Source organism: Emys orbicularis, chromosome 4 (assembly GCF_028017835.1).
Source record: "Emys orbicularis isolate rEmyOrb1 chromosome 4, rEmyOrb1.hap1, whole genome shotgun sequence".
Lineage (NCBI taxonomy): Eukaryota > Metazoa > Chordata > Testudines > Emydidae > Emys > Emys orbicularis.
This window is the reverse complement of record NC_088686.1, coordinates 44,054,747-44,125,393: the sequence shown is the minus strand read 5'-3', so window position 1 is coordinate 44,125,393 and position 70,647 is coordinate 44,054,747. Positions and strand designations below refer to the sequence as shown.

Sequence of the window (70,647 nt, the reverse complement as noted above, 5' to 3'; positions counted from 1 at the left end):
CGGGCTTCCCGCAGGGCCCCACTGCGGCTGCATTGCGGGGCTCGGGGGAGAGGGAGTGAGCGGGGGGTGGGAGTGGGGAGACAGGCAGGCCGGAACCGCGCCTTATTTGGTGCCTAACGTCCCAGGACCCGTGCCCAAGAAGGAGCCACTGAGCAGCCACCCGGCGCTGCCAGCAGGCAGAGGGAGCTGCCCCTGCTCCCCGCCGTGCCCTGGAGACGGGATCACGCCTCCGCCACCCCCCCGGGCAGGCGTCCCGGCTCCGCCCACGACCTGTCCCCATCCTCAACTTCACGAATAAGCAGTAGGGCGGGGAGACGGGTCCGGCCGGACTCACCAGCCAGGGACCCGCAGCCAGAGCGAGAACTCGCGCTGCCCAACGGCCGGGGCGCGCTCCGGGTTTTAGCGCCGTCCGCTCATAGAGCCGGGAACAGAGCAGCCCCAGACCATAGAGCCGAGCCGAGTGCCAGAGCGGCCCTGGAGATTGCGTTGGCGTGCTGGTTTCCAGGCAACTGTAGTAAACAGACAGTGCGCGGCGCCCAGCGCGGCCGGAGGCCCAGGTGAGGATGGCGGTGACGAGGCGTTTGTTTCCCCGGGGGTGCGTGAGGGCAGCACCTTCGCCCGGGGGGGGGAACCTTTCCCGGGGCGGGAGTCAGGGCAGGGGGTTGGCTGCCGGGGTGTCGGAGCGTGTCTGGGCAGCCTCGCTCGCCAGAGGGCGTTTTCTGTGGTGCCGAGCACCTCCCGATCCCCCTTCGCTGACATGGGGATAACGGGTCCCGAGCGGGGCCGGGCCTTCCCCACGCGGAAAGGAGGAAGGGTGCTTTACTTAAGGGCCTGGTTCAAGTCCCAGCTCAGCAGCCACCTCTCGCGGAGCAAGCCGTGCCTTGTCTCCGTCTGACAACGCTGCCTGTCTCAGCGTCTGGGACACGGAAATATCCCACCAAGGAACGTGACCTCACTGATTTTCACTGTCTGGGCTGAGAGAAGGGCAATGAAGGAAACAATCATCAGCATCAACTGCACTTTGCAGGTCCTGTCAAAATTCATTCAGCTTTAGCAACCTCAGGGGCTGTTGGTTAATATAAGGGAAAGTGTGTGTGTGTTATAACAATAAATGCTGTTTAGTTTGACAGAGTCCCTGCAAACCTGCCCCATTCTCAGCCTTGTTTGCAATGTGCCACTTAGAGAGGGTTTGGTGAGGTCTAATATCAGCAGAAGGCTATAGCCTGTTTCCTGGTCTCAGTGGAATAGACTTCCCTGCTGGCTGAGCACATTCCTGCTGCTTTCATAGCAAGACATTGCACACGCAGGGAAAGAAGCATTTTATTTCCAACTGCATTAGAGAATTCAACAGCTCCATTAATGTCCTTTGGGCTGGTCAGCTCACTGCCTCTAGAGCAGGGGTGGGCAAACTATGGCCCGCAGGCTGAATCCAGCCCGCCAGTCGTTTTAAACCATCCCTCGAGCTCCTGCTGGGGAGCGGGGTCTTGGTCTTGCCCCACTCCAGCCGGGGAGCAGTCGGGGGCCACTCCATGCGGCTCCCAGAAACAGCTGTGTGGCCCTGCTCCGGCGCTCCAGCCGGGGCACAGGGTCGGGGACTGCTCCATGCGGCTCCTGAAAGCTGTGGCTCCTGTGCATGCCAATGGCCCCCTCCGGTGCCTCAATGGGAGCTGCAGGGGTGGTGCCTGCAGATGGAGCAGCATGGCTCTTGCACCCCATAGCCTCTCCCCATGCCCCAACCCCCTGCCCCAGCCCCGATCCCCCTCCCACCCTCTGAACCCCTCAATCCCAGCCTGGAGCACCCTCCTGCACCCCAAGCCCCTCATCCCCAGCCCCACCCCAGAGCCTGCACCCCCAGCTGGAGCCTGCACCCCTTCCCACACCCCAACCCCCTGCCCCAGCCATGATCCCCCTCCTGAACCCCTTGGTCCCAGCCCAGAGCACCCTCCTATACCCCAAATTCCTCATTCCCCTGCCCCAGCCCGGAGCCCCCTCCTGCACCCCAAACTCCTCATTTCTGGCCACACCCTGGAGCCCTCACTCCCACCCCAACCCCAATTTTGTGAGCATTCATGGCCCGCCATACAGTTTCTATTCCCAGATGTGGCCCTCAGGCCAAAAAGTTTGCCCACCCCTGCTCTAGAGTATAGATTTTTGGGGAGGAAGCCCCAGCTTGGGAACAAACATGTCTGTAATGTCTTTATTTTTGCCCCAATGTTCTGCTGCAGGCACTGAATGGCTCAGCTGCAACTGGCTGTGTGTCCACCTGTGGATTCTATGGTGGCAGCTCCCAGTCTTCCATTAACAGGGCAGAAGAGATACCATCCCAAGGCCCTTGGGCACCAGTCCCGGCTAGAACACTTGAAGAACAACTTCCAGCAGCAGCTCTTGTGTGACAAGGAGGAGAAACTGAAGGATCTTTGCATCTGCAAAAGCCGGAGTTATTCCTGCTCGCTCTCTTCTGGGAGCAGCCAGCAGGACTCTGGACAGGGAGGCTTCTACTCTGCTGGACCCCATAGCAGGTATCTCACCAGCCAGACCAGTACTTTGCCCTCCAAGTGGGCAGCCAGGCGGAGAGAAGGGGTGGACCGGTCCTACCCTCTGAAACCAGTCTTTCACCGCAAAGCTGAGAGCGTTCCAGTGGTCAGCACAAGTCAGCTCAGGAGCTCGCCACCCATGGCTGAATCTCCCAGCAATAGCTCTAGCTCAAAGAAGAGAGGGAAGTTGCCAGCAGCCAGGGCCCAGCCAGCTGTATTGCCATCTTCTTTGGCAGCAGAGCAACATAAGCAGTCAGCCACCCATCCAAGCAGGGCAGAGTTGGGTTACATCCAAAGGCTGGAGGCAGCGGGGCAGAGCCTGGAGGAGGAGATCCGGAGGAAAGAGGCCCTCCTCAGAGAGAAGCTGAGGAGAACAGAGGAGGAACTCAGGAGGATCCAGAGAGAGAAGCAGCAGGTGGAGGTGGAAGAGAGAAAGGAGAGAGAGGGTCTGAGGATGCAAGAGAAGAAAGCAGCAGGGCTTTCTGGGGGGAACATTTTCAGGGCTACATCCAGGCCCAGTGAGGGGGACTGTGGTTGGGAGCAGTCTCCAGAGGGTGCCATGCCCATGCCAAACAATACCCACCTTCCCCATGTGCAGGGCATAGAGAGACTCAAGAAGGGGCGGCTGGTGGCCAGCAACAGCAAAATTCAAGAGCACATGGCTTTGGAGAGCATGGCTTCCTGTTCAAAGTTGGTCATGAAACACAGCCAGGGTCCACCTGCAGCAGCCCCCTCAAAGCAAGACCCTGCAGCAGAACTGTTGCATTCACAGGATCCCATTGGCAGGGAGCAAGGGGAGCTAGGAGAGTGTGGCTTCTGTGGGCGTAGGTTTCTCCATCTCCGGCTGGAGAAGCACATGAATGTTTGCAGCAAGAGCCAAGGCTCCAAGAGGAAAGTATTTGACTCAAGCATGGCGAGAGCCAGGGGAACCGAGCTGGAGCAATATCAGCACTGGAAGGGCAAAAACCCCACCCAGGTAACATGCACTTCCAGGCAACTGGCTGGCCTGGTGGTGGGTCAGTCCTTCCCCCTTGAAACCCTCTTTAAGAAGCATGGAATTATACCTGTTTTAATACCTACTATGCCCCTGACACTCCATTCAGGCCCACTAAAATATCGCCACCTTTAGGGGATAGGCCAGCAATGAGCCGGTACACAGGACCCAGCATTAGAAGGTTTTAGGAGCTTGGTTTAGGACACCGATGCTTCCTGGAGATAGTCACCTGATCTCCAAAATAATGAGCGGGTATGAAAGAACTTGCTTATAAGTAGGGCCCTACTAATTTCACAGCTGTGAAAAACGTGTCATGGGCTGTGAAATAAGCCCTTCCCAGTGAAATCAGATCTCAGCGTGGTGTTGGGAGTGCCCCAGCTGGGGGCTGCTAGTCCAGGCTGGGCTGGGGAGGGATGGGATTTGTCCTTCCCCTGCACAGCTGCTCTTGGTGGTAGGGCCGGCTCCAGCTTTTTTGCCGCCCCAAGCAGCAAAGAAAAAAAAAGATAAAGCCGCGATCGTGGCACTTTGGCGGCAGCTCTACCACGCCGCTTCATTCTTCTGCGGCAATTCGGCGGCCGGTCCTTCCCTCCGAGACTGAGGGACTTGCCGCCGAAGACCCAGACGTGCTGCCCCTTTCCATTGGCCGCCCCAAGCACCTGCTTCCTGCACTGGTGCCTGGAGCCGGCCCTGCTTGGTGCGGAGATCAGACCCACCTCCAGAGGCAGCACAGAAATAAGGGTGGTACACCCTCACTTCTGTACTGCAGCAGCCCCAGAGCTGGGCTTGGGGCTCCTGCTAGGGCAACCATGGCTTCTGCTTGGGGTACCCCCAAATTGGCCTGGGCTCCTGGGCAGTTAATCTACCATGGGCCAAGACTAGCAACTAGGAGATCCTGACTGGGGCACTCCCAGCAGCAAGGGGGAGATCAGACCCACCTCCACTTCCCATAGGTGCTGGAACGGGGTGCTGCACCTGCTGGTTTGAAGTGGTTTCCATCGTTTACAGGGTTTACAGTTTTGCTTAATGGCTCTCAGCACCCCCACTATAAAAATTGTTCCAGCACCTATGCCACTTCCGGGCCTTTTACACTGTGCAAGGGATAGAATCTCCTCCCACTGAAAGGGGCTCAACCCACTCCCACCAGGCCAGGATGCTCCCATCAGGGGGCAACCTCTTAGTGTTGGGAGGTGGGGGGTGTCTGCTGTGCTTAGGTTGAGGGAGCTGCAGTATAATTAGAGCTGCTATTGGGGGCAGGCTGGGACTTGATCTAAAAGCCTATTGTTAAAACAAACCAATGGCAATGGGAACATCAACTTCCCTCAGCCAAGCTCCAGGAGCCCCTGCCTGGTGTATCTTGGCCCCACTGCTGCAGGGTCCCTTTAGGTGGCTACTTTCCCCTTCTCCTCCTGGTGACTGATGCCTTCCCTTGGCAACCACCATCTGTCTCGGCTGCCTTAAAGGGGTGGTACCAATCTGGGGGTTTGCTGCACTGGAGGTGGGTTCAGGGCTGATTATGGAGTTGGGCCCTCTATGAGAAGATGGTGAGTAAAGGCAGGACCTGGAGCCAGCCCAGTTATAGCTCCTGCCATCTATACTAACCACTTTTCCCCCTCGGTGCAGAATGAGCCACCCAAGAACAACTGGAGACAAAAGCATGAGTCTTTCATCCGGACCCTGCGCCAGGCCCGTGAGATGCAGCATGTGATCTCCAAAGGGGGGAAGCTCTCAGACCTGCCCCCACTGCCCCCTGTAGAGAACCCAGACTATATCTCCTGCCCCCACTGCAACCGCCGCTTTGCACCCAAGGTGGCAGAGAGACATATTCCCAAGTGCAAGACCATCAAGAACCGACCCCCCCCACCACCACAAAGGAGACGTTAAGGATGATACACTGCAATGAATCCCAGCTCTCTCTCTCAAACTGGCTTCCGTCTAGAGGAAGCTTTGTGTTCTCACCATCCCCCAAGCAGGCTGCTAACTTTTAAGATATCCCCATGTAAAGTGAGTAAGGAGCTCAGGCCCCATGAACAGAACACTAAAGTGCTTGTACTTTGAGCTGCAGCCCGTGGTTCCTGAGTGTGTGCAGATAGGTCCATGAGAGTTTAGGCCACTACCCTACTGCTGCTGGTTCCCATCCCTTCCCCTTCTACAGCTCTTCACAAGGAGTTCAAGTTCTCTTGATTGAAGAGATTGCTGAGTCTTGGTGTGAGTGGGAGATTATTACCATGATGTCCCTTGTGTACGGAATGGGGTTGTCGGTGGGACAGTAGCAAGGGAAGAACCACCATGGCTGGCTGGTCCTCAGAATCATGATTAGCTGCTATGGGCAGGTGGCGGGGATGGAAGGTTGAGGGCTCTTTCCTCTGACTTGTAGTAGTACAGTGTGGGGCAGAGGTCATCCAGAGCTCACAGATGGAAAGAAGCCCTTTAGTTAGGCACCAACAATGTGCTCAGCCTTGAAACAGCCACACAAAAATACCCCTCTGCTGCTGAGATCAAGCTGATATTTGTATGTTAGGCACTTCCTTCAGCCCAGTCAGGGTGCTGTCTGCAGAATACCTGGGAAGTGGGCTAGAATTCTACTGCTGTTTAGCTGCAGATACTGGCACACGAAAGCCCCCAAAGATCAACTCTCCAGCTTCATCTGCCAAGCCTGTGTGTGGCTATCTCTGGGAAGAGGGGGTGGGAGGGAGTTCTCAGCTCCTGCAGTGAGAGGCCTTGTGTGTGATGATACAGTAGTTTGGATATGTCAGGAAAGGTGGTTTCCTTGCAGAGAGAGGGAAGATAAGACATTAGCACGTTAGAACATAATGTACAAACTACAGCTTTCCTTCCCTTGGTTTCTAACAACCCCTGGAGGCAGAATCCAGAACTGCTTCCCTCTCTCAGCTGCTTTTTGTGCTCAGTCCTGTTTATTTTCTGCATTGTTTTTGAGCTGAACAATGAAAACAGAGCAGGCAGGCTCATTCCATGCTTCTCCTGCAATAGCCCATGGGAGGACTTATTTAACTTGTTTCCACTGCAATTCATGAAAATCCTGGGACTGTTTCTATTGGACTTTGGGTCAGTAACATTTTGCTTTTCAACATCCAAAAACCTTAATTTTGGGCCATGTTTGACATAGCATCTCTTTCATCAGAAGAGCAGATTGGGGAGGGGGACCCATAAAATGCTGCTTCAGCACAAGAATTCCTTGGGGCAGAAAGCTTACAGAGGGGCCTCATAGTAGCAGAGAAGCTATGCACGACCAGCCACTTACTGAGTATTTGGAGAGGTACCTTTCAGCCCAAGTTCCAGCATCAACTGTGGAATGGTAAAGACTCCTAGAGCTGGGTTAGGGCCTTTAGGCAACAGGGTGACTGTTACAAAGGGATTACTTACCAGGTGCATGAACTTGGACTCAGATGCAAGGTTCTTTCCAGCCTCAGTTTTCCATGGAGAGCATCCAGGCTGGCAGATGTCTTTAGGCCCCATGTAAGTAGCAGGTTGTTCAATACTAACGAAGCCCTAGCAGGTGGGTCACAAACAGTGTAGGGATACCAATGGAAGAACAAGTAATTCACAAGAGGAGAAAATGAAAAAAAAAGCCTAGTAGCTTTTTCTTCAAGGCCCACGGTGATCCTGCCCCAACTCAGCACAGCCTGGGGAAGATACACAGGGGCCAGATTTAACTAGGCTTAGTCAGAGGCTGGATATGTGGAAATAGTCTCCCAAGGAAGTAGGAGACCTCCTGTCCCCAAGATAAGTGAGCAAAGCCCCCTCCCTTGGGACACTATGGTAGTTCTCAAAGACCCCAATTAGGGTTAAAGCTGCATGGTGCTGGGCACTGTACAAGTATTGAAGAGCTTACAGCCTAGGAAGAAATATTAAAATCCAGACACAGGGTCTGAAATGGGTTCAACATACATGCAGAGTGATCATGGGAGGCTGGGCACATGGCTTAGAAACTCCATTTCTGGTTTTATTATTATGGGATAGCAGTGAGGTCACAGGAAGGCAGGAGAGGAGTAAATAGCAAGAAAATGGGAAAGGGGGGAGAGTGGAAATTCATCTGAACTGATGGATAAATGAATGTTTAAAATGAACTAAACAAGAAACGAGTTTAAGAAAATCAGTACAGTAACCCCTGTGATGTGTTTATATTAAATCCAATTTTACACCATCCTCACCCTGTTCTCAATGTGCCAAAGGCTGTTGGAGTCAGCAATGCTGATCTGCATCACAGAAGTCAGCAGGGGAAGTTGGTGAGGACAATGGAGCTTTTAGCTCTTGGGAAGTTGTGGGAGGCAGTTTGGGATTGTGGGATAAACACATTCACTGCAAATTTCTGCTAAAATAATGAGCAGATTAAATAGCTAATGTTGACATTGAAGTTGTAAGCCAAATTGTCTGCTGGGGTTACACCACTGAAGTCAATGAAATTATGCCAGGAGATAATTGGCTTGCCATCTTTATGTTTCAGAGTCAACAATGGGCAGTTCACTGCTCTTGTTGAGCTATTGTTTCAGTTCGTCTGCAGACTCAGGCGGGCACACAGACACCACAGAATACAGGAGGCCCTGATTAAAACCTCCAGAGAAGCAAGGGAGAATCAGAGTTTTTATGTTCTCTGTTTGTACAGCACCCAGCACAATGGGACCCTGATCCATGACTGATGCTCTTAGGTGCTCTGGTAATGCAAATAAATCATCAGAACAGGCAGCAGTGCCGCTTACTAAAACTGCTGAATAGGTGACTGTGGGAGACTTAACACTCCAGTAAAAGCTGTTCTAAGAGAACCAGGATTTTGTTCCGTTGGAGCCCATCTCTTCCTGCTGCTCATACCCCACGTGGTACCATTGGAGCTGTGGTAAAAACGGTATCCTCATCAGGAAAAGAAGCAGCATCAAGAGATCAGGTCTCTCATGGAACACACAGCCTCTTTTCATGTAGATGTCCCTCGTAATGCAAAACTTGCCACTTTTTCACAGCAATAAACCTTCCCCTAAGCTGAGTGCGTGCACACTTTCCCCACACCTCTTGGTGAAATGAGAACACAGGAGACCCTGCTCCAACAGGAACCTGCCCTGAGTCGAGATTCTGCCTGGAGGAGAGGTGGGAATATGCACAGAGTCAGGACGCACTGGAGAATTAGTTTAAACATTTATTTAAACAAACTACAAACCACTCCACTCTTTATTCTTTCAAAGAAAGACAATGACAAACTAGTTATTCTGCCAGTATCAGAGCAGGCATAAGTCGTGTTCCACTATAACAACTCAATAGCAAAACTAGCAAAAGACTGACATATGGAGCTAGCAATGCAAAAGGGAGAAGTAGAAGGGGTTTTGAAACTGTTCAAAGGCACTTCTGCCCACTTGCCCTTCACTTTCCATCCCAAAACATGGTGCTGGGTTTAAACTGCTTTTTTGGTTGCATAGCTAGCTGGTGTGAAAATCAGTGGTCTTTAATAGGCACAACTTGGATAGTGTGAATCCTCTAAGGCACATATGAGGTTGTGGAGCACAGGACACCCTCTGCCAGGGATCTGAATCCTCTACTAGATCCCAAGGGGAATCCAGTCTTCCCAACTGCAAAGCATTGAGAAATGAGGATAGCAGTGCACTGCAGGAGAGCGACTCCCATCAGCTTGGTGCTCGCTTATTGGACATGGCTTAGGCTTAGCACTTCACTCCTTCTCAAAGCCACTGCTGCAACATGACAGACTCCATCTCCACTGCAGCAACAGAATTCTTATGCTGGAACTCCTAACCTGAGAACTAGCTCCAATACATATGGGAGAAGAGAGGGCACGGTCACCAGCAGTAACCAAGCAACCCTTGAAGTCCTGGCATTCAAGACCCTACATTGGGGCTGTCTCCCTCCTTCCCTCCCTACAACGATAAGGACAGCCAGATTGAGGTCTAACTCTGCCCAGGTTGCTGCCCAGAACAGACTGCATTTGATTCAGCTCTAGGATACTACAGTGATAGGCACTAGAGAAGATCCTAAAAGACAGGACGCTTTGGCATCTGTCCCCAGACAGAGGATTTCATCAAGAAAAATGTTAGCACCCTTAAACAGTCCTCACAAGGGAAGAAAAGTCTAAGGCAGGTGAAACAGCTCTCATTGAAAGTTTCAAGGCAACACTAGAGACACCCTGGTGATGGGGACAGTTTTAGGGATAATGAAATCACAGTCCCACCCCACTGCACGGGAGAGGACTCTGCTCCCTAGAAGCCCCACCTTGGGGAAGGGGTGAGGGACTAGCTTCCCCCTAGAGGCCCTTCCCAACCCAAAAATCCACCCCAAGTCAATTAGCTAAACAATTTAGAAAAATCTATCTCATTCCCTACTAGAGATATGGGAAAGTCCCAAGTGTCAGGCCACTTCAAGTTCCTTGGGAGAGAGAACCTGGTGCAGCTAGAGAAGGGGTGAGCTTTAGACTGAGGCCTAACCATATACTGCCCTTGGGAAAGATACATTCTGTGTGCACTGCAGTAGAGACCCATGCTGAGAGGGCAGCTGTGCTCCCAACTTTGTCAAAACAATGGAGGGGGAAAAAATACTGACGAGGCTGACACCAGCATGGAGACTGTGTGCCAGCCTATTGTGAGGGATAAATAGAAACAAAGCCAGGAGCAGCAATGGACTCGCTCTGAGAAACCAGACATGACAAGAGGAGCTCTGGCACCCAAAACTAGCTGAACAGATGGAGTAATGAATGTGCAACAGCCTGAGATCCAGACACACCTTTTCTGGTTAGGAAGCAGCTGGTCTGAACTCAAGAACCCTATCTCAAGTAGTTCCCTCTGCTACAACTGGAAACTACATCCAATTCTCCTGTTTGTGCAGTGCTTGGAGGGTGAAAAACACTAGCTGAGTGCTAGGCCCTCAGAATAAAGCATTTAAACTTCATCTGTAGGACTAGGGCACACAGCTGTATGGCCAAAGGCTGCACCTCAAGTCAGGGGCATGCTTTCTATCACCGTCTCCCCACTGCCTCCAGAGTAAAACACATTCAAAGCTCTGTTTGCCAGTAAGCAGCATTGAGCTGTCCCACGGGCTAGGGCCCTGTCCATTGCCATAATGGCTGGGAGCAGCTCAGAGTTCACCGCTCTAAAGTGAAGGTGGGGAGTTAGGGTTCAGCCAACTTCCGTTCTCAATGGTTCTCTCTCTCTCTCTCTCATCTAGAGGTGCAGTGACTAATGCTGGGGTCCCAAGGGCAGCTCTCAGGAAGCAGTGAAACAAAAGGGCCACAAGCTGCTACTGGAGCCATCAACATGATGGGTCCAGGGTTGTCTTGCCTCAAGGGCAGGATTGATGGATGAGGTACAGAGAAGAGCTGCTGCTGCCATAATCACTGAGCTGACCATGGCCCGGAGCTCAGGGCCCTGCCCCTCTGAAAACTCACTCCTAGATCATATCTAAAAGGAGGTGTCTCCCACCAAACGTACATGGGTGCTGCTCTGGAGCCTCCGCCCTTGCTCCTTATCTGCGAGTGACCTGAAGCCAGGAAAGCCGCTCTCTGCATTCAGTTAGTGTGTTGTGAAGTTGGATGGACCCCAGCAGGCTCAAGAGTCTAGAGGCTGGAGCGGCATGAGTCCGTTCCCAAGAGACACCAGGAATCTGAATCCAAGTCAGTTTTTGGATCCGTTTCCATCTCTTCTTTGACTGTCTGGGTTCCTTTGGAATGAGCCTGCAGCTGTCCAGACAAAATAGTCAGTCACTCCCAGAACTCAGCTGCTGGCCATACACAATTTGCTGGCTACTCCAGATGCAAGTTTCTTCCATCACAGAGAGAGCTACTATGGCAATCCCAGCCAGGGCACACTACATCTAACTGCTCCCCTCTTCTTGGACAGGGGAAATACAAGTTGCCCAAAGCCCTTTAGGTACTGAAGTGCCTGCCTCATGGCTGTATTACTATTAAATTATTGCCATAGAGTAAACCAGTGTGTCTTTGTAGTTGACAAAGAGCAACAGGCACAAGAAATTTTTACCCTACACCCCTCTGCTCTGTCCCATCTCCTCCTGGCTTAAGAGATTTGAGTTTGATTAAAAGCTCTTCCTCTTCTCCTCCCCTCCCCCAAATCCAGCCAGAGCCAGGATCAAAGTTCTCTACCCCCACACACAACTTCCAAAGGGTGTGGGGATTCTCAGCCTGAATGCCCCACCCAAGGAATGTCCTCACCTGCTGCATTCCCTCCGTCCCCCTGCAGAACCTCTGGAGCTGGGCACTGAGACGACTGGTTTCCTGCTGCAGCTTCTGTTGATCAGCCAGACACTGTAACACCAAGCCCTGCAACCGCTCCACCTCAGTTTGCAAAGTGTTGCACACACAGGCTGAAACTGGAGATGCTGCCTTTCCCTCCATATAAGGCAGGGCTGGAGCTGAACACATTTGCTGCAAAGAGAGATGGGGGAGTGAGTCTGTATGTGTGTGGAACGTGTGAAACCTCCCAGGCCAGTGGCTGCCTGTGCCATGGTGAGAGAATGAGGATGGAAGATGGCACCACAGCTGCTGAAGTTGCAGATTTTCAAGCACTAAGTGCTGGATCCTTGGGCAGCCAGGTCAGCACGATATTAACCCTTATGTTATTCACTGCCAATTCCCCTGACTCCAAATTTGGACACACCTTCCTCCCTCTTTGCAGCTGTTGTCCCTACCTGCTTGTCATTCTGAGATCCTTGTTGATGCCTCCCCACCCCAGCCTGATTTCCCAGGTGAGTCGGGAATTAGCACCTCATCTAGGGATGGCAGCACTATAAACTCCTGTATAATTTCCTGCCCTGTCCATGCTTCCCAGGTTCCTCCCTCCCACTGGAGTCTCCCAGCATGGGGTTAATATTTCTCCAGATGCGTTAGCTGCATTTTTCCTAAACCAAAACTCATTTTATTTCCTGCCCATATGTCTACTGTCTCTTGGATTTCTCTCTCCTCACTGATATTCACAACTCCTCCCAAGTTAGCATCAACTGTGAACATCATTAACATGCCCTTTTCCACTCTCATCCAGACCATCAATTAGCCTGATCCAATGGCCCCCACTAGACCTCCCCACAACTCAAACGTTGCCATTTATGCTCCCATCAGCTCTTAGTCAACCATCATTCATTGTGGGAGATGTGATCTTAAGATATATGTTACCTGGGGCTCTGTCTTGGGCTTGTTGAATTCAGCAGGAGCATCAGAGGCCACTTTGAGTCCTTGCAGTTCCTGATAGGGAAGAGTCTCCTTTTCAGGCTCTGAAGAGTCTGTGCTCATAGGAAATGGGCTGTCAGGCATGGGGATGAATTCAGCATTCTCCAGTTCCTGGACACACAAAGAAGCAACATTGTGTCAGAGATTCCTCATGCTCCCAAACACCCTGCATCTTTTCAGCAAGGACACCAGCATCCTCTTGTGGTGGAAAACAAGACTATGGCTTAAGGGCTCCTCACACAGCAGACCCCTTGCTTGAAGTCAGACTAGCAGCAACACTCTCCTCTGGATAGTAGCCTGGCACTGCACTAGGCTCTCAGATCATCATTGGGGTAAACTCCACACCATTTCCTGGTGTGGGGTGGTTGGCCGACAGGTCCCATTTGTGTGACCATTTAGGCGTGCCACAATTCTCCAAAAAGGGCCATACTAATGTACTCACCCTACACCCCCCCCCATATATAACTTGAAAGCTTATTTTACGTATGTTTATAAGAGGCATAAAATGGAGTAGTCAAGTGGTGCCGTAAGCCTGTAGACAAGGTGAAACACTGGTACCTAAAAACAAAAAAGTGTCATTTTCTGCACAGTTCCAGAAACACTGCAACAGGACCATGAGTACAGTTTTTACTGTTTAAGTTAATTTCAGCACCTTAGTGTGGTACTTCTTGGTCAAAGCTACCAAACAACAATGTATTAAAAGATTTTTTAGTTTTGCATGGGCAAGTATTTTTTTCAGAAATGAAGCTGTTTAGAATGTGGCAAAAAATGGTGAATATCAATATGCGTCTGACGAAGTGGGTATTCACCCACGAAAGCTTATGCTCCAATACGTCTGTTAGTCTATAAGGTGCCACAGGACTCTTTGTTGGTTTTTACAGATCCAGACTAACATGGCTACCCCTCTGATACTATCAATATCAAAGTATCTTACACGTGATAATAGTTTTCTATACCTTCAATTGAAATTTGCTGACCAGATCAGTCTCATACTGAAGGTTTTGCACCAGTAGAAGCAGATCGTGTGCCTACAGTTTGTGCTGCATAGTGGGTACATATAAACGTATGTGAATTCCTAATATAGTGCTTCTCCATCTGTAAGCTATTGTACATATAACGTAGCATCTAGTCTGCCTGGTAAAAGATTTTAATTTGTAATTGCCTATGCATGCAGTACTTGCATTTGAAATATTCTAGAAACTAGCTTTTTAATTCAGTGACACTTATGCAGAGCTCAGCGTTAGAGATAATACATAGCACCATAATATAAATATGCAAAAGCTATGGGAGAAAGAAGTGGCCTAATGAGAAGTAATGAAGACTTCTGCACTGAAGGATGAAGAGCATATTACAACTCTTATCAACAATGTCATCAACAATATGACAAACCCATTTGACCTGAATCACATCCAGAGGAGTTTAACAACATATTTGCTAGACTGCATGTAAAATCAGGTGTACAAGAGTCTACTGAAAACAGCAGATGTTGGTGAAGAACAAATAGAGAGACTTATGAGAGGGGCACTTGATTCTGACAGGACATATCTTCTTCACCTCAGTCAAGAAATCTGGCATCAAAACATTTGCTGACATGGCCAAGACCACCAAATTTAAGTCAGGCAAAGGAAGGAAACTTGCAGCAGCTATTAGTCCTGAAATTGTTTTCTGCAGAGCCCAGTCCTTAGCAAGATGCAGAGATGATGTTTCAATGGCAACTCTTCTTAGTTACCCAATAGGACCTGTGCCTGTGCCCCTCTTCCATGCTGATGGAACAATGAGAAGAACAGATAAAACTGAATTAAGGCATCAGCTGGAAGCTCAAGCTGAAAGACTCCATGAGCAAAGAGCATACAACAAAGAAGCCAGAGATGCCATGGCTGTCATGCAACTGATGGCTGGAGACTAATTCTACGCATTCGATGAATTAATCTGCTGAGTACTTAAGGCAGGTCCTAAAAGGATTTGACAAAGCCAATTCTGTAATCAAAGTCTTTGACAGATATGGCAGGAACTTTGTGAAAACTGCTGACAGACTGTGCTGGACAGGATATAAGGTTGGATGCAAGAAATACCAGATGATTGGTGGATGCCCTGTGCCTCCATGGAAAAAGTTTCTAAATGTGATATCCAACAGGCAGTCACTTCTAAAATTCCTCTATGAATATAGGGTTAAAAATGAACCTGAGCGTGTAGAAGCACACCCAACACAAAATTCCTTTTTGCTGGAGGCTTTTCGGATGGTGAAATAAGCAAAGTCCATCACCAGTAGAGGGTTTTGAAGTAGTCCAAGACTTATACAGTACTCAAGAGGAAGAAGACATAAGGATACTTTTGCATGCTGTATGTACCAATATGGATTTTGGCTCTCTGTGTCTCAAAGGAACCATAATAAGGTCACCTGATACACAGGTTTTGATCCTTGCTGTTCATTGCTTTCCAAAACTGGAACACATAGGTAACATGTAGGCACCATTACCATTACCAGCACAATGGACAAGCACTGCTTCATATCTGTGCATGCAATCTGTGATGCATTCACCCTGACTTCTGCAACACACTTCCTGCTGTACATGTATTAACAGGATGTGACTCTGTATCAGCCCTATTTAATATTTAGAAAAAATTGTGTTTAATGTTGTCAAAACAAAGGTACCGTACCACTTCCGACATCTTGCCAAATTGGGAAAGAGTGACGGACAAGCAGCAATTTCTGCACCAAAGAAGTTGGTAGCGGTGCTGTCTGACCAGCATGAGAAAGAAAAAGAGACCCATAGAGACCCAAATTGCTTACGCCTCAATCTAGACCTGAGGACAGTTCTGAAAAGCACATCAAAAGAGCATCTTGGCAAACAAATATTTGAATGTCTCCACAAATCGGTAAACCAGCTATTGGCTCACTATTGCAATGTGGAGGATGAACCACTGCCTGTACTCTTCAAGGGCCCAATAGCAGCTGAGCTTCTACAAGACCTTATTTGTGCCTGTACCAGTAGAGGTTGTTGCACAATCTACTGTGTCTGTAGTCAGAACAATCTTCCCTGCACAGAACTGTGTATAAGCCAAGGCAATGAAGACTATGTTATCCCATGCACTCCTGACAGAGATCATAATGATGAACAAGATGTTGACTAGGGATGTTACCAGCGCTATTACATTTCAATGATACCTGTAAAAATGTGTTACTAGATTTTGTTTCACCCTTTAGATTGTTGTTGTGATGCTTTGGTCACAAAGAAATTGAATTTTATGTCTTGCAATAATACCTATAGTCATTAAACTAACAAATGTATGCAAATATTTCAAAGTGGTCTGTAGCGGGGTGGTCACCCGCTCCCTGGTCTGGAAAGGGTTACAGCTAGCCCTGGGAGAGGGCTGGGGCTGCGAGCTAAAAGCTAGGCTGATTAGGGAAGCAGCCACAGCTGGGCCATGCCCCAATCAGACCTCAGCTGGCCCTGATAAAAGGGTTATGAGTCAGGAGCTAGGCACTCTCCCTCCAGCTTCATGGGGAGAAGGACCTAGCTGCCTGGGAGCTGAGGGCGCAGGCAACAGAGCAGGACTGGGGAAAGGCGAGAGGAGCTCCCGCCTGGCGACTCCCCAGGCTGCAGGCCCTGTGCAAGGCCAAACCAGGTACTGGGGTTGCAGAGGCTACAGCCCAGGGGTTAGGCAAAGGCAGCAGGTCCAAACCCCCCCTTTGCCAATGATGAATGGCTTGTACACTGCAGTCTGCCCCAGTGAGCGGGGGCTAGATGGAGACTAGCAGTAGCCATAGACCGAGGTGGGGATAGAGGGTTAGGGGTTCCCTGGGGAGGGGAGACCCAGATCTGTGGGGGTACTGCCAGGGGGCAGCACCCAAGGTAAAGGGGACCGGGGTCCGGGAGGGACACGGGGGCCAGCAACAGGTGGGACACCGGCCGGCAGAGGGTGCTCCAAGGCTGGAAAAGCTAATTCCCTGGACGACCAGCAGGAGGCGCCGCGCCGGTGAGTCATTGCACTGCTACAAGTTGGTGGAGAATGCAGGCATAGGCGCTCCACCCCCGATACAAGGGGCAGGAGAAGGGCTGTGGGACTATTGCCCAGAGACTGGATAGCTACAAGAAGGGATGATGGATCCCAGGTACACCGGGGTGTTCATTGCGGAGACTCCGGGTGCCATCCCTGGGTGGGCCCCCGTGTCAGCACACCAGCAGAAGGGGGCTGATCATCTGCAGGGGATCCGGGAGACCCAGAAGGAACTATGGGAGGTGCATTGGGCCCTCCATGAACAGGTGGGCTGGAGGGTGGAGGAGCAGCGGGCCCTGGTAAAACTCCTTTGGAGGGAGTTCTGAAGGAACTGCTGGGGGAGAAGCCCGGCACCAGGGCCAGGAGGCTTGGGGTGGAGCCAAGGACGTGTTATGCCTGTGCAAGGCATGGACATGTAAAAAGGGATTGTCCCTATTGGGATGGGGGCAGGGTGCCTCACCCAGAGGAGAGATAGGGGCAAGTTGCGAGGACAGTCTGCCGGGTGAGGGAACCCAGGCGGCTGCCAACTTGTTGGGCCTGTGGGCAACAGGGCCACATGTGGTGGACATGCCCAGGCCCGACGCGCAGGGTTCAGGTCAGGCCCGGCAGGAGGACGGGACCCCAGCTAGACCACCAGAGGCCCGAGGCAGCGAGGAGGCGGGGAGCCGGCTGGAGCTGCCGGAAACCAAATGGACCCAGACTCTGAGAGTGGAAGGCCCAGGAGATATGGTCCTGACAGTGCGGCTGGAGGCCGCGGAGTTGGCCCACCGGAGGGCAGAGGCCAATGCTCAGGAGATGGCCAGAAACTGGGAGGCTTCCGAGAGGAAGCATGCCGCCCTGGAGGGGTGGCCCTGGAAGGCCAGCTTCGGCGAGCCCAGGCCAAGAGGCCCCCCCTACCCCCAGGGGTGGGGATTTTGAAGGGGGGGGGGTGTAGCGGGGTGGTCACCCGCTCCCTGGTCTGGAAAGGGTTACAGCCAGCCCTGGGAGAGGGCTGGGGCTGCGAGCTAAAAGCTAGGCTGATTAGGGAAGCAGCCACTGCTGGGCCACGCCCCAATCAGGCCTCAGCTGGCCCTGATAAAAGGGCTATAAGCCAGGAACTAGGGACTCTCCCTCCAGCTTCAGGGGGAGACGGACCTAGCTGCCTGGGAGCTGAGGGCGCAGGCAACAGAGCAGGACTGGGGAAAGGCGAGAGGAGCTGGGGAGCTCCCGCCTGGCGACTCCCCAGGCTGCAGGCCCTGTGCAAGGCCAAACCAGGTACTGGGGTTGCAGAGGCTACAGCCCAGGGGTTAGGCAAAGGCAGCAGGTCCAAACCCCCCCTTTGCCAATGATGAATGGCTTGTACACTGCAGTCTGCCCCAGTGAGCGGGGGCTAGATGGAGACTGGCAGTAGCCATAGACTGAGGCGAGGTGGGGATAGAGGGTTGGGGGTTCCCTGCGGAGGGGAGACCCAGATCTGTGTGGGTACTGCCAGGGGGCAGCACCCAAGGTAAAGGGGCACCGGGGTCTGGGAAGGACACGGGGACCAGCGGCAGGCGGGACACCGGACAGCAGAGGGCACTCCAAGGCTGGAAAAGCTAATTCCCTGGACGACTATCAGGAGCTGCCGCGCCAGTGAGTCGTCGCATTGCTACATGGTCATTTTGGTGTCATTGTTTATCCCATTTCTATGGTAATGGCACCACTTGACAGCTCCACATTGTACCTTATCTTAAAGCAGATGTGATAAGCTTTCTAATGATGTATGAGGTGTGTGGGTGTAGATAGGGTACATTAAGTTGACCAAACCAGTGGTGTTGGCTGTGTGTCTAATTCCAGGTACTACCACAGAACAAGCAGAGAAATGCCAATCTGGTGAAGAGGAGGTCTCCTGTGCCCTCTGGTGGGGAAGAAGAAAGGCTGCAGACAGTTTAGAGAGAAGCCTCTTGGAGCTCCTCTTCCTGGGCTCTTTCAGGAAGAAGGGGCAGCTTGTTCTCCCTTAACTGTGATCCCTGGGATTTTAGATAAATTCATGAGGCAGTTTGTTACCTTACGCAGCCAGCCAGGGCAGGAGCTGCTGTCAGCATTGCTGTCCCCCATGGCCTCTGTTGCACTGATCCAGCCCCCCATTCCACGATCGGCTTCCATGGTTCCCCGAAAGCCTCCACTTGGATCAGGGGTTTCAAATTCCCGTTCATTTTCCTCCTCCTCTCCTCCACCAGTCGTGGAGCTCTGAGCCACTGGCAGACAAGAAAGAGAAGCAGCAACCTTACACATTTCACTGGCTCTGCCTGTTCAGGGAATGCAGCAGGTGCTGGATCCCAGATGAGACAGAGAAAAGAGAAGGGGAGGTTATCCCCCTGGAAGCTACTTTAACTGCAGAACTCTGAGGGTGAGTGTATTTGCCTGGACTGTGTCTCCTTCCAGTTATGCAATTCATAAAACACCATGCAACCCTCCCCAAAAGTGACCCTCTGCCACACAATCTTGCTTCCTGGCCCCATCTCTCCCAACCCAAAAGTCCCTAGAGTGACTCCAAGATAGGTAACCACCTCCTCATCCACCAAGCTGCCTCCTGTTACATAAAGGGACACTGATGACAAATGCCTGGACTGATCAGACAGAAGAGTTGACTGCTTCTCCCCCCCACACACACACTATCTCCTTGTCTTCATATCTGTAGATACTCATCCAGTCCAATCCTATCAGCCTGCCCTGCCTTCCTAGCCCTCGTAACACAGTCTGTTTGAAAGTTAATGAGGTCATTGCCACTTTGGTGAGAGTTATTGAACCACTGGCACCCCAAGCTAAGCTAACTAGACACAGACCCCACAATGTCCAGCTCTCCCGCCAACAAGCCTCTGACCTTGCCCTGCTTCAGTCCATCCAAAATGTTTCTGCCAAAGGTGCCCCCTCCAGCAGCTGTCACCATATCACCTCCCCACTCACCTCCCTCTATTGATCTCCTCTTGCCTTCCACATCAAGTTCAAGCGTCTCATGTTAAAGGCCCCACACAGCTCAGTTCCTGCCTCCATCTCTTCCTACTCCTCTCCCATGCTGTTCGGATCCTTCCCCTTAGGCTTGGCCCTTCCTCATCTTGTGCACTAGTTGGCCTCCCTCTCTTTATTCAAAGCCCCTCACATTCTTCTTTGAGGCCTTTCAAAGACAGAACTGAAACCCTGTGACAGGACCAACTGCATCCATTCTCACAGTGCATTGGTGCAAGGGCCATGTCTGAAAAAATATAGAGGCCTGAGCCAGTTGGACACAGATACCATAATTCACACCTAGATACCACGGTGACTGGATAAAATAATAGAACCACCCTGCACAGACCATGAGCCTCCTTGTCTGCACTCAATCTAACTCAATCTGCAAGCCCCCTGCTGGGCGGGGACTTCAACATGGAGTATACAGATGATGTTTACATTTCTGGTGCTTGGCTCTCACATTTGTTATCTCCAGGGCCTCCTGCAAGGACCTGAGGTCTTTGCACCTCAGAAATTTCAGGTGTTCTAGTTTTCTCAGATCTCACACTTCCAGGGGGTTTGAGTGGGCTGAAACCTGGTTTGGTTAATAAGGACTGGTTTTGCTTGCACCTAAGCAGACAACGGGTGTCACACTGTGCTAATTGAGGCAAGTAACCTCCTATCATGCTCCTCACAGATACTACAATACTGGAGAGGGAGGCAGTCAGCTGGCCCCAGTAAGGAAGGAGACCAGGAAGCCCAGTGCAGGCAGGAAGCAGTGACAGTGGGATGGGTAATGACTGGCTCTGAAAGCCCTTTGAAATGACTCTGCACATGTCTGAACCTTTCCAGTGTGCATCAAAGCTGCTGCTGCCCAGGAACCCCAGCTGTGGAGTGACCCACATGGCTTTTACCCAGGGCTGATTACTCACCAGTACCGATGGACAAGCCACTACTGTTGGATCGGATGGTTTTGGAATTCAGCACCTTTTCTATGGAAAGAAAGAATATCCCTTCGGTAAAGGGGCTCTCACAAAGGTGGTACAAATCAAAACAGGACAAAACCAGTGTTCCAGTACCGGGACTGATATGGACTCGCCAGTGAGTTCCCTCAGAATGATCTTGACCCTCTCTCCCAGTAAGCCCATGTTAGTGAGTACTGAGTTATCACCACAAATGTCCTTGGAACAGCCTCTGTCCCTGAATCACACTCACCAACAATGAGAATGGTGTGCCAGCCGCGGCAGGACAGATCTGGAACGTGATGCAGGGACCCAAAAATGGGCCGAGGCCATGAAGTACAAATATCAGAGCCATGAGCTCTCTCTGTCGGTGTCATTGCCAGACGTCCATTCCCACCATTGCCCCAGGCAAAGATATGGTTATCTAGGAAAAAACCGATCCATCAGCCTGAACTTAGAAACACCTCATTACCCTTCCAGGGGCCCCACCACACCTCACTTCTTTCCCATAGCTACTCCGGTTCAAGACAGACAGTGCGTCTAGTCCACCTGCTACCAACTAGCCATTGGAAGGCTAAAATTGTGTGTAGTGAAGTCTAGCAGCCAGTCTCCAGCCCACCACTTGGTACCCTATGGACAGCATTAGCTAAAGCTTTGTGCTGCCCTGCCCCACTGATATGGCACCAATCTGGGAAAATTTCCCTGTTCCAGTCACAGCCTTTTAAAGCCTGACTGTGCCAGGGCTAACTGCAAAGACGGCAGCCTTTCTGTGCTGCCCTGAATGGCAGAAGATACAGGAAATGCTTCCATTGCTAGATGGGAGCCAAATGTCAAACTATTCTGCAGACCCAGCCCACAGGAGGAGTCCACTGCAGCCCCACAAATGCCCACTCACCATCAGTAGCAGCTATGGTGAATTCATCTCCACATGAAACCCTGATCACCTGCTTACCCCCAAGGGGGCCTCCCAGCAGGTTAATTCCCAGATGCCTCTTATAGTCACCAACACCCAGCTGTCCACACTTGTTGGAGCCGAAGGTCAGCAAGCGTCCCCGCTCTGAGAGGAGGAATGAGGAGAATCACGGTAGGTACCCAAGACAGGAAGCGGCCATGCACGCAGAGAGAATTACTAGCAATAATCCATGACCAAAAAGGAATCTGCTAGGAACTTGGTCATGCTGGAAGGGGGCTATTAGCCAGTGAGAATTGCTTCAACCCAAGAAAATCCCCCAGCCATTCAAATATCATTTGCTTCCCACCTTTGACTCTGGATCCCGTGACTCCTCCCAGTCCCTTAACTGAGGTGCTCTGGCAGGGGGAACCTGATCAGGTTCTAAAGCTGAACGTCAGCCTTTCCCAAGGTATTGTCCTTTCCATGCACGAGCCTCTCCTCCCTTTAGGAGGGCTGAACCGAGCTCTGATACTGCTGCTGCTGAACAATGTGAAATTCATGCCTGCTCCAGGAACTGACAGCCAGTGGCAAAGGGAGCTGAGACCCTATCTAAAACCTTCAGTGCCCAAGGGTCAGCACTCGGCTCACAATCACTGGATGGGGCTTCATGAGCTTCTACTTTGCTCAGTGGAGCTGAAATGAAATGGAATAGAGCTGATTTAAAGGACCAGCACAAATGGTATCCTACTAACTCCGAACACAGCATACAAGCCAGTGACATGTACAGTGAAAGCCTATCCCTGGGGACTACAACTAGCTCCTCTAACTGGGAGTGGGGAAGTGGAGCCATTCCCCAACACCACTTGAACTGTGAGTAGGTCTCACCATCTATGGAAGCTGTGTGCGTCTTTCCTGGGGCAATGGTGCGGATCTTGTAGAAGGAGAGCTGCTTGGCCAGAGTAAGGGAAGTGGTGTAGGGAACTTCATAGTAGGTCTGAAGGAAGAGACCAGACATAATCAGGTAAAGCCCAGAGCCAGTACCCCAGGGGCACACACATCATGCACATTCACCAGCCAAGATCTATCTAGGCAAGACTTGGGTAGAGGACAGTGCTGGGTCTGCCAGCCCTGCAAGAAGGCAGGCAATTCCTGCCAGGCTCAGATTCCACTTACGTTGTAGGAGTGCCCCAGATGCAGCTAACATGCTGTTTTAGCACCACAGAAGTGAACTGAACCCACTGGCAGATGTGAGGCTGGGGAATGATTTGCCTCTCATCATACTAGCAGGTGCGTTAGGATTTCCCTTCCCCCTGCAGTTCTGAGCTGGGATCCAGCGGATGGACGTATCCCATGTGATGGATTCCTTGCCATTGTTGGGGGACCTCTGCTTCCCCATCTTCTAGGAAACCCTGGGAGCAGGCACAGGAGCACCAGATGCACTCACATCATGGTTGATGATCCCAGACGTGCATTGGTTCAGGCCCAGTTTGTTGAACTCGTTGAGTCCACATGCCAGCACTTTGCCCGTCTGGGTCAGCAGGAAAGTTCCATCACAGCCACACTGGACTGAGACAATGTTCAAGGTCTTTGGAACATCCACCTAGATTGAAAACACAAATGCCAGGAATCAAGTCCTGACAGATATGGAGCAGAAGCCAAGGACCAAACCTAGAACACAGGAAATACCTGACTGGATCAAAGAAGTGGTTCATCTAGTCTAGGTCCTATTCCTGACAATGTAGTGAGTGGGGGGAAATGATCACAGTAAACATTTTAGCCATGCAAACTTGCTGGTTCCATGTGAGGTTCCAGAGTGCCTCACAGTCTTCTCTACTATTGACTAACCTACATAATTTTGTGTAATCTGCAAAATTTAACCCCCCTCTGTTCATCCACCTGTTCTGATAATTAATAAATACATCAAGTAACACTTGGAGCCTCCAAGTAAACTTCTTGCCATGAAGAAAATTGATAAATTATCCTATCCTTTGTTTTCCGTCTCTTAGCTGGTTTCTAACCCATGATAGAACTTTACCTCCCACTCCTTTTGGGAGGGATTTTATATGGATTTCCAATAATCTTTGACAAGTTATATCAACTCATTTTCCTTTTGCCATTATTTTGTGAAACACTCAAAAGAATTCCAGAAGGTTAGAGAAGTGCAATTTTCCTCTGTAGATCTGGGGCATGGAATCTGGTACTGACTAATAGTTCAGGAAGCTCCTCTCCTACGGGACTTTCTTGTCAAGTTCAACATTTGCCATTGTCTCTGCAAGGAGGTCTCAGAGCAGTGAAGTTGGAAGTCACAAGGCACGGGGAGCACCCTAGCTTGGCCATTTTGAGAGCTATATTTCCCGTCTCAGACAGACTGATAGCTGCCATTAGATCTAGTGCCAGTGATTGGTGAAGGGAATAAGTGAATATGGAATCATCAAAGCTCTGCAGTGCCATGGGAAAAACAAACTCAGGCAGCAAATTTTCGAAAACAGTGACTCATTTAGGCCCAGATTAATGCCCGAGAGGTGTTTCAGAAGGAGGCAGCTGGAGTTTTACCTTCTGAGGGGTGTAGTGATCCTCTTCCGAATCCAAACCCAGACGCCCTGTGTCAGCAGAGAGATATGGTGAGAAACAGGCATGCACAATCTTCCCATGGCTGAGAGGCCTGTCCCTGGGACATGCCCTTGTCCTTCTCCACTCCTAGCAGAATCCCCCAAAGCCAGGAGCCCTGCTTCTGGGAAAACAGTGCTGCTTTCCATTCATCAGAGTAACCCCTCCAAGGACAAAGTACACTGCTCCAGTTCACAGGGAACTCTCCGTCCCAAAGGCAGAGTACCTATTCCTGGGGAAACCACCCTACCTCCCAACTTCCTAGTAAAATCCCAAAGGTTCATTCCTCATCTCTCAATCTAAGTTGGAAAGAAAACCCCATGAACGACTAGGTGATTTTTGCCCTCCAAGATGCCCTAGGCAGCCCTCATCCATTCTCTGCTTTATATAACTGCATCGTAGCCACCATCCTGACAGTTGCGAGTAAGAGTGGATGTGTTTCCATTCCCTCTCAGGGTCATACTGTGTCTGACCTCCCTAGGCCTCCAAAGCTTGGAACAGGTCCCAGAAAGAGGACGTGGCATGACTGCACATACCATATTCCCCACAGCCCCACGAGTAGACCTCTCTGTTTCTGGTCAGAACAGCCACGTGATTATCTCCACAGGAGACCTGCTCCACAGGGTTGCTGAGGAAGAAGTCCAGCTGCAGGGGGTCCAGGACCTCAGAGCCAAATGCCTTGTCAACACCCATGCAGCCATAATAGTCCGAGCCAAAGGCATACATCTGGCCTTCATCTGCATGGAAGAAGGAGCAAACTCAGTCGCACACGGAACTTGCATCAGGCTGCCTATTAGCCTCCCATGGAGTGGCCAAAAGAGCCTGATCCCTCATCTTTAATACAAAGGAGTGGCCCCAGGAGACTATAAAGTCTTTGCCTGAAATGTAACCTAGTTGTTCATATTAAGATGGATCATCGCATGCTGGGACCTGCAGGCCTCTTGTTTGAGAAGCTCAGAGAAAGCCAAAGTGTAGCCTTTCCCCTGGTAAAGTTGCTCTGCTGATCTGGTCTTGGAGGCGGACTGGTCCACTGTGCAGCAGACCCAGGTCTCTCCTCATGCCACCCAGTCTCTCACCTGTGATGCAAACGGTAAAGTCATCCCCACAGGACACCTGGTGGATAGCCTTCCCCTGCAACTTCTCCACACGCTTTGGCTGCCGGTATGAAGCTCTGTCTCCATGCCCCAGCTCGCCATGCAGCTTTGTGCCCCCCTGCATATTCTGTAATACATAGAAGTCTGGTAAGGATGCATGTCCAGAGCTCAGGGGGATACTGTCAGTATCCTTGAAGCCTGAGAATGAGGAGGTAAGGAGAAAACAGCAAGGGAAAGCGTTTTAGCTACCCTATCCTAGGGAAGGGGCTGGTCTCTCAGTGGGGTATGATACCAAACACCACTTAAATGTCACGTTGGGCTTTCAGGTAGCTTTAATTATGCCCTTAGGAGGAGCAATCATAGGTTTCAAGCCACCAGCTGATGGCCAGAGGAGTTAGGAAGGAATGCCTCGCCTTTCCCATGCCTACCCAAATGGACAGATGCATTATATGGCTAAGGCCCTGTGTAATCTGTGATGCTGCAGAACTGTGTGCAAGGATCTCAGCTTTCATTATTAGATACACTGCTAATGCTTATAGGTGCAAAGAAATCCTTAAGCGTGTGAAACAAGTGTCACAGATGCAGCAATGTCTGCCTGAGTCTGCAGACAGACTGAAACAATAGCTCTGAGAATTTTGAACTTCCCCTTTCATCTTGATGGATTGTTGATGCTGAAACCTAAATATGACAATTAGTGTCAACAATGTTAATGATCTCACTGATGGTTTTAGTAGTGAATGTGTTTGTCCCACAATCACCAACTGCCTCCCTCCTCAAGAGATCTATCCCCTACTCAATGATCAACATTTCCTGTTCCTCCCCTTCCCCTCTGAACAGGTTCTATGCTGCAGTTGTGTGTGGTCAATACAAAAATCTGCAGAACGCTGAAAATGTAGGTGTAGGATACATTTGTTTAGTTTAATACCAAAGCAACAGAGGAAACAAAAGTGAATTATTTTAAAATTCACTATAAAACTCAATTTTTCCATTCACCTTAAGCTGCTGCAGTCTCCAGCTTGGTCACTGAAAGAAGGGGCCCTTGCTGCAGAATTTGGAAACAGCCTGCTGCAGAGTACTCAGAGTCCTACCTATATCCAGCCAGGCCATAGTTCCTGCACTCAGCACATGACTCCTGCATTCTCATTCCATGTGGTCTCTGTAAACCTTTCTCTAAAAATAGATACAGGCCAATGGAATAGTACAAGACTGACACTGCACTTCCAGATAGGGGAGGGAAAGAAAGGGTACTTGGCTCAGGGCATCATGCCACAGTCCCTAACTTACCACCCTTTGGTGTGCTGCAATTCTGGGTAACATCAGCAACACTTCAACACCTGACTCCACAGCAGAACACTTTCGCCCCCCCCCCCCCCCCCTCCCCAACATAAAAAAAATATTATACTTGAGAGGTTTAGGTTAGCACCCAAAGGGGCTGCCTCCAACCATTTCCGCTACTTCATCCAATCCCCAAACTTGCCTACATTTCATCTCTCTCCTTCCTGAGCTTCCATTCTCCTGTTTCTAACAGACTGATAAACTGACCTATGGCTGGATACTCTAACTTTTAAATCTTCTATCCCTGGCCTCCTTGCCTTCCCAAGTTCTTTCTGCTTGGCTCACTTACCACCCAGGTGTAGAGCTCCTTCTCCACTGTCACCACAGCAAAGTGAGTGTTTCCGGCACACACCTGGCGCGCACTGCAGCCACTTTTGATGACATCCAGCTTCTGGGGGGTGGACTTCCCACCCCCCCAAACATACACCTCACTAGTGCGCGAAGTCACCACTGCAATTGGTGTCTCACTGACAGTGCTCGACCTGTATAAGACCCCCCAGAACACAAATGCTCTTAGTATGAAGCTATGAGCACTGTCAACACTGTTCAACCCAAATCCTTTCTTCTGGTCCCCACACAGGAGAAGCTAAAAGAGAATTGGACTGCTTGCGTCTGAGCTGCAGCTCTTCACAAACATTAGTGGGTTTTTCTTTACAAAAATTCTTCTCTCCTCAGAGACTGTGATGTCTGGAGTGTTCTAAATATGCTCAGAAGCACAGCTGGGTGAGCACTGCAGAAAAAGGAGCCTCCAACAATCATTCAAATAAAAACCAGAATCCAATCTGATGACATTTAGAACACTGACATGACAGTTGGTATTTGTCAAATGTGAAGGTCTCATGAGTACTCATGAAAAAATGCTCAAAAAGTGAAAGATTCACAAATAATCACGCAAACATACACAAAGGAACACATGGCCATCTCAATCTCCAGTTTCCCTTTAACAGAATTTCAGACATCCAATCAGGGAACAAAAACACGCTACATAACTTAGGTGACCAGTCACTCCACAAACAACACATCACAAAATGGAAGCCGCAGTCAAAGCAAGTAGTTTGTGAACAACACGTGGACAGGATCAAACACAGAGCTGAGCCAATGCTTTCAAATAATCAATTTGTGAAAATCAAACGGTTTGATAATTCGCCAGCAGAAAAACAGCTACATTTATTGCAGAAACTATTTGCTACAAATTAGCTCATTAGCTGAGATTAAAGGAGAATTTATACACATACTGTTTTATGAAAAACAGTCACAAAATTCAAATGAATAGCCCAATTCCTCACTGGCAGTCTGGTGCCTGTGGGCAGTGATTATGATGTCGTGGAGTGCCCGATGACTGTTATGAATACCACCACACCTCACCTCTTTTTAAAAAAAAAAAAAAATCTAGTCCTCCTCATTTTCAAAAGCCTCAAAGTGGAAACTAGTCTCTAGGAATGTGAGTCTGTCATGGGATTTAACTTAAAAACTTTGGGTTATTTGTTGTAATTTTCACTGTTCCACCACTCCTCAATTAATTGTGCTCATCTCCGCACCACAACCATAGCTAACTTGAGTTACCGCTCCAGTACTGTTTTTGAGTTATCTGAGCATAAGACACTCTCCTTCACCCAAACTTCACACACACACACACACACACACACACACACACACACACACACACACACACACAAAGAATTCTGCAACAAACACTTCATTAGGGCTGAGTTAGGGTTCAGAATTTATCACCCTCAAAAGGCTGCTAACAGAACTTTTATAGAAAATTGCACACTTTAAAGATCAGAAAATACCAACGTTAGCTTTGCCCCCTTATCAACACTCACCCTATTCCATCTACATTTCTAAAATGGGCCACAGACCCACTATCTCCCTTACACCACGAACTGATGAATCACAACCCACCCACCACATATGGGCCAGTGACCTGACCATTCTGCAGTTCACCCAACACCCAGAGTGCCACAGAGCTCAACATCTCACATCTGACCCTCAACACAGTGCAGGCCCAGCATCTCCCCCATTTCACTATGGCCTGAAGAGCCCAATCTATACTGACTACCCTCCCTATTTGGCCTAGAAACCCACTGTAACTACCTCATTTGCCCTCCCAATACCAGTCAGAGATCACACCCTCCAGATACAGACCAGAGCCAACTCTCACACTGTCCATGGACCCCACAAACAGCCAAGCATGTGGGGACATCACCACACCCTCTCTCCATGGAGAAGGATGGGTAGCTGACAGATATAGGCTGTGCTTGGCAGCCTCCTCAGAGTCCAAGCAGTGCCTCCCCCACACCCCATCCCTTTCCCCTAGGCCACTCACCAAGCCAAGTGACATAACAATGTACACTGAGGAAACTGAGATGCACACAGGGCACCTCCTGCTCTTCTGAACTGGGTCTCACATGCTGCTTCAGTGTCAGTTAGCTGCATGTTATCTGCCAATAATTATGGGGCCCCTTCAAGCAAATGACTTAGGTGGATCATTCTGTCTCTGAGATAACACTCTCCCCACATGTAGTAGAAACTCCCACCTTTGCACGTGAGACGAGCCTGAAAAGAGGGGGTCAGATTATAGCCTCATACACTGATGAGCATACAATTGCACCCTTCCTGAGTTTCTAGCATTTAAAATTTTTCTAACTATAACACTCCATTAAGGATGTCACAGCCTCATCTCTAACATTCTCAGCAAAATTTCTAGGTAGGGAGCTATTCTCTACAAATTTCTCTTTAAACACATGCTCAAATCATTACCTTGGTCGTTTGGTTGGCCCATTAAGCAGAGTGACTTTCTCCTCCATCTCCCTGCCACAGGGGGGAAAAAAAGAAAAAGAAAAAAAAGAAAAACATTATAGAAAATAGTAACTACATATTACTATAGCCGAAACACTTTACAGACTCCACAAACTGACAAGCCATACACAGGGATTACTTTCCCTTCAAATGAAATGCTGCTCCTTCTGGGGTGGACCACGGCAGCTATTTACACATCCTACAGCAATACATATGATTAGGGCAGAAGTAACACACCACAGAGCTAACAAACTCTCGTGGGAATTAAGGGAGGCAAAAAGTATATACCAGAGCCAGAATTTGGCCATGATGCTGAAGCTTACACCCCAACTTTTGTGAAAAGTACCACTGGATCTTTAATGACCACAAGTGAACAGGATCTGGATTTTAAATCTCATCCTAAAGATGGAATGTTCAGCAAGACAACAGCCTGGAGCATCATTCTGGGGGTTGCATACCAACGAAAAGCACCTTCAAGCAAGGAAATAAGTCTACCACCAGGGTGGCCAAAGGGTAACTCAAACAGTCCAACAGCATGGCCCACAGCCACCCTCATCTTACATGAAGGAGTAGGTAGGTTACGTCTCTGCCAGGCCACTTAGAACACCATGAAGCAGCACATCTTGGGACTTGACTTGCAGTCTCTGTGGGCTGCCCCGCTGTACTGAAGATGAGGGTGGGCAAATAGTCAAGCACAGTCCTCAGGCTCCTGGTAAGTTGCCAACATGGTCTTTAGTGCAGCTAAGTGTGGGCACCCACTGAAATAGGGCATTTTCATCACAACTCTGCAGGGAAGGCTAAGGGGAAAAGTGCTGGACTGGGCTTATTACATGAGATATAGGAGATAAAAGGGCTTTTATAATGATCTTACAAGTGCCTGAGTGCTGCTACGTGTTCCCAAAGGTCTAACTTGAATGTCAGTAGCTAGGGTCCCTCTAAGGAGTCTCAGAGAAACACACAAGAGTTCTCAGCATATCAGCTGTTAGGCCGAGGAGGCAGATGGGCACTCCCCAGCCCCCATGCTCCCACCGGTACGCAGGTTAATTAAAAGGCACCAGCAAGGCTTTCTCTTGCCTGAATAGCAGCAATCCACTCCCCTCTCTTGAAAAGGGTAGAGTCTATTTCAAGGTGTGCCTCCTACCAGCCAGAAATCAATCTAAGGGCTGAATTCGGGAAGCATCAGAATTATTAGTTTGCACAAAGCTCCAAGGTCCCTCCTGACCCCTACAGCCCATCTATGTCCAAGGTGAGAACATTTGGCTACCTCCTGCGTTTGCTGAGAAGAACATGTTCAAGCAGCTCATCGGCAGTTGGCCTCTTCTCAGGATCCTGAAAGAGGTGAGCAACAGGTCACTCCTAAGGAAAGTCTACAGTGAAATCTTGGGATAGACTAGCTCATTCCAGCCCCCACTGGTCTCCTTCTCTCATGCCCTACTTGCCTTCAGAAAGGCAAGCGGTCAAACAGAAATGAACCAAAGGGCCATCACGTCTCTGGACAGCACAGGGTTAAATGCCCGATATTCAAACTGGGGACTCCCACACTCCAAAGATGTGGGCAATTTAACTGCCTCCAAGAAGCACGTGCTCTGAGGGCAACAAGAACATTAAGCCAAGAGGCACAGCCCAGAGAGCTGGAGCCAGAGGTGGAGCCAGGACAGATCATGCTGGGAAGATGCTTCCATATCTATCATGCTGATAGGCCTGCTGATGAATGTGAAAACCTCAGCCTCTAACTATCCCCCAACATACAGCATCCGAAAAAATCCAGCAGCCCCCCAAATCCCATGGAGCTGGAAAGGCATCCAGACAGGAAGTTTTCAGAGAACAAGAGGAAGCAGAAGTCACTCTCACTGACACACCAGGCTGCACAGGTAGCTGCATGTGGGAATCTGTCTGCACCTACATACCCCACTCTGAAATACACATCTCAGCAGTCACCCACTGCTCTGGAGCTGCAGGACTTAGGCAATGGGCAGAAGATCTGAAGAGAAAATTAATCTTCCCAACCTGATGGAGGCAGGAGTGCACCATCTGGATCAGCTCCAGGGAATAGACACTGGAATCAACCTCCATAGCCCGATTTCCCTGTACAATCTTCACACACAGGTTTAGGGGATTCTAGGGAGAAAACAATGACCAATTGTAAAGGAGCTGAGCTGAGTTGGACAGTGGGCCCAATGGGGAGGGATGCTGCAGGCCTCTGATGTTTATCATCTCTTTCTCTGACTGGGTACTCAACATGTCCCCACTCCTCTCAGCTGCTACTAGGTGCTGCAGCAACCTAGTCACCTCCCCTGCAGAAATGCTACCTCTTCCAGACAGCCTTTCCAAGCTAGGGCTTGATGGCAACACCAAGCTTCTCTCCAAATGAGGCAATGAGGGAGAGGAGGGTGGGCTCCTCCCTGTATGTCAGGCTCCATCAGTGTACAGAAACTCCCCAGCTCTGAAGATACCACGCAGGCACTCATGTACTGGAGTCTAGGCACCACTGACAATGAAAAGTCAGAAAAGGACAGTGATTTGACATGGCCCCATAGCTGGTACAGAACATATCACAGCCATACCATGCCAGTTGGCTGTCTGGCTGCATTCCCCACATGGCCACACTACACTAGCTGGCAGCTTTATTCACCCACCCACAAGTGCCAGCCAGCTATGTGGGGAGCATGGCTGGCTGAGTGGTAACTCCCAGCTGTGCCAGTCAGCCACACTCCTCACATAATCAAGCTGTGGAACAAGACAACGTAATTAAATCCTAGGAGATTCAGAGATTATAAACTCTCACAACAGGATGCTGTATTGTGAAACTCCCAACTACCAGCATAAGATTTATGAAAGGGGGGGGGGGGGAGAGAGAGAGAGAGAGAGATGGGACTTGGTTGCACAGCCAATTAATGAAGTCCTGCTTTGGTCAAAAGAGAATGTTTCCCTTCAAACATTGCTACATATCAGGACCGTCTGCACTCCCTGTGTGTGCGAGGTCTCAGGCTGCGGGCAGGATCAAAGAGTATCAGCAAAGCTGGGCAGGAAAAGTTTGCCCATATTACTTCCAGCTCTCGGTTGTGCTCTCAGACCCTCATGTTCATAAATACTCAAATTATTAATAGCCATGAAGGAATAAAAATAAAAGTTAGAAAAGCTACAGGACAAGCAGAGACACTGTGACAATAACAAACAGCCTATTCAATTTATCCCACAGTCTATGGACTTACTGTAGCATCAAAGGTTCTCTTCAGGGTGAGAAGCTCAAAGACAACACAGCCCACAGCCCAGATATCAGATTTGAAGTTGTATTTCACCCCCTGGCAGAGCTCTGGGGACATGTAGTATGGAGTTCCCACCAGCTGGACAACAAAAGCAGAAAATCTTCACACACATTCCACCCAGACCCACCATAATTACTACGGGCCCATCAGTGTTTCCATTGCAAACCCTAATTTTCTAATGTTTACAGAAAACCCAAGGTACCCAAGCTGCTCAGACTCTGATGTAGCACATAGTGGAAATTAGGACTTCAGGAGAGGGACCTATAGCCCTACCTCACCATTCACCACCTTGCAGGTGAGAGCAAACAGGACTACAAAGCAGGTGATGACAACATATCAGGCTCAGCCATCCATTTCTCCTCACCCTCCGAGTAGTCTTGGGAAGGTGAGGGGCAAGGAATCTGACAAAGCATGTGAAAGCAGCTGCCAGCTCACAGCTGGTGAGCAGTTCTGTCTGACTGTGGGATGTTAGCAGACAAAAGTTGCTCTGTTTCAGAATGAAGAGGGAAGTTTTCAGGATCAGGAAGCCAAAAAGGTGGCCTGAGTCCCATCTGGAAGACTTCCGCTGCAGGACAGGACTTTCCTCAACAATGGAACCTATATTTTGGTTAAATGCAGAAGCCATCATGAATACCACATGAAAGATGAACAGCTCAAAATCACAATGAGAAACTGAGAACGAACATGACAAGTGGTGTAAGTGGGAAGAAGCTTCCAGCTGAATAGGCTCTTCCCCTTAGCCATGAGTCAAACTAACCACTGTGGAATGAAATTGAAAGAAATGAGAATAGATCATGTCTTTAGGAAGAGGGGGATATTTATAATCCTCTTTATGCAAACTGTCTCAGCAACAGACCCTGGGACTGGTAGGCTAGGCTGGGAGAATGGGCAGTTATATCACAAATGAGGTGGGCTTTCATTAGTCTTTGCTAGAATCTTACCAGAGGCCTGTGAGAACATTCACAGGGCTATTTCAATCCCTTCTTACTCTATCATCCACTATCCATTTTCCCTTAAGCTGGGTGGTAGTTATACAACTCCACGAACTCTAGTCACACAGTCAAATACCAACTTCAGCATGGTCAGCATGTATTTATTGTCACCCTCAGAGAACTCAAAAGTGTCAGAATGAATTTTGCTCAAACTATCCACCAGCCAAAAAGGAGGGGGCAAGAAAAAGAGACACACACTCCTTTGAGCAAAAAATCAAGCATGGAAATTCTCAGTACAAAAGGTGAATTTCTAAATGTTATGTAAGGAAAATGGGTTATAACTGAAATGGTTTTGCTATCGCAGGAGCTACTAGGGCATACTACAGTAACCCTAAGTTCCCATTTGTTATGGAGCTGTGTAATAGTGCTGATGTTCTGGAAGGAAGTTTTCAAAGGAATGAAGCATCCTAGCAAAACACCAACAGCTGCATTAAATTTAACAATCAAGCCTTAGGGGGAAAAAGTGTGTGTTGGTAAGCTATAAAAATCCTTAACAGGTTGGTATTCAGAGCAGTCTCCAATTCCAAGCCTACTAATCACCACAGGAACAATGGAGCTGGGAGATCGTATACTGGAGGGAGAAGAGGAGAGCTCCTTCAACAGAACTGTATTGGATGTTCCAGGACAATGTGCTCCAAACACCTGTGCTACATCAAAGTCTGAGCAGCTTGGTGCTTTGAGTTTTGTGAGAGAAGACTGATGTATGTCTCTCCTCCCGACCACCCCCACTATTCCCTGCAACACATAGCTCCCGTTCACCCTCCCCCTCCTGTCCCATTAAACCATTAGTATTGCAGAAGCCCGTTGTGCCCCAAAAATGCTGGAAGAATCTGTGAACTTTAAAGAAAAGCTTTTTTCCTGGGGGGGAGGGTCATATCCAGGGAACCCCTTGGTCAAATGACCCCAAATGTGGATCACAAACCCTACCCTGCATCCCCATAAGACACGGCAAATTTCAAGACAATATGGACAGGCATGCAGATTTTGGAACACGTAGGAAAATCATCCTTTAAACAGAAAAATCTTCTCAATCCTAACTGTAGCAGAGCTGCTGCTCCACTATAATATTTATGAAATTAATAATCAGCAACTCCTTTTCTATATGCAGAGCCCCAACACAGGATAATCCTAAAAGCACAGGAGGCGCAGAGAGGTGTGATGATCTCAGATGAATGAGAACACCCTATGGAGATTAACACAGCCTGAAACAATAACTCAGAGATGTGTTAATTGCTCCATTCATCAGTGGGTGTTTCCATCTCCCTGCCCTAGCACTGGAGAGAGCCTGTCATACGCATCAAGCATGACTGTTCTCAACTCCTCACCTGTGTCAGCAGAGTCTTCTTAGTTCTGTTCCCAGCTCCCCCCAGAAGCGTAGGGCTTCTCCAGATCCTGGCTCACATAGGGTATGTCTACACAGCAAAGAAAAAGCTGTGGCTGGCCTGTGCCAGCTGACTCAGGCTCATGCTGTTTCATTGCTGTGCAGAATTCCAGGCTCAAGTTGGAGCCCGGGCTCTAGGACCCTCCAGAGCCTGGAAATCTACACAGCAATGAAACAGCCTTGCAGCCCAAGTTGGCTGGCATGGGCCAGCTGAAGATTTGTCTTTGCTATGTAGATATACCCACTGGCATCAGAGAGATGGACTCAGATTCACTCCCCCACTAGAGGAGCGGGCACCTCCAGCTCACATGAAAAGGTAGGGAGAGGGGCTCAGGGACTGCCAGAAAGGCAAGCCCCCTCCAGAACCTGACTCAAGAGGGGATCAGGGAAGCAGGATCAGACCCGAAAGGTGGGCAGAGTCCTCCAAGGACCCTGGCACATCCCCAGAGGCAAGGCCCTCCACATCCTAGCTCCCGTGAAGGGTGCATACATACAGAAGGGGAGACTGTAGTATAGGTGCTGACTCCGTGGGTGCTCCAGGGCTGGAGCACCCACGGGGCCACCGGCAGCCAAGCTCCCCGCCCCACCTCACCTCCGACTCCTCCCGAGTGCACCACAACCCCGCGTCTCCTCCCAGCGCTTGCCGCCACAAAACAGCTGTTTCGTGGTGTAACAAGCTCTGGGAGGGAGGGAGGAGGAGCGGGAACATGGTGCGTGCAGGGGAGGAGGCAGGGAAGAGGCGGGGCCGGGATTTGGGGAAGGGGTTGGAAGAGGGGCAGGAAGGGGGCAGAGTTGGGGCAGGGACTTTGGGAAAGGGGTTGGAATGGGGGCGGGGTAGGGGTGGAGTTGAGGCAGGGGCCGGGGGCAGAGGCGGGTCAAGCACCCAGCAGCGCCAGCAGAAGTCAGCGCCTATGGAATGTAGAACTGACCAGAGTTGCTGACCAGCGCCCCTGCCTCTGTTCTCCTCTAGTCCTCCTGCCATTTATCCCCATGCCTCCTTCCCAGAGTCCCTCCCCCTCACCCGAGTACCCAAGTCCCTCTCACCTCCCCTACCACCCAGCTTCATTTATCTCTTCTCCATAATCCCCTTCTATTTGATGCAGCCTCACATCCCTATTCCTCCACCCACTAAAAAGCACTTCCCCTGCCAGCAAGCATTCACATGTCTAATTTTTTTTCTTTAAAACAAAAATCCTTTGATTACATTGCCCCAAAATTGCTCTGCTACAATATACTCACAGTCTCAGCCATGGAGTACTCAGAGTTCAGCTTCTTTGCCAACCCATAGTCTCCCAACTTAATCAGGTTTGCCTTCGTGAGGAAGATATTTAATGTCTTTATATCTCTGGTGAGAAAAAGAGAGAAAAGTGTCACTATGAAGCTGAAGTACTTGAGTGTTTTTCTGCTCATCAGGATTTGGAGTGAACTTGTTGCCTTCCTTTTTCTGTTAGCTCTGAATGGCGTCTCTCACTGTATCAGACTTGATTAGCATTTCTTCAGGCATGGAAAGCCTAGTGTTGCAATCACTGACAGAGCTTCTCATCCCATAGTCCCAGGGCAGTAATCACCTTAGCTGCGTTTGATCATATATGCACAAACAGAAATAGTCTAGAACATTCATCCTTCAGAGCTCAATGTACAGACTATGGTTCTTTCTCCTGTGAACCACAGTGAAGACCATTAAAGACAGTTTTATTTTTCCATTTTCAGAAATGGGCCAATCCCAGGCATATGAACCCATGGAAAATTCTTAACAAAATAAAACACAGTGTTAAACCAACCCAATCCTAGAACTTAGCTGTTAAATATAACAGCCCTCTGCCTCACCCTTAGGCATAGGTGCTGGAACTAGGGGTGCTGCCACATCCCCTGGCTTGAAGTGGTTTCCATTATATACAGGGTTTACAGTTTGGTTCAATGGCTCTAAGCACCTGCACTATACAAATTGTTCCAGCACCCCTGGCCTTAGGCAAAGGCCTTTGGGAAGAGATGAGCTTTACACTAAACTCTTAAGTATGAAAGAATGTGAATCCAGAGCTTTAAGCCCCTCACTGAAAACATAGTCCCCCAGACACACTATTTTATATTTAGAATTCTACAGCACCTGGAATTGTGAAGAAGCCGCCACTGCAGTCCATGGAGCACTGGTGTGATGTGGTTAGCCCACATGAGTAATGACGCAGATTCACACACTGATCTGATGCTGGGATATTATTGCAGATGGGGACAGTGTTCTCCACTAGTGATTACCTCCAACCTGACTGATTTAGGAAATAAATTTGTTTTGTGCTTCAAGTCAGAGGTTGGTTTATTCCCTTATTGATAGTTACCTTTTTACTCAATCAATAGGTTCCAATGGCTGCAGCACGGGCTACATAGAGCAATTCTTTTCTAGTTCATTGTGCAAAATCAGCAATGCAGTTTCTAACCTAAACTTGTGAGATGAGCTGGCATTTAATGCCAAAGCACCCAGATAAGCCCTGAGCGGGGAAGCTTCCCAAAGGAACACCAAACAAGTATGACAGATTTCCCCTCTCCCCATGCCTCCTGCTAGCCTGGGGTATGCTGCTTCAGAAGTAGGAGCGCAGAGATTTTCAAATGGGTTCGGCCCTCAGACACATGAATCCACTTTCACCCGAGCTTTGTTACATTAGACACCTACCTGTGAAGGATTCCAGCTCTATGGATACAGCTCACGGCTGATGCAATCTGAAATAGGTACCACACTACCATCTGTAGAGAAGGAACAAAGGTCACATGAGGTCCAAAAATTACACACACCATTGTCCTGGCAAGCTACAGCAAGAGAACCTGGTGACCATCAGCAAGGAATATCCTGGCTGGAGGCTCCTTTAGGGAGAGGTCTTCTTCATTCCCCTGGAAATATCCCAATTTGGGGATCCTTATAAGAGGGAACCTCCATAAGATAATTTTGTGTCAGTGATCTTCAAAGTGCACTGTGACACGTACTATAGGAATTGATAACTTACCAGTAAAAATAATTAGGAGTGGCAGCTAATGATCTTCTGAGGGAATTTGGGGTGGGGTGGGATGGGGTGGGTCTTTGCAACCGCCAATTTGGACCATTTTATCTTCACAAGACTCACAAATTCTTCAAGTTTATTTTATGAGCTGCACAAATGTGAGAATCTTAATACAAAGTGGGAGAAGGAAGCAGTGAGAATGTGGGAGCTAATGAGAAAAGAACAGTACAAATTAACAAGTATGGCCCAGGAAAAAGGTCCAGTCAGACAGGTTCATTAAGTAATCAGTGAATGAGTTGTATTTGGACTAGATCCCATGGAAGGCCAAAACAGAGAAATGAGCAGAGTGATAGTCAGACGGGAATGCAGAAAGGGAGATCTTAGAGCAAAATCTCAGCTGAGACTGTAAAGCAGCCACAGCCACTGATTCTCCCTCCATTATTCCACGCATGATATAAAAGGCTTCCTGATGCCTCATAACTGCTTATGATGTCCAAAAGGAGAGGCAGAACTACAGCCCAAAGGGTACAAGGAGAGACCCCTGACAAGAATAGAGGTGAGCTAACGCTACGGGAAGGAGCATGGTATAAACACCCAGATAACTATATAGGTTCAAGTAGCGCTGAAACCAGCACCACTGCTATCCTCAAACAGCCCAAATTACCTCTTCCTCAAACAACTTGTCTTTCTGCCGCAGGATCTTATCGTAGAGGTTCCCCCCTGCAATTAAAAGTGAGAGAGAGAAGCACATCTTAGTTAGTGATGGTAAATGTTCTGCTGATGTATCATCGGCAACCCAGTTAGGAATCTCCTGGACTGTTGCAGCCTGTTCAGAAGTAGCTCTCCCTTTGTAATCTTCACTTACACTCTGCAGTGTCTCACACAAACAAGTTCTTCTTCAGAATGCAAACCCCTTTCCTCTAACAGGGAAATTGGCACATCTAAGGCGAGAAAGGGATTATTCTCTCTCAGCACCACCTTCAATTTGTTCTAAAAGATGTATATGAAAGAACAGCCAGTCCCTTATGTAACAGTGTTTCCTAGAATGGACAGACCTTTATACCCTGTACAGGAAATCAGACTAGACTGCCCGGCAGAGCACAGCAAAAAACTCAACACAAAATAAAAAGAATTACAACCATTGCAGAAAAATCCCCAAGAGCAGCAGTGATTACATCCCCATCTTCTCTGTCCATGCAAGCCCCATTATCTAAGTTTGTGATCATCAAATGCCCTGATGAAAGATATACCGTGTGAAATGGACAATCCAACAAGAGCAGAAGCCTTAATCAGTAATCACAGTCTCTCTCTTCAGGCTGCCTAGCAATTCCAGGAGGGTGAGTTGAAGATCAAGGAAAGCTAAAAGGAATGATGAACAAATGGACTGCAGCAAGCAGTGAGCAAGAAAATACTCCCTACCAAGCCAGCATCTTACTGTCAAGTCCCAAGTCTCCTCTGATTACATCCTGCACCATTTTAGTCCTCAACAATCATCTACTCATGTTCCAGTGGTGATTATCATAGATGTAAGGGATGAAGGGACCCATTAGGCCCTCTTTTTCATTCCCATGGAGACAGCACAGCACATCCTGCAGTACATTCTCCAAGGCTTTGTTGAGTCTTAGGTGTTCCAAGTGCTGGTGATGGAATTCCTTTATATCCCTTGAGAGAGTGTTCTACAGATCTCCCTATAAGGAAGATTTTCCTGATATTCAATCTAAATTTCCCTTTGCTTAATTTCTTCCCATTCTTCCTAGTCATATGCAGGCTGCACGCAAACCTTTCCTCACTTTGCATTCACACCTTCTAAAATATTTTAAAACAATGCATCTTCCCCTTTAGTAATTTAAAAGACAAGCTTTTATATTTAGCTCTTTTCTTTCTTCACAAATCAAACTCCCTTTCCCCCTATCCCGCCTACCCCAAGACCTTTAATCATTTTTATTGTTTTTTTCTGAACTCCGTCCAGTGTACCTGCATCTTTTTGGCACAGAACTGCCCAAGTATGAATGCTGTATCTCAGGTACAATATCTCCATGGTCATATGTAGGAAAACACTTTACCTCCCCACGTGGTTATGTGATGCCTCTGTGTGTATGCGAGTCAAAAATCACATTAGCTTTTTTCTTTTCATATCAAATCATTGCAAACTCATGTCTAACTTGCTGCCAACTAACACACTGGGGGGGGGTCTTTCTTGTTCATTCTTGCTTCCCAGGTTTTTTCCCCTCCCATCAATTATGCTTCGGGTTATTTTCAACAAATGTATTAATTGGCATTCTTCCATGATGAATCTGGGTCTAGTTCCAGCTCTGCCACTATTGCTGTGTGACCTTATGCAAGTCACAACTTCCCTGTGTGTCAGCATCCTCCTCTGTAAAATGGGGATAATATTTAACTACGTTTGTAAATCCCTTCAGGATCCCTGGAAGAGAGGGGTTATATACTAATATTATTTTCTGTCCATATCATGGTTTTGGATCTCCATAGTATATTTGATAGTGTCTAGTTAAATCTTGCTTGAAAAATGAATATAAATTATTTTGGACTGAAACCTGGCTGAAGAACTGCAAACACAGAGCAACAATAAACTTCAAAAGCATCCCATTTTCAGGAGATGTCTAGTAGGATTGTGAGTAACTGAAGTAGGCATGGTCTTATCTAACATATTCATTAGTTATCTGGAAGGAGGCGATGCATAAACATCTAATTACTGAAATTCACAGTTTATACTAAACTGAAACCCACTGCCAACACCAGAAATAAAACAAAGGGGCCTAGAGAAATGAGCAACATCTGGTGCATTTCATTTTCCCACTATTGCGGTCTTCAGGGCTTATAATATTTTCCCAACACTGACTAGCCCAAACACTAAGCCCATTTGTTAGGCCAAAATACAGCTGTGTCTTAAGCCACACACCCTCCTCCTGGTCACCCCTAGTTGGTCCCTAATACTCCTGTCTACTGCAGGGTGAATTCTGAGCTCTCAACTCATACTGCCCCTTCCTACACCAAATAAATCAATTAATGCTGGTCTGCCCTCAAATAAAACAATGTAGAAAGAGTGTGTGTGTGTGCGCGCATGCGCGCACATGCATGTACATGGGGGGATGTAACCATTAATACCGGCCAGCCCTTCTCTGGCCCCAAACCAGAGCCTCTGTCAGAGTGGCAAGAGGACTCACACACAGTGGTGTCAGGGGGCTCTTTCCCTCCTCCTAGACCAGGGGTGGGCAAACTTTTTGGCCTGAGGGCCACATCGGGGTTCCGAAACTGTATGGTGGGCCGGGTAGGGAAGGCTGTGCCTTCCCAAACAACCTGGCCCCCGCCCCCTATCCGCCACCTCCCACTTTCCACCCCCCTCAGAACCCTCGACCAATTCAACCGCCCCCCCCCCCGCTCCTTGTCCCTTGACCGCCCCCCCGGGACCCCATCCAACCTCCCCTGCTCCCTGTCCCCTGACTGCCCCCACCCCTATATCCACACCCCCGCCCCCTGACAGGCCTCCCACGCCTGTCCAACCCTCCCTTTTTCCCGTCCCGTGACCCCCCCCCCCCCAACCTCCACCCCATCCAACTGCCCCCTGCTCCCAGTCCCCTGGGATCCCCTGCCCCTTATCCAGTCCCCCCCGCTCCCCGCCCCCTTACCATGTTGCTCAGAGCGCCAGGACTAGCAGCCGCACCGCCTGGCCAGAGCCAGCCACGCTACCGCGCAGTCTAGAAAACCAGGGCAGGCTGGCGGCTCTCGCAGCCGCGCTGCCTGGCAGGAGCACGCAGCCCCGCCGCCCAGAGCGCTGGCGGCACAGCAAGCTGAGACTGCGAGGGAGGGTAGACAGCAGGGGAGAGGCCGAGGGCTAGCCTCCCTGGCTAGCAGCTCAAGAGCCAGGCAGGAGGGTTCCGCGGGCGCCGCAGTTTGCCCACCTCTGTCCTAGACTGACACCTCATCTCACCTAAAAACAAGGACAGTGGACCTGAGGAGCAGCGAGGCCCTGGCCAGCATGACAGCCAGTGATTATACACCCTCTGCCTGCCACCCTACCAAAGGGCTCTTGTACAAGTGCCTCCTCCTGCCAATATCCCCACAAGCAGAGAGCCCTGTGTGTGAGGCACCTTCAAAAACCTGTGCATATGTGGAGTCCTTACCCTTCCTGTGGTGATGGTGGCAGCATGAGGGACCTTGCTCCCATACAAAATAATCTTCTGCTTGAGTGGCAGGTAGCGTTAGTGGAATGCCCCAAGCATACACAGTCATCTGCTGGGGTGATTGGACTCCCCCACCACAGTGCCCCCTACTCCAGAGAGTGGAGGTAGTAGCTCCATCCAGAGCTCTCTGCTCCTAACAGAAGCAGCTGCACATTCTCTCTTCTCCCAACTGCCTTAACAGCAGTGATAGCACTGTTGGGGGGGGGGGGGGACACAGGCTATCTACTGACCACCCCACCCCCAAAACGAGATCAATCTCTCTTCAGACTTCGGAAGTTATCATTGCATTGGTTTAAACTTGGCTCATGTTTGAAAGGTTCTCTCCACAACCATAATGGCTAGAAACGTTTTTTTTCAAATGGAAGTTGCAGATTCTACAAAAGCTGATGGCACTTGCCTAGAAAAGAATCCTGCTTACCCTGGACAGGAGGATTTTCAAGCCCTGGTTGTAACTCTAGCTAAAGAAAGGACTCATTTAAAAAGGTGCTGTGTCTTCTGGCCATATCCCTAAAACAGAGACATGCCCTGTACTGGCAGGAAGATGGAGCAGATGACCCGATCGGAGGACTGTGCAGAAAGACCTATGTACATGCTCAAATGTGGGAGATATATTTAGAGCTCTGTATTAACAATACCTCCACTTCTTTCAATGCTCCATCTGCTCACAATTCTCCAGAAACTGGTCAGTCTCTGGAACTACCTAGATTGATCACTTAGCTTCTCTTTTTGGCACCCTGCAATAGACCCACAATATCCCCTTCTCTAGCTGCACTACAAGATTTGGCTTTATGCCTCTTCTCTCTAGAAGATACTCAAGAAATACAGTTAATGCTCCAGCAGATTCTGCTCCAGAGCTGCATGGGACCTTCCCTTTTGCAGGTGGAACTGGGGATCTCACCATTACAGTATTCCAGCTCGATCAGCAGTGTGGTGTTATCCATGAAATGATTGTAGTAGGCAATGATGTTGTCATGCTGCAACAGAGCAAGGATAACTATTTCATTCAAAGCATCACGACGCTCTTTTTCTGATAGTCGGGTCAGATCCACCTCCTTCCACACCACAAGCGAGTCATCCTGAAACACAAAGACTCTTAATTAAAACATATTGCTGGGAAGGGTAAAGAACAACATGTACCCTTGAGTCAGGAAATTAAACCTCCATGCAAGGTAAACACACTTTCTCCCTCTTACAGATTTCAGTCAAAGCTTTTGCACAGAATTAATTTAAAGTTTCTCTATTTCTGAGGCTAAAAATCACTATATGTAGCTGTTTTTTCTAGCTGGCCAGCATTCTCGTGTTTTAAAATAAATTAGGAACTTTCAAGGAAAGTGTTATAGGGGAATGGGAGGTTTTTGTTGCTTTTTGGTTATTGTTTTTTCTTGCACAAACTCAAACACATTGTGCATTCCCCAGTAAAACAACAATTCTGCTATAATCCATTATTTTCCCAACAAGCATTAATATAAGGTATGGTGAAAGAGCATTGGCCCTCAGAAGCTCCTCGCTACTCCAGAGCCAGTTTATCCAGAGACTTGAAGAGCTACAGAGAATTGTAACAGTCTGCCCTTATACACCGACCCAATTGTAAAATTATACTGTCCATTCATTGGGTCATTCTGTCAATGCCTTGGTGAAACATCATTGTTTGTCCCCAGCCATCCATGCTAGAATACCTAGTTGTCCCCTTCTTCCAGCAGAAGTAATAAATCCTAAAGACAATTTGATAACTGGAGTCAAGTGTTTCTCTCTGCCAGCAACAACAACAAAAAAATGGAATTTGGATGGATTTAATTGAAAGGGGAGAAGAGAGCTCTGGCTTCTGTGGCTGAGTTTCCTCTGTTTTCACTGAGATTGTGAACATACTAAGAGCTTCAGTCAGCTCTGCTAGATGGCCTCATATTTGTTATAACTGGTGAAAGCAGCAGAAAAGTTTGAGGTACATTAGTGGCAGGGATTCTTAATGCCTCACTTTGAAAATCTGAGAGGGAGGGATAGCTCAGTGGTTTGAGCATTGGCCTGCTAAACCCAGGGTTGTGAGTTCAATCCTTGAGGGGGCCACTTAGGGATCTGGGGCAAAATCAGTACTTAGTCCTGCTAGTGAAGGCAGGGGGCTGGACTCGATGACCTTTCAAGGTCCCTTCCAGTTCTAGGAGATAGGATATCTCCAAGTGCAAAAAGGCCAACGATACTCTAAGCGGCACTAGCCAGACTCCAGCTCAAAAAACCATCGCTTGACATTAACATCTTCAGTCATCACTTGGGCTGCCAGCACCTCAATTCCTCTGCTTTCCTTTTCCAGACAATCAGCTTTCAGGCCTGGGTATGGCACAGAAATTGTACTGATATCTATGACAGAAGATATCTGCCTTACAATGGTACACATCCATAATAATTAGATCTATGATACCACTGACCAGGCGATGTGGCTGATGTGCATGCAGGCCCCTGCAGAGGCATATGGCACAACTTTGCAGTGGTTTAGCTCCTCTCTCTCAGCGATTAACAACGGCCTCTGAGTTAAGAACTACTCTTTTCCCAAGGGCTCTCTCTGGAGTACCACAGTGGCCTATCCTGCAGGTCCTCCTGTTCAATGCCTATAGGAGACTTCTGCAGGAGTTGGATGCTTTGGGCGGTAATATCACACATTATGCTGAAAATGCTCAGCTCTATGGCTATTTCAACATACATCAGGCCACAGTTTCTCTGCCTTCCCAGTGCCCTACAGAGATTGGAAGTGAACTGGCCGAGGCTCACTGCGATGCCAGTAAGCAGAAGGGGTGTGGCCGGGGCCCATGCTGGGCCCCTGTCTAGGAGGCAGGCCCTGGCTTGGGCAAGACGGTTTGCAGTAGCAGGGCTTTATCAGCGGAGGCAGGGCGCGCAGGGTCCCCATTTCCAGCCACAGCTGATGGAGAGGCCGAAACCTCTCCCGCCGGTAGCAGCCTGTGCCAAGCCAACCATACCCGCGTCGCCTCCATAGCGCAATGGGCTGGCGTGGGCCGCCGCTTTCTCTGCAGCGCGGCCCTGGCGGACGGAGAAGGCGGCTGGCCGCCTGCTGCCCTCGGACTCAGGGCCGCACCGGGGGAGCGCCCAGGCGCAGCCGGGGGCCGGATACGCCCTCAGGCCTGGGACCCTCGTGCCGGGGAGCCGCGGTCCGGGCGCAGCCGCTGGCGGTACCTCGGTCCGGCGGTAGAGAGTGGCCTCCCCGAAGGCGCCGCGGCCCAGGATGCGGATGGGGGCGTAGTGCAGCTCCTCCTGCTCGGCGCCCAGGCTGGGGCCCGCGCGGGGCCCGCCCCGGCCCGAGGACTCGCTGCCGAAGTCGGAGTTGATGGAGTCGCAGTGCCGCTCGTACTCGCCCAGGGACATGGTCCGGGCGGCTCTGCCCGCCGCAGGGCCGGGCACTCGCAGGAGAGGGGCGGCCCCGCTCGGGCAGGAGAGACCTGGAGTGTCCCTGGCTCCGCGTCCGCTCTGTGTCGAACCCCTCCCTCACCGGCCTCCCCCAAGTCCCGCAGCCCCGACAGGCTCCATGTTGGCTCCCGCACGTCCCGGAACCGCTTCCGGCCGCCGCCGTGACCTGCGCGCTCCTGCTGCCCGGCGGGCACCCGCACGAGGGGGAGCCTGCCGGGGAGGGGGGCCCTGGGCAGGGCTCCGAAGGGGGCTGTGTAGGGGATCACTCGGGGGGACTGGGGAGTGCTCAGGGCTCTGTGAGGGAGGGGCTGTGGGGGGAGCGCTCAGACGGGGCTCTGTGGGGGATCACTCGGGGGGACTGGGGAGTGCTCAGGGCTCTGTGAGGGAGGGGCTGTGGGGGGAGCGCTCAGAGGGGGCTCTGTGGGGCTGGGCGAGCATCGAGGGGGGCTCTGTGGGGGCAGCATTCGGGGGCTGGGGAGCGCTCAGAGGGGGCTTTGTGGGGCTGGGGGAGCACTCCGGGGGGCTCTGCGATTGGGAAGCGAAGACAGCTGGGCCTGGGAGGGGATCTCTATGGCCCGTGGGTAGTTTGGGGGTGGAGGGTTGCTGGAGTCCCGCTCCATTAGCCTCTCTAGCTAGGGCTGTTCCTTTCTCCATCATTGCTTGTTCCTAGGCCCCGGGGGTTCTCGTTGGCTCTGTTCGCCGGTCTCATTGAGGAGCCGCCTTCTTGCGATGGAGCCTGGCCAGGCACCAGTGGTGCTGTGGGGAGGCCTGGCCAGGCAGGTGCTTCTCCACAAATCTTCTGCCACGTGGTTAAATAAGCCTCCACCAGGCCTGAATGTCAGTAGTGGCCTTAATGCCAGAAATAACCAGCTTCAAGCTCTTGCTGGAGAGAGGGCCAGTGATCGGATAGGCTGCAGGGAAGCCTAGATGAAGAGGCAGCCTTTAAAGGTAACTTGGATCAAAGGTATTCAGGGCTTTGCAAATAGCGACCAGCAGAGGGAGCCAGTGCAGAAGCACAGCCCAGTTCAATATGCTTCTGCCAGACCACCCCAATCAGAAATACATGGCTGCATGCATTCTGGACTAGCTAGAGCTTCTGAGTGACTTTCCTGGTTAGTGAAAATTAAAACTGGGCATAGAATGGAAGAAGGGAGGACCGAGGCATGGTCTGTATCTGAGAGGAGGGGGCATAATATTATTTCTGATTAGGTGATTTGTGATGGGCTTAATGTCATTTAAACAGATCAAACATGATTTAATAATAAACAATGTGTTACACTATTTTGTGCCACTTGATCCAATATCCATGTCAAATCTTTCTCTACCCAAGACAAAGTAAACTTACGGTGAGCAGCCCCATAAATAATATTTAGACCTAGGGCTGCAATAGCCCCTCTGTCATAAGAAGTACTAATGACTTCAACCCTAGAGTTTATCTGCCCATAAAAATGTAAACAATCTATCATACTGATACTTTGTTCTGAGATAATTATAGTTAAATATAAGAAAATGTGGATTAATGCCAGGAATATGTTCATTTTTAGGATATTTGACCTTAACCACACAAAAGACTTTGGGAGTTCAAATATAAATCTCCCCAAAATAAATGAGGCAACTAAAGTCTGGTTAGTATAGTCTCTGTCACTCAGTTTGAAAATAGAGAGGCTTTTTTTTGCGCATTAGAATGTGACATGATTATGGTGCTGGCTAATGCAGCTAGGGCTAAAGAGCTACTCAGCATTTCCATTATAAACACTTTTTTAAAGAGCAATAATTTGCCCATCAAAATTAATTTGCTGTGTGACATAACTTTTCACACATAAAGTTCTTCTCTTCTGTCTGTCCTGTCTTCCAAAGCTAGGGTCTTCTAGAAAGAAAAAATGGTAGTGCTACATTCTCAACTTCATAAATAAATGATTTTGACAGGAGTGCGTAAAAGCTCAGATATACAGTACTCTGTTGAATAGGTCACTATCCTGCACTCCTTGTCCCTGCATCATGAAGAAGGGATCTGGCAAAATGAAGACATTATAAGTGAGAGTAATGGGTCTGGAGTGAGGAGCAGCATACTGGAAGACAAGTGGAAAATCAGTGTACCCCTTTTCAAACAAAAAAAGAGTAATCCTGTCCAATATTGTCCTGTAAATTTAACTTCTGTCCATAAAATGATGAACAAATAGAGAATAAAATCACAAAACATCTACTACCCTTACATTGAGCATTGCCCTACTCCACAAGTAGTCCTACTCAAATCAGAGGGACCACTTGCATAGTAAGAAAGATATTAATCAATGCAAGTAAGAATGGCAGAATCTGGTCTCTGGACACTGGAGAGTAGAATCATAGAATATCAGGGTTGGAAGGGACCTCAGGACGTCATCTAGTCCAACCCCCTGCTCAAAGCAGGACCAATACCCAACTAAATCATCCCAGCCAGGGCTTTGTCAAGCCGGGCCTTAAAAACCTCCAAGGAAGGAGACTCCACCACCTCCCTAGGTAACGCATTCCAGTGCTTCACCACCCTCCTAGTGAAATAGTGTTTCCTAATATCCAACCCAGACCTCCCCCACTGCAACTTGAGACCATTGCTCCTTGTTCTGTCATCTGCCAGCACTGAGAACAGCCGAGCTCCATCCTCTTTGGAACCCCCCCTCAGGTAGTTGAAAGCAGCTATCAAATCCCCCCTCATTCTTCTCTTCTGGAGACTAAACAATCCCAGTTCCCTCAGCCTCTCCTCATAAGTCATGTGCTCCAGACCCCTAATCATTTTTGTTGCCCTCCGCTGGACTCTTTCCAATTTTTCCACATCCTTCTTGTAGTGTGGGGCCCAAAACTGGACACAGTACTCCAGATGAGGCCTCACCAATGTCAAATAAAGGGGAACGATCATGTTCCTCGATCTGCTGGCAATGCCCCTACTTATACAGCCCAAAATGCCGTTAGCCTTCTTGGCAACAAGAGCACACTGTTGACTCATATCCAGCTTCTCGTCCACTGTGACCCCTAGGTCCTTTTCTGCAGAACTGCTACCTAGCCATTCGGTCCCTAGTCTGTAGCAGTGCATGGGATTCTTCCGTCCTAAGTGCAGGACTCTGCACTTGTCCTTGTTGAACCTCATCAGGTTTCTTTTGGCCCAATCCTCTAATTTGTCTAGGTCCCTCTGTATCCGATCCCTACCCTCTAGTGTATCTACCACGCCTCCCAGTTTAGTGTCATCTGCAAACTTGCTGAGAGTGCAGTCCACACCATCCTCCAGATCATTAATAAAGATATTAAACAAAACCGGCCCCAGGACCGATCCTTGGGGCACTCTGCTTGAAACCGGCTGCCAACTAGACATGGAGCCATTGATCACTACCCGTTGAGCCCGACGATCTAGCCAGCTTTCTATCCACCTTACAGTCCATTCATCCAGCCCATACTTCTTTAACTTGGTGGCAAGAATACTGTGGGAGACCGTATCAAAAGCTTTGCTAAAGTCAAGGAATAACACATCCACTGCTTGGAACTATGATTAATAAGAAGCATTGGCAGTGAATACAGAATAAGTCTTGTCAGACAGACCTGTTTGCTTTAAAAAAAAGCGAATAACAGAAATTATTTACATTAGAATATGTTTGGATTTTGGTGAAGAATAGTATTCTATGCTACGTCCCACAAAATCTTAATTGAAAGATTAATTCAAATTGATTTGGATAGGAAGACTCATATGGATGGATCCATTGATAGGAACAGTCTTATTTAATTTCTTCATTGATGATCTTCAAAAGGGACAAGACACCATGTTAATGAAGTTTGTAAATGTTACTAAATTGAGGGAACTGCAGACGGTACCAATGACAGAGAAATGAAAAGTATCTAGAAATATAGAAACAGAATGAAATTCAACTTGGGAAAATGTAGCTGATATAATACACCTGGTGGAAAATTATCCTAAAACAAGACACTGAATGTGAAGAAGAAATCTGGGAAGCAGGAATGGGTGAAAGAGACCAAGATGGTGAGGGTTTACAGAAAAGCAGACAGGAGTTGCAATGTGATATGGCTGCAAAGGTTTTGTGCTGCACCTATTGAGGCACCACATCCCAAAGCAGGGAGAGATTAGTTCCTCTCTATAAAGCTGTAATGCAACATGAAACCCCCCGATGCTGTTTATACAAAATCACACAGGGTAGTTTGTACATGATTCAACAGCTCAAGGGCAAAGAGACCTCAAGATGATGAACTATAGAAAGAAAATAAGAGAGAGAGAAAACTAGCGAGGAGATGAGATTACATTTTGTGAGAACTATTCAGTAGCAGCTCTTTCTGTGTCACAATTCCCAGGAGGAAGTTATTCAACATCTAAATCACTAGTATCAGAAAATGACATAATACAAATCAAATGAGGCCTCAAGGAAACTACAGCTCTCGCAGGCATCAGCTCTGTATGTGACCCTAGCAGCCATGAGCATTGGGAATGCTACCCAGCTACCATCAGTCCCATGACAGAGACTGTTTGGGCAACATTGAAAATACAGGGGTAAGCCAATGAACAGTTTAAGATGAAAGATGACAGACCATGCTGACCACTTGCAACACAAATGAATACAACCATTTTATTGTTGCAACAAAATCTCAGGATCAGCTGTTTCAAAGGTCATGGAACGGGCCAACACAAAGCATAAGACAAAACACCACTCATTTGTCATTTGAGAGCCACACAGCTCATCTGTTATAAACCGAATGAAAAACATTCTTCACAATGTAATAATTCACTCGGATGCAAACTCTCATAATCCTGTAAAACACTTACGTGTTTCAAATGACAAAATGTAACAGACATCTATCCACCCCAGCTGGCAAAAGGAGATGCACCAAAAGATAAGCAAATAGCTGTGCAAGCCTTAGGCCTAGTCTACACTTAAAAATTAGACCAAACAAGCTATGTCACTGGGTTCTGTGAAAAATTTTGCACCCTGTCTGTTGTAGTTAAGTCAACCTATTTTCCCCTGTAGATATGGCTAGGTCAATGGGAGAATTCTTCTGTCAACCTAGCTACTGCCTCTCAGAGAGGTGGATTAATTACTTTGACAGAAAAACCCCTTCTGTCAATGTAGGAAGTGTCTACACTACAGCAGCACAGCTGCAGCACCATAGCTGTGCTGCTTTAGCAGTTGTATTGTAGACATACCCTCTGTGTGGCTCGAGGGCTTGTCTCTCTCACCAACAGAAGTTGGTCCAATAAAAGATATTACTTCACCCACCTTGTCTCTTTAGTATTCTCAAGAGTCAGATAACCCCAGCTACTATGCAATCCTCAGAGGCTATGTCTTCACTACTAAAAGGTGTGGTTTTGTATTGAGAATAGCTGTTGTGATGTAAAATCCTAGCAAAGGCAAGTTGCGTTATACCTTGATATAGCTAGTGCAGGTTAACCCCATGCCCCTCTCCCTGCCTGGGCTTGATCTCCACTAGCTACATCAAGGCAAAAACTACAGTGCTTTATCTTCACTAGGATTTTACATTGAGATGGCTATGTGAATGGATGAGCATCATGATACCTAACTTTTAGGTGCCTAGAAAATCACAGGCACACTACTGTGATCCACAAAGCCACCACAGTAGGCAGGGAGCTGCTTAAGCTAACCAATGGGAGACACTGACAAGGAGAGTATGCTAAGCCCTGACCCTCTCTCAGAGAGGGGTGCTTAAGTACAGGTTGCAGGGAAGTGCTCTCTGTGTTCCATGAACCAGGGGAAGATTAGGTGTTTGGCTCCCTAAATTGTATTCTGTGGCCTGATATAGTAGGTGTACTGGGAGGCCATTTACTGGATTGGGCCCTTCAGGCAAGTTCACATACAAGTGGGGAGGGAGACCCCCTCTCTTATAACATTTAGTCAAGTGAAGAAGGTATTCATTCTGAATGTGGGAGGCCCCTCATTCAACTACCCCCCGCCTCCAGAGCAGGAGAAAGGATTTGAACAGGGATCTGCTCCCTGTCAGGTGAATGCCATAACCTCTAGGCTATGGAGTCATTCTAACTCTTTGGCCCAGTTAATGTGTCACACTGGCTGGAGTGTCTCATGACCATGAGTGCCAATCTCAGGACAGACTATCAAAAGGCAGGGCAGAAACCCCAGACTGGTTGGTTGTTCTATAATTGTTTCACCAATCCAATAAAAAATGTGAACTCCAAAAGCACTATAGCAGTTTTATCATGGAGTCACAGACAGTCTCCTTGGACATTCCAGTTTATCTTGCCACCGGGGTAAGTGATAGATGGTCACTTTACATCAAAAATCACATATATAGTTTTATAGTTACAGAGCAACCATTTATAACATGGGATACAGACATTATAAGTGGGATTAGTACATGAAGCATCCTACAAGTGTTCCATAAAATCTAAACACATTGTTTTAACTCTAATATCTGTTTTGATAACGCTAACACACAGGTAAGTAACACTGGTTTCCAGCTATGTATTTGTAAGGGTTCAGTGAGGCCGAAGGACCGTGGCCTGAGCTGGTACTTGGTCTGCCAGCATCACATAATTATAATTATTCTATTATTTAAATAAAGTTGAACTTAAATAAGAGGAATTGAGGGAGACCCACAGCAGAATATGCCATAGCAAAGAGCTCTGGACACACCAGCTGGCCGGGTCCTAGAGTGCATTTAGAGCTCAAAGATGCTTCACATCAGGGCTGAGGTCCAGGCTCCATTAACACTTCTGAAAGTTTGGGGGGGGACACTTGTGCTGAGAGTTTCATGGTGTACTTTTTCAACAGAAAACTCCATTCCCTTATACTGTGGCTCCCATCCTCCACCCCAGCACTGGGATTTGTGGAGAGGCTGAGGGACAAATCTCCCAAAATGCATGAGCCTGACTTAGGTGTGTAAATACCTCATTGTGCGTGTGCATGTCAGAGTTTGCATGCATATGTGCTCATGTGCTTGTGCAAACTGCAATATATGCACACATCAGGGTTAGTGTATGAACTCTGGAGGGCTCCTGGCCCCAGTGACGTTGCCTGTGTATTTCAGTAGGGCCAGGATTTCACTTTGGGGCTTTAGTCTCTTCATAGTTACGGTTCTAGTCTAGGCCTCATTTTCACATACTGACCTAGAACTCTGGAAACATTCTTGGCCTTAACATTTTTGCCACCACTCACGGACTATAGTAGATATTATTTCCCTTTTTACTTTTAATGTATTTTATCATTATTTGTTTTAAATTACAGGACTTTAAAAATTAGCCTTTTAAAAAATCTGGGTAAATTACTAATGTTTTATGTCTAACATAAACTGGCTTCTGTGCCTTGTCAGTAGCAAAAGCTGACAAAAATGGCATTTTCACACATTAAACATTCTGTACATTTCTATCTATAAAAACAAAAATAGGCAACTTTTAATAAGAAAATATTAACAAGTTTATTAGCATCCTTAATCAGTACAATATAAAAAAAAAGAAGAGAACAAGTGAAACTAAAGAATCACCAACAGGCCTTTAATGATCCTTGATATCTATATCTATCTCTCTGTCTATCTACATACACACTCCAAACTGTAAACTTAAGTAAGTTATGCAACCCGTGTTCCTATTATTGGCAATTTTATCATTCCCTTCACCTTGTGGTTTGTTCCACACCCTCCCACTACATCTTGTTCCAATTTAGACGGGAAGTGATTCAGAGCAAGGACAGATGTGTTTGTGCAATTACAAGCAAAATGGCACTCCAATCCTGACTGGCACGTCTGGGCATTACTGTCATATAAACAAACCAGTTTCTCCTCACAAAGGCCAACATGTAAAATTTTCAACATGGTGAAGTGGAGATGTGAGAGGGGTTTGATGGGAAACACTCTATTAACATGTTCATAAGGCTCCTCCTGAGTTTTAAGTTTTCTCTGTGAGTCGTTCACGTTTGTGACATCTTGTGGTATAGGGTCATTGCTATGTTGTGACAACTTGTGATTTAGGGTCACTTACTGGTTAGAGGCTTATGTCAAATATTTAGGTCATACTTAGTTTAGCTAAGTGGTTGTTTTACAGGCCTTGGCCCTCTGTTACAACATTAATTCTTATATTTCACCTCTATATACTAAATATACCTGGTATCTTTTATCCTTAGCTACACAGGGAAAGCTGCTAATCAAATGGACTCTGGCAAACATTGGACATAAAATTGCATGCACTGAGCGAGCCCCCTGCTCCTCATTGCCACTCTTCTCCTGTGACCTATAACTCTGGCGCTCCTAGTCTGTACATTCCAAGCCTATGCAGAGCATTTTTGCTCTGTATCTGTCCATGGTTAGCTTAGCAGCGCTGCTGGCAGCAGAGCTGATGTAAAGAGCAAAGTCCTTGGACTTCAGACGTCAGTTTAGATAGTGAAGGTGGGAAACCAGGCAGGCCGCATGATGATCAGAATGGCTTAATGTGTAAGTTATGTAATGACATCTTTAATCACGTACATTATACAGACAAGCCTCTACCCTTATGCAATAAAAAATACTTGTGTATGAAGACTCACACAGATAATATTTTGTACAAAAGACAATCAACTGCAAGGTGGTTGGTCTTCCTCCCCGTAAGCTGCCACAAATATCCTCAGCCAAAATAAAATTTGAAATGTTGAGTCCTCACCATCTACCAGGATTTGAGACTGGTGCAGGTTAAAGCTCCATGCCTTTCACTTCGTGTACAGAAACTACTGCATGTACTGGATTCACTAGGAGCAGCACATTACATTGTACCTGAAGAAAGGAATGTCCACTTAAAATGAGGGAAAAGCTAAGACCCTCCAACACAAAGGTTTAGGTCCAGTATTTCATAGGCTCATAGAGGTTAAGTCCACAAAGTACTATTACATCATCTAGTCTGACCTCCTGTATAACACAGGCCATTACATTTCACCCAGTTACCACTGTATTGAGCACAATAACTTATGTTTGGCTAAAGTATATCTAGCAGTCACAGGAATCCAAGTAGAAATTGTAAATTTAGCAGGAATATATAGGCGCTTTTAACATCTACAACCCATCTATGTGGAATTAGCAAACAGTGCAGAAATCCAAGAGGCCTTTTCAGCAGGAGGTTTTATTCACATTTATTCTTTTTATTTATTATTTGTATAGTGGTAGCACCCAACGACCCCAACTGGTATCACTCTACCATTCTACAAGCACACAGGAGGACATCAACCATGCTCTGAAGAGTTTACAATTGCATCAAAATTTATACACTGAATTCTTTTCAGTACATAAAGACTTAGACACATACCCCTTTACACACTGAAAATAATTCATCTGAAGTCTCTTTCTGACCCAAAGTTTTATCCACATATAACTTTATAACTGAAATCAGCTTAAGCTCCTAAAGTATCTTCTGCTTCTTTCTTCCTCTCTCTCCCTCTCCCCATCCTCCAAAAGGAAATTTTCAGCTAAAATCTTTAGCTCAAAGTTAAGGTTGCAAGATAACCTAAGTATTGCTTAAGCTATATGCCACATATGTTAGTTAATAAAACAAAGTATGGAGATAATCTGTCACTGTAGTGCAGATATAGGATGTCATCTTTAGGTATTTCTAATTTGCCTCTCACTATAATGTCCAGTTATAATATGAAAATTCATATTAAACCATCCAAATATCATACATACATTGATCCTTTTTTCTCATTACTCGTTCTTTCTGTGCTAGGTGACTAATACCAGTTTAATATTTTTGGTATGGCAGGGAACTCAAGTATCCCATGCTTCTACAGTGCGTTTTGCTTTTTGCCCCCCTTCTCCCCTTTCCATCTCCCCTCTAAGGGGGAGTGTAACGATGCTGTTCTGGCGGGACCCAACTGAAAGTGCCAATTCAGGACAAATTGCTTAAACAGGGCAGTTACAGCCCAAGGCTGGGGTTTTTCCACCTCTAAGGCAAACCAAACCAGCCAGACTAAGAGGACTTTGGTCTCACCCCACTGGCTAACCACAAGTCACACAAGCAATTCCCTTAGACACTCCAGTTTCCCAGTATCACCACCAGTGCCACTCGTTATGGGGACAAATGGTTATGAAAACCAATACCCCAATAAAAGAAAAAAGGTTCTCCTGATCCCAAAGGATCAAGCCCCAGACCCAGGTCAATAGACAAATCAGATCTTACCCACAAATCACGCTGTTGCCAATCCTTTAGAACTAAATTCTAAAGGTTTATTCATAAAAGGAAAAAGATAGAGATGAGAGCTAGAATTGGTTAAATGGAATCAATTACATACAGTAATGGCAAAGTTCTTGGTTCAGGCTTGTAGCAGTGATGAAATAAACTGCAGGTTCAAAATCAAGTTACTGGAGTACATCCACAGCTGGGATTGGTCATCAGTCTTTTGTGTAGAGCTTCCATTCATAGCAAAGTCCCTCCAGAGGTATGAAGCAGGATTGAAGACAAGATGGAGGAGAGGCATCAGCCTTTTATAGTCTTTTCCAGGTGTAAGAACATCCCATTGTCCTTACTGTGGAAAATTACAGCAAAATGGAGTCTGGAGTTACATGGGCCAGTCCCTGCATACTTTGCTGAGTTGCAAGGCATATTTGCCTTCTCTCAATGGGTCAGTTGTATAGCTGATGGTCCTTAATGGGCCATCAAGCAGGCTAGGCAGAGCTAACACCAACTTGTCTGGGAAGTTTCCCAGAAGCATAGCATAAGTTTGAAATACTGACAGTATAGAGCCAATATTCATAACTTCAACTACAAAATTGATACACACATATAGACAGCATAATTATAACCAGCAAACCATAACCTTGTCTTAGACACCTCATTTGACCCCCCTTTATACAAGATTTGGTGCCACTACAGGACTTTGGTTGCAACCATGTTCCATACGGTCCCAGTTCAAATCAATAACGTGACAGGGAGAGAGAGGCCTCTAAGGAAACAAGCCCAGAAGGATGCCCATGGTTGTTTTTGGGTAGGCAGAAGGGGGAGAGCAACTGGGTATGATGATACATTTTTACAGAGGGAGGCGGAGGGGAAAAGGCAGAGAGCAAAGCAGGACCTGAACTGCTGTGCTCTTCACAGGCTAATAGGCGCCATGCTCTCCTTTTTACTCCCTGCTCCCCTCCTGTGAAAGATGCATCAGTCCCAAGTTTGCATGCCCTCCTTCCCCAACAGCAACTATTAGCTCCAGGGCAGTTAAGTTCCCACTCTCAGAGGCTTCTCTCTGCTCATTAAGGGTAGAGGGAGAGAGGAGCAGAGCCTGAGGGCCTTGTGGGCCTCAGGAAGGCAAGTGCTGGTGGAGGCAGTAACAAAGGAAGCTAAAGGTAGGGCCAGCCTAAACCAAGTGAATTGGGAAGGGGAGTCCACCAACATTAAGTGAATTTGGGGAACCTTGGCAGGGACGATCCCTCTTTTTGCAAACCCTTATCTTTCCATGAGACGCCCAGGTAGGGACCTACTACCCTTGTCTCTAACAGATTGGTTTATTTGATTCACACAGCAAGAAAATGTCTTTAACATGTTTTAGTTAAAAAACATTATCTACCATCAGTTATGGCACAGCACACAACAAAACACAGGTGTTCCACATTGTGGTTATTTGTTACACATTTTGATGTCTTCTGGGAGAGGTGTGATATGGTGTAGGATGTTAATTTCATAACAACAAATAGAGCAGCTGCAGTAGGTATTCTGTACGGAGCATAGAATTTGCCCTGACATAGGAAGAGAGATGGAATATATGAGGCTATATCTGAGTTAAAGCAGTTCTAGGTAAAATGTTTATGTACTGTCTAAATAATGTAGTAATTGTTAGTCATGTTCAATTAGAATGGGTGGGTGGAAGATGCCTGGCAGTGTGTCTGATCCAGTTTGCTTCAATAATTACATCTACTGGTGATGTGTTTGTCACAAGTAGAGATGGGCCAAGACCCAATTATCTGAATAGCTCAGCTTCAGCCCATTGCTCAGACATGGAACAGAAATAACAAACCACATCAACTCCCTAAGAACTTTGAGGAGATCCAGACCCAAATCCAAACTATCCAGATGAGAGAACAGCTCTATCTAGTGATTATATACTTAAATGTATGCAGAGAGACTACACACCTCATCTGACAGGGCTGAGAATTTCCCTTCCTGAAATGTTGAATGGCAGTGCTGTCTACCGAGAGTTATTATTCCAATAGCAGCCACAGGCGTGAGCCCCATTGTGCCAGGCACTGTATAAATATAACAAATATGGTTGCAAGAATACAGGATGAGAGGTCCTAGACTAGGTCACCTGGAGCCAACTCTTCTGGAGATGTCTGTAGTATGCACACCAGAAAGTAAGCTGCCATAGAAGTATGGATTTTTTTGGCTGCAACAACTCTTAACTGGAGAGAATGGAAGCTCTCCTGAAAACACTAGTCTGAAATCCTTTCCTCTACTCCTGCAATGCCAGGGATGTTCTAAAGAATGATGCAGCAGCATAGGTCATGAGGGGAGTTAGCAATTACCCATCTCACCATATGGGGCACCTGGAGAAATGATGCAGGAAGGGGTGCTCGCTTCCAGTACTACAGTTCCAGCGTCTCCCAGCAAGAGGTACAGGAGCACAACAGGGGACACTGCCTGCATACAATAAGGAAATTGCCTAGTAGTCACTCCATTCAGTGCATATTTGTCACTCACATGGGGCAAACCCATGTTTGAGATTTAAAGTTCCCTCTGTAGAACAGACCTAAAGTCACCCCATTTCTCTTAATGAATAGGAATTAACTTGGACTGTATGTCACGGGGAAGCGACAATGAGATACGGAGCCTTTCATCTCCAGAGCACCAGCCCATGTCAGTTACCAGCTGAGAGTTATTTGGTGAAATCATTTGATGGTCTCAGTCCAGTTGCTTCACAAAAGATGGCCCCTACATGATCAGATGGCATAGTTAGTAGAGAAGGCAAGGATTTAATGAACCAGAGACACTCTCCCTGTTAGAGGTGGTCCTTCTAGGTCAGTGTGAGTGCTGTTTGTCCTGCTGATGCCTGTGCTGTACCTGTTCTGCAAACTGAAGGCCTGCAATCTCCAGGCCTATCAACATGACTCCTTTCAGCAGTCCAGAATTCACTTACATTCTTTAGACAAATTTAATTTACAAGCAGTTACTGAGGTTAGAGTGGAGGAAATTACAAATCTCCTTTAAGTGCTGAGATTTCCCTGGTTAGCATGCCTGCAGTCAGGAGTGCAAGGAGAAGAAGTTAGTGGGAATATGGCCTGAAAAGGACAAGAGTCACACAATTCAGGAGGGTTATTTTTCCAAAGGAAACTTTATTTGAGAAAAATGACAAAATCCCCAGACCAGTAATTACAGGCAATTCTATACAAGTTCCCCATGTCTGTTCCCCAGTCCCCATACCACAAGAGCTAAGAGCAGAGACAGAAGCTGAGCAACTTCAATGTGACTACAGAGCAACAGTCACCCGGGTGTAATGCTAGCCTCACAACCTCATTTATGTAAGAGATCTCAGTGTGCCAACTTAGCAAAGGGGAGAGCAAAAGCAGAGACAGGAGAAGCGCCTCCAAACATTCTTTTCATTCTCACCTTTTTTAAGCCTTAGCAGATCTGCTACAGGCTTCAGACTGTGGGAAGCTAAATTACCTGTAACTATCTCTTCTAGCTCAGTCCCATCCTGAGACATCGCTGCTGTGGTGTTGTAACAGCTTCCCAGTGCTTAAAGGGATAAAGCAGGTGGGCCCTGGGTTCTGAACAGAGCTGTTAAAAAAGCAGAAATTAAAAGCAGCTTGGGCACTTGCAGGTAGAACTAACGAGGTCAGGATCTTGTAGGTGGGGAAGGGGGAGGAGGGCTAGTGAGGAAAGAGCAAAAAGCCTAAAAAGATACAAGATTTCAGGACAAATGATACAAAACTCCGACTTGTCTAATGGATTTAGAAGACAATGGAGGGTCTTGCTTTCAATTTTCTCCTCTTCCTTCCTGGCTGCCTCTGGGCTTTTTTTTTTAATAGCAGAAGGATAAATTCAGACTAGAAAAACATTTCACAAAATAATTTCAGAAAACACAAATGCTGCTTTGTCTGAATGGCAGGGAGACCTCTGGGCTGGAAGGACGAGGGGTGTGTGACCAGGGGCTAGGCCCTGATGGTCATTTTGCTCTAAGGGAAGATGAAAGAATTTTCAGCATTCTGCCCAGAAACCCTTGTGGGATAAGTCCAGGAAATGAACCTACCTGGCCTGTTTAATCCAACACCGTGCTAGAGGCAGTAGGACTACAGAGGGCCTCTCACTACATACAGCACAGCTACTCTCACCAGTTTAGGGGAGTCCCCAAGACATTTCTGCCATTGTCACATGCGCTCGTCAACTCAGAGACCCTCAGAAGGGGCACATCCGTGTTCCCATTGTGTACTGTACTCCACTTCATCTGCACTCCCTCGGCTCCTCTGAATGCCAGCCTGTAGGGCGCCCCACACATCCCCAGAACACAAAGCAGGGCATGTCATGTACAGGGAATGAAGGTCCAGCCAGCTACACTTGGCATTAACTCTAGCAGAGTCAGATGAGAAGAGGGCCTCACAAAGTTCCCAACCTACCATGCTCCCATTCCAAAGACGGGCCCAAGCATGCACTGCAAATCTGAATCTGAGCAAGGCCTTCTGCCTCCACACAAAGGTCCCTAAGTGACCACAGCGCTTTCAGGGAACTGCTGCATCGTTTCAGAAAGAGAAGCAAATCCAAGACAAACATGTGGGGACAGGGTGGGGCTGACTCTCAACAGCTTGTTTGAGTCAGGCAGGTTTCTCTTCAGGCTCAGCAACATCTTGCAGAGCCTGTTAGCTCCCCATCCTTCAAACCCAACTCTTATCTGCCTGAATGCATTGACCCATCATCGCAAAGATTCCAGCTCCCACAGGGAGAAACACCAAGGTCTATGACAGAGGCTAAAATTCAGTGCCCCCTCCCTGCTAGCACTGCAACCCCTGTCACTTTGCACCAAGCTCTGTTTGCATAGGGTTGGGTTCCAGAACTTCGGAGTTCCCCCCTCCCCAAATTCTAGCTGCATGGCACCTAATGAGCGTAGCCGGTTCAAGTGGCTCAGAGTAACGCAATGGTCACAGACAGATGGGAGACACCAAGCTTAGAATATAAAAGGAGAAAAGACAGCGTGCAAAACCAACTGCAGCTGTCACAGAAACAAATTTTATTTCATCACTGCCTTAGGAGTCCCCAAACCCACCACAACCTCCCCCGCCCCCACCAGGAGGTCAGAAGCCCCTTTGTAGTCTCCAGTGCTTATACTCCCCTCCCCTCTTAAGGGACAGTTCCTGAAGAAAACCTCCACTCAGCATGTATCATCTGCAAGATGGCTCTGGAGGGCCATGGCTGGGTCCCAGCGGTGTCCAGCTGGGTTTGAGAGGAGGGGAAGGGGAATTACCCCTTTACTCAATCAGCTTCTTGGCCTTGAAGAAGCGACGCAGATAGAAGACCTGCCAGGTGGCCAGTCCGATGAGACAGAACATGGAGAAGATGCTGAAGTACAGGACCCGGATGTTGGTCGACTCTGAAACAGACAAACCAATACAAAGAAGCTCTGATGCCCAGAGTCAGGATAGAGGATCCTCTTGAGGGGAAGGTCTCCCAGAAATCATCTTCCCTCAGCCCTGCAGAACTTCAATGGTGAAATTTCAGGAGATCTGAAGGTGAGGAGGAGGGAACTGGGGGCTGAGCAGATGCAGCACCAACATGAGGCTATTTTCCCATGGCAGAATCATGAGCATTGTGTGGGAGGAAAGGAATTGACTTCTAGAAAGGGCTGGTTGAGAGTCCCCCTCCCAGAAGTTTAAAGGTCTCTTGACAGTGTACAGAACAGACAGTGACAGCTGTAATTGCCTAATCTCCAAATTCTGTCCCATTAACCCAGACGTAGTGAGAATATAGATCTTACAGCTGCAGTCCTCCCTGGGAGTATATGAACTCTTACCATTGGTGTCCCGCATCTCCTCCTCTCGCTTCTTCATGTAAGCAAAGTCATTGACAATGGACTCAGAGAGGTCCTCCAGGCGCCGCAGTTCCACTTCCAGGGGCTTCAACTTCTCCACTTTAGCAATCTGTTAAGGGGATAATCAGTGAGTCACTGAGCTAGAAGCAGCAGCTCTTACATGGGCCTAGGCAACCAGCCTGAGCCCATTATTCATCCCCACATGGCCCAGATCTGGGGCATCTCTACCTTAGGACAGTGCCCTCTGCAGGCCAGAAAACCACAGGTAACTCCAAAACAGCGAGGTTCTCCACACTGTTACTCCATCTACCCCACCCACTCCTAGCAAGACATCTATAGCTGCTCCTGCTCACAGCAGGAACATAGAATGCGTGCTCATGCATGCACGTATTTAAACACATTCCCTTCTGACTCTCCCTAGTTCTCGTTCATTCAGAATTGGTTTCTGGGGTTTGGGCTGGTGGAGTCTGCCACGTGGCTGAAAGTTACAAGAAAAGTTACATGTTCTTGTGTGGGTGGTGTGATAACTCCATGCCAAAGGCCTGCACTTAGGCCCTCCCCACATGCCACAGGAAAGGTAGAGGGAAAAAAAAGACACAGGAAATTCAGTTACAAAGCCCACTCTGGTACTGCAACAACTTCAGGGTTGAAAATGTAAACACACCAAGTCAGAAAGTTCTAAATTCCCCTTCCCAGAAGCACCATAACTTGACTACATTGCATTTAAATCTAAGGCATAAACACGAGCACACAAAATATGTGAACATGACATAGACGGGGGCTGCTGGGAACAGGGGTGGATAAAAAATTGTTTATTTTTTTTAAATAAAAAAATTCAGATTTTTAAAATTTAAATCTGATTTAAAAAAAAGTAAATACAGGTTTATTTTTAAAAATACAGCTATTTAAAATTAAATTATAAATTATGATAACCTATATTAAGGCCTGAAGTTATTATAATCTATTAAAATAATTTAAATTAAATAAATAATATTAAGTAATATGTCTGGTGCCAACTTTTTAAAAAAAAATCAAACCACTGAACTTATTGAAGTTACTGGCTAAGCACCTGGAGTCAGCTTTTGACGGCAGTAGCCTCTTCTGCAGGTGCAGAGAGAATATTTTCTTCATTTCAGTTCATTCACCTAGTTCAGGTGAATGACTAACTCATTAAAAGTTAAGAAACCAATAGGAGTCAAAAGAGCAGAAAAACTAGTTTCCCCTCTTTCATCTATAGGCATGAGAGGTGAGATCTACTAGTTCTAAAATCCTGAAAGACACGGTGACCAGAAAAAAATCACCTCAATTTATTAACTACAGATATTTCCTTACATAAGAACGGCCATACTGGGTCAGACCAAAGGTCCATCAAGCCAGTATCCTGTCCTCTGACAGTGGCCAATGGCAGGTGCCCCAAAAGGAATGAACAGACAGGTTATCATCAAGTGATCCATGCCCTGTCACCCAATCCCAGCTTCTGGCAAACAGAGGCTAGGGACACCATTCCTGCCCATCCAGGCTAATAGCCATTGATGGACCTATCTTCCATGAATCTATCTAGCTCCCTTTTGAACCACATTATAGTATTGGCCTTCACAACACCCTCTGGGCAAGGAGTTCCAGAGGTTGACAGTGTGTTGCATGAAAAAATACTTTCTTGTGTTTGTTTTAAACCTGCTACATATTAATTTAATTTGGTGGCCCCTTGTTCTTGTATTATGAGAAGGAGTAAATAACACTTCCTTATTTAATTTCTCTTTACCACTCATGATTTTATGGACCTCTATCATATCCCCCCTTAGTCGCCTCTTTTCCAAGCTGAAAAGTCCCAATCTTGTTAATCTCCCCTCATACGGAAGCCGTTCCATACCCCTAATCATTTTTGTTGCTCTTTTCTGAACCTTTTCCAATTCCAATATATCTTTTTTGAGATGGGGCAACCACATCTGCATGCAGTGTTCAAGGTGTGGGCGTACCATGGATTTATATAGAGGCAATATGATATTTTCAGTCTTATTATATATCCCTTTCTTGATGATTCCCAATATTCTGTTCCCTTTTTTGACTGCTGCTGCATATTGAGTGGATGATTTCAGAGAACTATCCACAATGACTCCAAAATCTCTTTCTTGAGTGGTAACAGCTAAATTACACCCCATCATTGTATATGTATAGTTAGGATTATGTTTTCCAATGTGCATTACTTTGCATTTATCAATATTGAATTTCATCTGCCATTTTGTTGAATTTCATCTGCCTTTGTTTAACAAATTAGTTACCGTATATACTCGTTCATAAGCCGAATTTTTTTAGTAAAAAAGGGAAGCACCAGAGACGGGGGTCGGCTTATGAACGGGTATAGAGAGGGAGAGGTGGGACACAGCCCCTCCCCCCAACAGAGGGAGCAAGGAGAAGCAGCACAGCCAGCAGAGACAGAAGGGAAGAGGCGGGACCAGAGTCTCTCCGCTTCTGGCCACGCTGCTCTCCCCCAGCCTCCGAAGCAGCTGCAACTCCGGGGCTGGCAGGCTGCAGCCGTGCCGCTCGGCCCCGTCCCCCAGAGTAGGCTGTGGCCGCGCCGCCCGGCCCAGCCCAGCCCACTGGAACATGCTGTGGCCGCGCCGCCCGGCCCGGCCCAGCCCGCTGGAACATGCTGTGGCCGCGCCGCCCGGCCCAGCCCAGCCCGCTGAAACATGCTGTGGCCGCGCCGCCCGGCCCAGCCCGCTGAAACATGCTGTGGCCGCGCCGCCCGGCCCAGCCCGCTGGAACATGCTGTGGCCGCGCCGCCCGGCCCAGCCCGCTGGAACATGCTGTGGCCGCGCCGCCCGGCCCAGCCCGCTGGAACATGCTGTGGCCACGCCGCCCAGCCCAGCCCACCAGAGCAGGCTGCTGCTGCGCTGCCCAGCCTGCCGGAGCAGCTCCAGCCAGGTCAGAGACATCCTCCCCTGGCCCTTCCCAGATAAGGTAGGAAGGGATGGATGGGGAGAGTGTGGGGGTCCTGGACTAGGGGTGGGGTCATGTGGGGGGTGGTCACAGGGGTTACTCCCCTGACCCCCAGCTTCTCCCCCCATAAAAATTTCCCCACCAGTTGCTGTCCCGGCCCGTCAGGGTAAGCAGCTGGCGCACCGGGACACTTTGTTTACTTAGGTTTACCTTCGTGCCCGCGGACACTCGAGGTAAACAAACCACCTCGGCCCACCAGCGGCTTATCCTGATGGCCCGAGAGCCAAAGTTTGCTGACCCCTGAATTACAGTGTCGGCTTATGAACGGGTCATAAACATTTTCCATTTTTACTTATCCATCTTGGGGGGGTTGGCTTATAAATGAACCGGCTTATGATCGAGTATATACGCTAGATTTAAATGCAACACATAACTTGATAAACTTTTTTCTTATGTATTCAGCACATTTAAAATATTTTTAGTTAAATAAAAAAAAAAATACTGTCTGTGCATTTTTAACTGAATTTGAATTTTTATCCAAATAAAGCTGGACAGAAATTAGAAATAAAAAATTAATCATCATCTAGGAAATCAGAAATGCATCATTCATTTTCTAACATAATAAAAATGTAAAAATCAAGAATCCAAATAAATGTAATTTCAGCTATATAATAATTGCTTAAACCCATGTATAAATACAATGTATCCTTCCTGATTAGCAAAAAGAAGTACCAAATTTAGTGTAAAGTCTATATTTATTGGAAAACAAACATGTTCTAATGGTTATCAATCAATGAGAATCAACCTTTCTTTAGGAAAATAACTAAAAAGTAAAACTGCAAAACATGATTAAAATCAGTGATTTAAATCAACCAGCTCTGGCTTGAGAGCAGATTACATTTCTTGCCATTGGGCTACATTTAAATTATCCACCCTAGTGTAGCAGTAAAACAGGTTCCTGCCCCGAATTCACCATTATTAGTATTGCCATCTGCTCTGTGGAGCCATACAGATGTGCTAATATGCCTAGTAAGGAATCGATTAGTCAAACAAATGTCCGTGAATCTTTTTTGTTGTCTGTATTGTTAGAGACATACTTGCTGAGAGGTATTTTGAAATACATTACCAAAATAATTGAAAATGGCGTGATTATATTGTGTTATTTTGACAAATAAAATATGCAGAATTTTGCAGAATTCTTGATTTTTTGGCACAGAATTCCCTCATGAATACTATTTGTTTCTGCAAGTAACTGAGTCACTGTGTGATGAACACTGCACAGCGTGAGTATCCCCATTGAAACAAATGCTTTGCCAGACTGGGGAGTTAGTGAATGGCATAGCTAATATCTAGCATAGTACTCAGCATGTCATTGTACAATCACTGGACTAGAAATGAAGACAATAGATTAGAAGTGCAATGGGAGTGGAGGCTACAGCATGGCAGTGGGGAGCGCACCCCACTGGCTGCAGAGGTAGGGGATCACCCTGCCACTCGCGCCCCATTTGGGACATGGACTTGGCAGTGGGGCTGCACCCTAACATAACACAAGGGCCAGGCCTGCCCCACCCCAGGGCCCTGTCCCTCTGGGCCAGGTGCATGCATTAGCAAGCGAGAGGGACACTCTCTTATGGACACCCAGATCTGCCCCCACAATCCAGGTGTGGGGCAAGCAGGCTCAGCCTGCCAGGAGCCAAGTGTGGAAGGGTTAGTGTGGGGGAGCCAGGTGTGGGGTCAGAGTGTTCTGTGGGGAGCAATCTGAGTGTGGGTGGCTCAATGGGGGGGGGGGGGTCCAGGTGCAATCTGGATACACAGGGACTTGGGGGTTCCAGGTGCAGGGAGAATAGGATTCGGGGGGGGGAGGGGTGAAGGTGGTTGGGGCTCAGCAAGGAATGTCTGGGAGTGGGGAGCAGGGAGCTCAGCAGGGAGGTCCAAGTGCTGGGGGAGTGAGGCTCAGTAGGGTGGAGGTCTGGGTGCAGAGGGCTCAGCGGGGTGGTGCAGGCGGGTGGGGGGTTCAAGTGCGAGGGGCTCAGCAGGGGATAGTCTGGGGTGGGAGTCTGGATGCAGAAGGGTGGGTCTTGGTGGGAAGGTGTGTGTGTGGGTGTGGTTTTTTTTTTTTTTTTTTCTGGATGCCCTGGAGGTGGGTCTGACCCAACCCTGGCTCCAGGAAGGCCCATGCAAGGGAAGGGGAAGTCCTTTCTCTCCCCTCCAGCCCAACTGGACCCCAATACATGGTAGGAGCCACTGGCTGGGGCATCCTCAGCCCTGCCACTCCCTCACTCTGGGCACACCACGATACCAAGCAAGAGGGACAAAGTCTTGCACTCACACCCAGCCCCCTGAAGCAGTGTTTTGTGTCTCCCCCAGCTGCTCCCGATGCCCAAACCAGATGCACCCATGTAGGACCGCTGCCTGGAACGGGTTCATGAATTAACTACTCTGCAGGAAGAAAGTAAAATCTGCAGGGAACAATAATTCTGTGCTTGCGCAGAGGTGCAGAATTCCCCCAGGAGTAAAATAGACAGCACAGAGTATTCTGCTCAAGCTGTTTTTTGTGCAGCCAACGGGGGGAGCTCAAACCTGGGGATTCTATAAACAGTGACTTTAAAAAAAAGTAGCAGCAAGAGAGAATGGATTTAAAAAGATATTTAGAATCAGACTAATATTAGCTAATTGATCATTTCAGTAAAGGGCTTTACGCATACCATGCCGCCACCTCCTCAATTAATCCCCTTCCCATACAGGGGCCCATAGCACACAACTTTTCCTAGTAGCTTTGGGTACGTTTACACTGCAATAAAAAACCTGCTGCACCAGGCGCCAAGAGCCCTGGTTAATTGACTCTGGCACGGGCTGCGGGGCTAAAAATTGCAATGGAGAGTTTCAAGCTCAGGCTAGAGCCCGAGCTCTAAAACCCCACAAGGAAGGTGAGTCTCAGAGCCCCGGCTCCAGTCCAAGCATGAACCTCTCCACTGCAGTTTTTAGCCCCGCAGTCTGAGCCCTGAGACAACTGACCCAGGCTCTGAGACCGAGTGCCACAGGTTTTTTACTGCAGTGTAAACATACCCTCAGTGACTAAATCTCTGGTCAGGCACCTGATGAAACAAGTCTAGAAGTGAGAGAGTCTCAAGATGACTTCCTCTAAGATGTTGCTCTCCACATCCAGAACTGAAGGATGGCGAATGGGAAGGCTCTGCTGGGAAAAGCCTAAGCTTCTCACTGGGCCAAGCCCTGAACACCCCTTTGCATACTTGCAGGACTGAAGGGGGTTAACAGGTCTCCTTTAGCTGCACTAAAGGGAGATCTGTTAATCCGCTGCAAATATACCCAGGGCTTCCAGGGCACTCACCTGTCCGCCATCATGCCACTATTCCATTATTAACAAGCATGGATGTTCTGAGGGCTTGTCTACCGTGGGATTTTTGCAATGGCGCAGTTACACTGGTGCAAACTCCTACCTAGTTGTGCTGTGAAAATGACTTGTACAGGTGCAGCTTACTGGTTTGAAATTGGGGTAAGCCACACCAATGCCAATCACTTTTTACACTGGTGCTACCCATCTATAACAGGAACTTGCATCTGTCTGAACGACCCCACCCCTGCCCATCCATCCTTCTCTCTCCCCCTAAGACTTAATCAGCCACTTGTCTTTGGGGTAAGAATTTAATTTGATTCACACTTAGAGGGATACTGAAAGCTGAAGTTCTGCAGAAGGCCTCGATTGGCAGCATATTTCAACATGAGGGGCAGTAGCACAGTCCTTTGAATCCAGCTCTATGTAATTCACAGACTGTACACTAGGGGGCAATCCTTCCTCTGCCAGCTATGACCGAGCCCTTCATCTCCTTATGTTGTGAATACTTGGAGGTAATGTGCAGTGCCAAGAAAGGAAAGACCTCTTCTGCAGAAGGGGCCCCAGAAATGTGTGTAGGTACTGGACACCCAGCTTCTTCACTGGCCCTTTCTCTGGGCCAAGGAAAGTCAATAGGGCATAGGAGCTACTGAATCAGGGAGTTTCCCATGTCTGGAGGTCCTGTTTTCACATATTAGAATTGTAGGACTGGAAGGGACCTCAATAGGTCTTCTAGTCCAGTCCCCTGCACTCATGGTAGGACTAAGTGCTACCTAGACCATCCGTGACAGGTATTTGTCTAACCTATTCTTAAAGGCCACCAATGATGGGGATTCCACAGCATCGCTAAGTAACTTGTTTCAATGTTTAGCTACTCTTACAGTTAGAGAGTTTTCCTAATGTCTAATCTAAATCTCCCTTGCTGCAATTTAAGCTCGTTATTTCTTGTCCTGTTCTCAGTGGATAAGGAGAACAATTTATCACCCTCCTCTTTATAACAATCTTTGATGTACTTGAAGACTGTTATGTCCCCCTCAGTCTTCTCTTCTCCAGACTAAACAAAAACATTTATTTTTTAATCTTTCCTCTTAGATCATGTTTTTTAGACCTTTAATCATTTTTGTTGCTCTTCTCTGGACTTCTCCAATTCGTCCACATCTTTCCTGAAGTGTGGTGCCCGTAACGGCATACAATACTCCAGCTGAGGCCATAGCAATGCTAGTCAAGTGGAATATTTTTTTCTCATGTCTTGCTTACAACGCTCCTACTAATATTATGGGAATGCTGCCTCAAGTTCTATTTCAGCCTGACTGTGTGGACTGAGCAAGAGCCTTCTCCCCTGCCCACTCCAGCTGCTAGCACCTCTCCATGTCTCTTTTCCTTTGGTTACTCTCCTAAAACAAGTGAGGGACACAGAGTGGCAGGAGGATTCTGTATACTGAGTAAACACAGGACAGTTGCACGGCTCCCTCTCGCCTTAATGCTAAGCTTTGCCAGTGGGAGTGATTAGGAATGCCGGCCCACCCACACTCTGCCTAGCAGACACCATGGGGTGGAAACACTGGGGCAGACTCTTAGCCTGAGTCTATTTCTCGATGCCTAATCTCTGGGAGCAGAACCTGACCTGTAGGTAGATAAAGCGAGTCAGCACTGTCCACCATGGACAGAAAGGAGGGGCAATGACTTCTGCTTGTGGAAGAAGGGGAGCCTGCAGGGTAACTTGACAAAAAGCTTCTTGGAGAGCAACTCCTTCAGCTTTCTCTGTGGGTGCTGCCTCGGCCCAGCTCTGCACATCAGGTTCACGGCCTAACTCACTTCCCAGCAGGGAAAAGGATGGTCTTTACTTGAGGTACTAGGCTGAGACTTGGGAGATCAAGATTCTTTTCTTGGCTCAGCTACAGGCTTCCTAAATGACCTTTGGAAAGTCCCTTCCCCTCTCTGTGCCTCCACTCTTCATCTGTAAAATGGGAAAAATACTTAATCTTTCAAATACACACACACACAATTATAGTCCTGTTATAGTCCCACCTAGACACATTTACCACCAATCCCTATTTTCTCTTCTCTGAGCTCAGTATAATTTGTTAATATCCGGATGCTAGATGCCCAGAACTGGCTGTAGTATCCCAAGTGCAGTCAGCCCAGAGCACAGAGAGGGCCTGTCCCCTCCCTGCTCCAGGATGTGAGGTCTTTACCTACCTACCTCAGAACTGCACTGACCCTTTTTGCTGCCATCTAACACTGCAAACTCCTGCCTAATTTGCTGCCCACTCTACTCCCTGAACCATTCCTGCTTCCCGGGTACATCCTTTCATGTGGCTTTCAGTTATTATTCCCACTGAACACGTACAAGAGCTTTCCCCAGCTTACGACTGATCTTCCCAGGCACCAGCCCTGCAGGGGTCAGAAGCCAGAAAATACAAGCTTAGAAAAAACCTGGTTAACAATTTGCAAGAGAGCTACCAAACTTCACTTCCCTCTCCCTCCCCAAACCAGCTAGTGACTGTCCCAGGTAATTGGTATCCCATGTCCAGGCCCAACAACAGGGCCCCACCTGCAGAAAGGACAGCGAGGCACAATCCTCCTCCCTGCATACTGCTCAGCATGCCTCAGCACTTCAAGCCAACACTGCAATTGTCCCTGGAAAGGCAGCTGCCCCCTCCGGGGAGGCTGCGGATCAGCATCTCTCGTGGCTGTGAATGGAAATTATAAAGCTTCATATTTAGGAGGCTTTGCCTTTTCCTTGCATTGCCCCCTGCTGTTGGGGCAGCAGAAACTACTGGTGTCAGCCTGTTATTGACTCCAATACCT

The 70,647-nt window shown here is 48.1% G+C and overlaps 4 protein-coding genes across 5 annotated transcripts in view; 1 reads left to right on the top strand and 3 right to left on the bottom strand.

Annotated features, from left to right (window-relative positions):
- Nucleotides 1-446, bottom strand: part of ACYP1 (acylphosphatase 1) — a 2,078-nt gene extending 1,632 nt beyond the window's left edge. Inside the window, exon 1 of one of the 2 annotated variants that reach the window (XM_065403666.1) lies at nucleotides 335-446. Coding sequence is in view for 1 of the 2 variants with exons in the window: in XM_065403665.1 (XP_065259737.1) it covers nucleotides 1-33 (33 nt within the window). In the remaining variant the exon portion in view is untranslated. Of the gene's footprint in view, nucleotides 49-334 lie in introns of those variants that run through there. The other variant, XM_065403665.1, reaches the window with a different exon arrangement.
- A 1,786-nt stretch (nucleotides 447-2,232) lies between these two features.
- Nucleotides 2,233-5,409, top strand: ZC2HC1C (zinc finger C2HC-type containing 1C). The gene is made up of 2 exons (XM_065404481.1): nucleotides 2,233-3,510; nucleotides 5,149-5,409. The coding sequence occupies exons 1-2, from the start codon at nucleotides 2,233-2,235 to the stop codon at nucleotides 5,407-5,409; spliced, it is 1,539 nt and encodes a 512-aa protein (XP_065260553.1).
- Nucleotides 5,410-11,089: 5,680 nt separating this feature from the next.
- Nucleotides 11,090-45,540, bottom strand: NEK9 (NIMA related kinase 9). Its single transcript, XM_065403596.1, has 22 exons — nucleotides 45,352-45,540; nucleotides 43,073-43,250; nucleotides 38,637-38,692; nucleotides 37,651-37,721; nucleotides 36,228-36,333; nucleotides 32,562-32,693; nucleotides 31,357-31,467; nucleotides 30,614-30,678; nucleotides 29,311-29,361; nucleotides 26,837-27,029; nucleotides 25,195-25,339; nucleotides 24,655-24,855; nucleotides 24,065-24,111; nucleotides 22,956-23,111; nucleotides 22,397-22,505; nucleotides 21,515-21,676; nucleotides 20,873-21,043; nucleotides 20,590-20,649; nucleotides 18,737-18,927; nucleotides 12,659-12,823; nucleotides 11,702-11,914; nucleotides 11,090-11,212 (listed from the first exon to the last, which is right to left on the bottom strand). The coding sequence occupies exons 1-22, from the start codon at nucleotides 45,538-45,540 to the stop codon at nucleotides 11,090-11,092; spliced, it is 2,895 nt and encodes a 964-aa protein (XP_065259668.1).
- Nucleotides 45,541-60,729: 15,189 nt separating this feature from the next.
- Nucleotides 60,730-70,647, bottom strand: part of TMED10 (transmembrane p24 trafficking protein 10) — a 20,143-nt gene continuing 10,225 nt past the window's right edge. Inside the window, 2 exon segments of the mRNA XM_065402996.1 lie at nucleotides 60,730-61,106; nucleotides 61,527-61,653. Of these exon segments, the coding sequence (XP_065259068.1) occupies nucleotides 60,985-61,106; nucleotides 61,527-61,653 (249 nt within the window). The 3' untranslated portion in view covers nucleotides 60,730-60,984.

Bases quoted from the DNA above. Each gene is read 5' to 3' on its own strand.
- ZC2HC1C (XM_065404481.1), top strand. From the start codon at position 2,233: ATGGCTCAGCTGCAACTGGCTGTGTGTCCACCTGTGGATTCTATGGTG. The intron at 3,511-5,148 runs GTAACATGCACT...CCCTCGGTGCAG, and splicing joins AGGGCAAAAACCCCACCCAG to AATGAGCCACCCAAGAACAA.
- NEK9 (XM_065403596.1), bottom strand. From the start codon at position 45,540: ATGTCCCTGGGCGAGTACGAGCGGCACTGCGACTCCATCAACTCCGAC. The intron at 25,340-26,836 runs GTAAGTGAGCCA...TATGTATTACAG, and splicing joins AGGAGCTCTACACCTGGGTG to AATATGCAGGGGGGCACAAA. The intron at 24,112-24,654 runs GTATGTGCAGTC...CTGCTGACACAG, and splicing joins GTGGGGCTGTGGGGAATATG to GGCGTCTGGGTTTGGATTCG.